This window comes from Sebastes fasciatus, chromosome 3 (genome assembly GCF_043250625.1).
Source record: "Sebastes fasciatus isolate fSebFas1 chromosome 3, fSebFas1.pri, whole genome shotgun sequence".
Classification (NCBI taxonomy): domain Eukaryota; kingdom Metazoa; phylum Chordata; class Actinopteri; order Perciformes; family Sebastidae; genus Sebastes; species Sebastes fasciatus.
The window spans coordinates 14,952,895-15,024,983 of record NC_133797.1 but is presented as its reverse complement, the minus strand read 5'-3'; the positions used below and the strand labels follow the sequence as shown (position 1 = coordinate 15,024,983).

At 39.0% G+C, this 72,089-nt stretch overlaps 3 protein-coding genes across 6 annotated transcripts; 2 read left to right on the top strand and 1 right to left on the bottom strand.

The window, feature by feature from the left end:
* Nucleotides 1-14,224: 14,224 nt before the first annotated feature.
* cusr (Copper-only SOD repeat protein) lies at nucleotides 14,225-32,605 on the top strand. Of its 2 annotated transcripts, none has more exons than XM_074629189.1 (10): nucleotides 14,225-14,541; nucleotides 17,833-19,915; nucleotides 20,421-20,520; nucleotides 22,900-22,974; nucleotides 23,093-23,194; nucleotides 25,315-25,447; nucleotides 26,220-26,334; nucleotides 28,677-28,801; nucleotides 30,678-30,758; nucleotides 32,068-32,605. In XM_074629189.1, exons 1-10 carry the CDS (start codon nucleotides 14,502-14,504, stop codon nucleotides 32,193-32,195), a joined length of 2,982 nt encoding a protein of 993 aa, XP_074485290.1. In that variant the 5' UTR covers nucleotides 14,225-14,501; the 3' UTR covers nucleotides 32,196-32,605. The 2 variants fall into 2 exon arrangements, with proteins under 2 accessions (XP_074485290.1, XP_074485291.1); XM_074629190.1 differs by having other exon boundaries at nucleotides 30,678-30,760; nucleotides 32,097-32,605.
* Nucleotides 32,606-35,341: 2,736 nt separating this feature from the next.
* xpnpep1 (X-prolyl aminopeptidase (aminopeptidase P) 1, soluble) lies at nucleotides 35,342-53,646 on the top strand. 2 transcript variants are annotated; one of them, XM_074629188.1, is made up of 20 exons: nucleotides 35,342-35,481; nucleotides 37,353-37,477; nucleotides 38,537-38,600; nucleotides 39,221-39,325; nucleotides 39,752-39,844; nucleotides 40,517-40,660; nucleotides 40,891-40,986; nucleotides 41,697-41,778; nucleotides 42,664-42,874; nucleotides 47,216-47,305; nucleotides 47,439-47,489; nucleotides 48,085-48,143; nucleotides 48,472-48,549; nucleotides 48,665-48,736; nucleotides 49,410-49,470; nucleotides 50,242-50,311; nucleotides 50,744-50,917; nucleotides 51,526-51,602; nucleotides 52,957-53,055; nucleotides 53,348-53,646. In XM_074629188.1, the coding sequence occupies exons 2-20, from the start codon at nucleotides 37,361-37,363 to the stop codon at nucleotides 53,465-53,467; spliced, it is 1,863 nt and encodes a 620-aa protein (XP_074485289.1). In that variant the 5' UTR covers nucleotides 35,342-35,481; nucleotides 37,353-37,360; the 3' UTR covers nucleotides 53,468-53,646. The 2 variants fall into 2 exon arrangements, with proteins under 2 accessions (XP_074485289.1, XP_074485288.1); XM_074629187.1 differs by lacking the exon at nucleotides 35,342-35,481 and adding an exon at nucleotides 36,973-37,053.
* Nucleotides 53,647-55,151: 1,505 nt separating this feature from the next.
* Nucleotides 55,152-57,326, bottom strand: LOC141765283 (uncharacterized). 2 transcript variants are annotated; one of them, XM_074631342.1, is made up of 3 exons: nucleotides 57,092-57,326; nucleotides 55,846-55,942; nucleotides 55,152-55,397 (listed from the first exon to the last, which is right to left on the bottom strand). In XM_074631342.1, exons 1-3 carry the CDS (start codon nucleotides 57,195-57,197, stop codon nucleotides 55,175-55,177), a joined length of 426 nt encoding a protein of 141 aa, XP_074487443.1. In that variant the 5' UTR covers nucleotides 57,198-57,326; the 3' UTR covers nucleotides 55,152-55,174. The 2 variants fall into 2 exon arrangements, with proteins under 2 accessions (XP_074487443.1, XP_074487442.1); XM_074631341.1 differs by having other exon boundaries at nucleotides 55,152-55,517; nucleotides 57,092-57,316.
* Nucleotides 57,327-72,089: the final 14,763 nt, after the last annotated feature.

The window sequence follows — 72,089 nt, the reverse complement described above, 5'->3', positions numbered from 1 at the left end:
TTCCAATATCTATATTTTTTACTCCTATGACTAAAGGTTAGGACACATCAGCTTTTAAAATTGTGAAATTTTGGAGTGAAATCAATATTAAATACATACAAATCTGTGTTTGTTTTCTACGCCAACAATTTACATAAGTTACTAGCAACCACTAGGGCTGTCCCGAATACGATTTTGGGCTTTGAAGCTTCGGTGAGAAATATTCTAAGGTATTCGATGCTTCGCTGCGCAGCAGGATGACATATTTTCTATGCCAGTTCTATTAGAGCTGGTTTTAGTCTCTTTAGGACATTATAAAAAAAAATGACTAGTTTATGCGACTATTGCCCTTTCTTAAAAATGTAAAATCTAATCTACTAATTCCAAGTGATTATGGAATAGTATTTTTGCTTGGAATTGTATTTCCTGTCTGTTGTGTTTTATTTCTCTTTAAACTGTAACTGGTGTCCTATCTTGACCCAGGTCCCCCTTGTAGAAGCGATTCTGTCTTAAGAGATTTTCTTGTTTAATAAAGGTTAAATAAATAAAATAAAATAAATAAAAATACAACCATAACAAAAATGTTGTCTAACCTTTGCTGTTTTATGATCAAAACTTTGAGTGCATATCAACGCTGCTAATGGCTACTCAAATGTTTCTGAGTCTATTCCAGCCAGCTGTATTCATTTACATGGCATGGTGTAGCATTTGCGGTCTGCCTTCCTCCAGCATCCAACAGCCTATCCTCAGCCTTCCATGTGAAAACATTGTCTATGTCTCCATCTGGTGGATGAATTGTGGTACTGCTCTCAGTCTAAGGGCATTGGCCTTCAGGCTTGAGCTGGACAAATACACCAATGGGTTATAGTTTTCTTTGAATGGGAACATGTATAGGAGTATTTGGATTGAATTAATACCTATAGTGACATGTAACTTAAATTAAATTAGTTTTACAGTTACCTGAGAAAAAATTAAACTGGCACAGATGGTACCTAAATGGCAAATTTGAAGATCCCACCTTAACATGCCTACACTACAACCTCTCCAACTGCGCTCTGCTTCATTTTATTAGCATCAGCCTCTGCACAGGTAATGTTCAGATGTTGTGATAAGGTTTGCTAGAGGTTTTGGGCTGCAACCGCATCATTCCAAAGGAATATTTACTCTAAAAGTGAACACTTTTCTTAGGTGGAAATGAAATCTATCCTTTTATGCTGTGTTCCAGCTTCACATATACTGATGCTTACACCCCAGAGGAAATCTCACAAGTGTTACCAATATAATGATACCAAGATTATTCAAATACACCTTGTAGTTGCAGAGATACACTCTATTCATTTTGGGTTTGTCATTTTCGAGCAGGGGCTGAGCCAGAGGCTTGAATTTAAAGTCTACTTTAAAGGAATAGTTGGACATTTTGGGAAATATGCCTATTCATTTTTTTTGCCAAGAGTTAGATGAGAAGATGGATATAATCTTCTCATCTAACTTTCGGTAGGAAAGCAAATGAGCATATTTCCCAAAAATGAGGAACTATTCCTTTAAAGCACTGTAGGGTTGTGTAATAATATGTTGAATAAAATGTTATCCCCGTTTTGTTTTTCATCTGGTTTCATTGGGCGTAACAGACACATCCACACAAGCTGAAATGCTCAGGCATGGTGTACAAACCTGTCCAACCCAGCGGGCCTCGTGTCTGACCAAACCCAGAGCTGCACGCTGAAACAAGCCAAATGAATGACAGATGAAGTCAAAACCCAGAGAGACAAGAAAATCCAAGATAATAAAACGAAGCCCGCTCGCGCGCAAACACACACGTCCTCTAACAAAGGAAAAACATTGGAGTCCAAGACTCAATCAATTTGCAGTGTAGAGGGAGAGTGGAGCCACATGTTTTTGATAAGTCCTCTAGCAGAGCAGGGTGAGGTAATGATGAAGTCATCTCTGTCCTCTGGACAGGTTCAAATTCACTGGGCCGTGCGCATTTTAAATGGCTTCAGGCTCACCAACACACACACACGCTTCGTTTTTTTTGTGGGGTACTACGCAGTAAAAAAAAAAGAACAAAAACTTTGATTGAAGTTTGCAGGAGGTATCAAGACCAGAAAATAACTGAAGGAGCTGCAACATGTGCGCACCACATCTTCTTCTACACACCTGTCAGTGTGCAAAAAAAACTACATTCATCCCTCCTCGCTCTTCAGTTCCTGTTTCCCCCAAAACATTCCCAAGCAATCAAGTCTTACTATGGACACGCCTCATTAGTAGTGCCTGCAGACTGCACCCACTCAACCGGTCATTGCCACTCTGTTACTAATCTATGAGGCCGTCTGTCCACATGGGACACTGTACTTCCTGTGTCTCGGCATGGATCTTACGATTAGCTGCGGTGCCTCGAGTTATTATAAAAAAAACATTCATTAGGGCAGAGAAAATAAACAAGAGAGAGCAGCTGAGACTGCTGCAGACGTGTTGAGACAAGAGAGTCCCCTCCACTCGGCACTATCTAAATGTTATTCTGCGACCACTGTAATGCTCAACACTGTTAGGCCTATTATAAATACAATATGGACATACTAAATTCTCACTGGCCGGTTCATTATTTTGAGACAGCTGCATGGCTCTGATGTGCACATCGCTGTTCTAAATACACACAAATGTCCAAGTAACGACACAAATAACAAATAAGAACATAGTAAAGTGTCAAAAACAAACACATTCTTCAGCGAGCTGGTGGTCAGTGTCCGGAGATTTTGGGAACCGATGTGGGCAGAACTAAACTGCATGACATCTAAAGGTCCCATATTGTAAAAAGAGAGATTTCCATGTCTTTTTTATTATTAAGCAGGTTGAAGTGCTATATTAGTAAGGGATAATGTACCACGAGACAGTCATTGTTGTGAAAAAAATCCCCGACAGGGCGATGCTGCTCTCTCATCGCCCTGAAGGGGATTATTTCACAACAATGACCCGCTAGCTGTACAATATCCAGCTTCTTACACGGCTACTTACTTAGGAAATCGATATTTTGACACAAAAACGGTCCACCAGAGTCCAAAATCAGAGCTGCGCCCATAGCCCTGGCCTGTTGTACAGAAATTACAGATCGCAGAACGCCGTGATTGACCAATCAGAATCGAGTATTCAACACCGCCGTGTAATGAATACTGTGAAAGTATTGAAACGCTCAATCCATGGAGAAATACAGACAGCCCGTATTCAAAAACTCTGCCTTTAAACGAGCTTTCTCTAATTTTGTGATGTCACAAATATACAACATACAGACCACTTCACAGTTTTAAACGTAAACATTCTAAATGTGTCCCAGTTTATTTCCGAAATTCCATACCAACATGCTATTAAGTACGCTAAAACAGTATGTGTGAGATTTAGTATGTCCGAAACCTTAGTATGAAACCAATGTTTTATAATGAATTGCATACTATGTCCGGTGAAATATTACAGTATGCAACACTGGATACTACGGCGGCATAAATATCCCACAATGCAATGCAGTAGCGACGACAACGTTCATTACAGACATTGACGGACAGCTCTGTAACGTCAATAACACTTCAATTAATGTGTAAGTACAAGATTTCACTACTTTGATTCTCACAAACCGTCGCTTTGGTCACATAAGGTTGGCACGGATTACCATGGTTACACGTCTCAAACCGGCAAGGAGGTCGTAAATTACTGCTCAGTGCGACTGAAAAGATACATACTACTATTTATACACACAAAAGTATGTTGAAAGATACTACACATATTGAGTATGTAGTGCATAGTATGCGATTTTGGACAAAGCCAATAGTAAACATGGACCCAAGCTGTTGCCTAGCAACGCAATTCCATTGCAATTCCGTTGGAAATAGCTAAAACGGACCGTTTCAGAGAGAGGGTAAATACAGGCATATTCAGACAGACAGTATAAGGAAAATAAAGTTTTTGTTTAACATTACAGCATGTAAACGTGTTCTAGTATAAACATAAAATACAAGTATGAACTTGAAAATTGGCATAATATGGGTCCTTTAAGTATTTAAGTATCTGCATGGATTGAGAAACTGGCTTTAAAGGAAGCCAAGTGTGCTAGAGGATGGTGCTTTGCAGAACAAAAAATATTATGGAGAAATGGAGATGAGTGAATTAAATGACCACGAAACATTTGGACTAATCTGCACAAGCTATAGGGGAATCCGATGGACCTGTAATATGTGCAAAGACGACATTATCCTCAATCATTTGGGTAAAGGCTTGGATCAGATGACAGACCGATGTTATTAGATTTGTAGAATTGATGCTCAATACGTTTTAACATTTAAAACAGCTTTCATTTCAAGCTTCAGAAGAGGTTAACAGGCTTCTTCTTTACTTAACTAAACCTCACCGTCTTGCCTCCCTAGAGCCAACTGCAATATTCATGAGGACCTATTATGAAACACTGGAAAATGGAGTTCATATCAAAGAGGACGGAGGAGGAGGAAAAATAAAATATGGAGTATGTTTGCATTTTCTATCTATTCCGTCATTGGCTCTGGGTTAAATATCTCACTTGTAGAAAGTCCCTGAAGGATAGTGAACGGGGTACTGAGTAAATCAGAGAAAAAAGGGAATCCTGTTTTAGATTTCAGGTCCATATGTTGAACATTCACAGCTTTTCAGAGGGCTCTGCGGATCAAAATAAAAGAAGGAGAAGAAAAAAGAAACAAAATGAAAAAAAGTACAGGCCTCTTGGAGGCAATTATCATGTCTGGACCCTTTTTAAGTTCAGACGGTCAGGTTTTGGTGTGGAAACGGACATCCTCAGAGAGACAGGTTGAGAAATATCTAAGAGGTGATGAGGAGGTGCTCGCAGGTAATGTGCGATATGAAGGGTGAGAGAGGGATGGAGGGGGGGGGGGGCCTGGGGGCATGACAAAAGGAAAAGAGGGTCAGGAAGAAAAAGACGAAACAAATGGTGAAAGGGCGGGAAACTGAGAGGAAGCGTGAAGATAGAAAGAGCTGAATGCACGCACAGGGTAACCCAGCCGGTGGCCATTTAACAGTTAATGTTCTCTTCAGGATATAGCAGTCTACACACCAGGGGTGTAAGAACATATCGAAAATATTGAATATCATGATGTTTTGTGATACTTGTGATTCTCAAAACCTCTGTATCAAGTTTTAATAGTTTACAAGCAAAGATTAACTCAGTCAGTGCTTTATTTAATTTGCAAAGAGATGTGCCTTCTCAAAATAGTGCTATGATGTTGGCTGTTACGGGGACTGTGATAAATGCAGATCCCACTGTTCAGACTGCATACAATTTTTTATTTTACTCAGATTTTATACACTTGGTGGTGTGTTCTTTATACTGTGGAAATTTTCCTGAAATAAGATTTTTAAAAAAAAATCAAAATATATCGCCTTGCTTACTGTATCGCGATATATTGAAAAGTAACCCCATTATCATGATACATATCTTATCGCCAGATTATTGCCAATACACAGCACTACTACACACACACTGTTGTAAGCAAACCTACTATATTTTCTTCTTATATATATATATATATATATATATATATATATATATATATATATATATATATATATTCTAGATTCTAGATTTGGAGCAAAATGTAGCTCAATTTTTCCCCGGGATCAATAAATTATTTCTGATTCTTATATTTATTTCCTTGCCAGAGAGAGTGAAGTTCGTCCCAAAGTGGCCGCTGTATTTATACCCTCCACCTTAAAGAAGGGTGCCTCACTGAGCTGTGAGTGTGACTACAAACGGAGTTCACTCCGCCACGGAGAGGGAGGGTGTATAGGAACCGGATTGGAATTGGGCCATAGTCTGGAAATGTTGAAGCACCATGAGTGAATCCCTCAGCTGCAGGAGGTGCTGCTGACCCTGACCTTTGACCTCCCACCATACAAGGAACACTGCCAAAACCTGGGAATGTTTGTTTCCTCTCAAATGTTAAATACAACAACAACCCACGCATTTATGATTTGTTGTGGAAGACTAAGTCCTCAAAGTAACAATATAGCAGCTGTTTGGAGAACTAAGTGTGGACAAGGTTGCATATATTCACAAGCTGCTGGACAAAATGTTATGACTCATAAACTTGTTTTTGTCTTTCTTTCTTTCTTTCTTTCTTTCTTTGAGCAGGCAAGGATAATATGCAACGCAACTACAAAGCAACGCATGTATGGATTTTTTGTGGATGTGACTTTACACAACACAAATACAAAAATACCTTTGTGGGTAGTGAAATATTTGCAGATCACGGTACATATTTGTGAATTGTCTTCTGTGGATTACAACTATTATCTACAGATCTGCTGCGGTACCAATCAGACAATTCTGTAAACAAACAGGAGGAAAGTTACAAATGTCACGTGGCCCACAAATCCACAGGGAGCGATCTGCAAATGCGAAATAGATGCACAAATGTGTAGATATCAGTTTACATGTAAACCTTAAAATATGTATTTACAGAGTAAGTTATGTGTATTTGCAAATCGCCCTGTATTTTTGTGGATGTGACTTTACACAACACAAATACAAAAATACATGTTTGTGGATAGTGAAATATTTGCAGATCATGTTATTTGTGGAATGTCTTCTGTGGATTACAATTAATAAAGTCCAATACAAACTTCCATAGGGATTCAGGTGATTTATAATATTCCCAAAGCAATGACTCTCTACAACGAGGGCTGTGTATTGGCAACAATCTGGCGTTACGCTCATGATACATTAAATCTGAGTAAAATGTTTTTGCTTTTTTATGCCATCAGATCTGTATTTGCATTTATCACAGTCCTTGTAAAATCCAACATCATAGCACTACTTTGAGAGGACACATCTCCTTACAGAGATGAGTTAATCTTTGCATGTAAACTATTAATTAAAAATTATATCTCCCTGTATTTTTGTGGATGTGACTTTACACAACACAAATACAAAAATACATGTTTGTGGATAGTGAAATATTAGCAGATCATGGTACACATTTGTGGAATGTCTTCTGTTGGTTACAACTAATAAAGTCCAATAACAACGTCCATATTGATTGAGGGACGAAAACTGGGGCGAAATTGTTTTAAAAGCTGTATAAAAGTGATTTTATCCAAGAGCTCCACATCTCAAATCTATGAATTGTGTCTTTATATATATATTAGCACTGATCTGTGCAGCTGCTGATTCATATTATAGGCCCATTCTGTCAAACATTTACAAAAAATACATGTTTGTGAAATGTCTTCTGTGGATTACAACTAATAAAGTCCAATAAAAACGTCCATACGCATGCGTGTTAAATGACCAAAACACATGAATGAAATCCTCCACATACCTTGTGTGAGGAGGTTTTAGGAGCTGACAGTCGACCTGCAGAAACACATGCACTGTTTCCTTTCCTCTGAGTTCCCGGTTTGAATTCAATGGTTCCGTTCAGGCGTCAAGCGACGTGTCCGGAGCGTCTTCCGCCGACGTCCAGTCCAACCGGTGGTGTTCACCGTGCTCCCTGCAGGCCGGTGCAGGCAGCGACACATGCTGCGGTGTAGGTCTACTGTGCCGGCTAAAACAGACGGAAACCCTGGCTCACAATATGGCAGGAAATGGAACGTCATTCGCTGAAACGGTGGGGCGCACTTTTTCGCGAATCCCTTGCTTGATGGAGCACACGTGATTCAGGCGGGCTGTTTGTTGTTGATGTGTATTATTCATGTTTGTCCCAGTTCAGACAGAAACAGTACAGGCTACACTATCTTTAGCGCACCTAGCAAGGAACACACTATACAGGCTTTAAACACGTGTAATCTTTAAGTATAGTTTATGTTACACTTGTATATTATTTACAGAATATGCTGCATGCAAATAAACTGGGAAAAAAAAGTTAGGAGATTTGTGTTTGGTGGATTATTTCTCTGTTGTTACAATGCTAATTGGCATTGTATTTTACATCGTTGGAAAGCCTGTTTATTTACCTTCACAATGATGTCCAACTTGTAAGGATCATGCATTTGTGGGATGAGCAGCACAGCTGATTATGTGGGTAGCACCCAAGAAAGATTTGCCAAAATTCTCTGCCAATGGTAAACAGTGTATTCTCCTGTTGGTATTGACTCTTGTTTTGAGTTGTTTGGTGGATTGGATGATTTAACTCTCTTTCAGTAACAAGGAACAAACAACACATATTGGCCATTTTACACTTTATTCATTTAATACACCGTCAGGAGCCTCAGTAGCGGGTGGAAGATCCGTACGCAGCCACAACAGCCTGGCACCTCCTCCTCAAAAATATACCTTGGTGGAATCACTGTCATACATACTATCTATCGGGCTATATGCAGTACTCACTATATACTATGTAGGACTTTTTAATCTGCTTTTATCTGCATTATTAATGTCTGTAGCTACACGTGTGGCACGAGCATTGACTCATATTGTCAAGTAAATGGAAATTTTGTGCAAAGAATGAATCAGTTGAGGCTCTGACAACAAGTAGGCTACATATCATCAAATAGGACTCATACAAATGTGCTGCACTGCCTCCATCTAGTGGCGTTAAGGGTGCTGGAGTACAACCTGCAGATGAGAGCAGATCCAGGAACAACACATAAACCTGCAGTAGGCAGGGTGTTTTTGGCATCATTGGGCAAAAATCCCATAATAACCTTTTAGCATGTTGTAATTAAAGTGTTCTGAGAGAAGACTAGACTTCTGCACCCCATCATGGCTCTGTTTTCAGGCTTTAAAATATCTAGCCCATGATGGGAGCCTTTGGCCAATCACAGGTAATTTCAGAGAGAGAGCGTTCCTATTGAGCGTTCCTATTGGCTGTGCTCCAGCTGGTGGGTGGTGCTTGGTATTTCCTCAACTGATCTCAACATGGCAAGCGTTCTCATTTTACAGCTAATACACTTCAAGTGTGGATAAACTAATTTTAGGAGAGAAATAGGCATTACAGTAACAGAATATTGATTCTTATTTGATCAGCGCTGCCTAGTCTGACCGTTTGATCGGATTTCACGAGTGATTGACAGCTGCTCAGAGACGGCAGGCTCCAGCTCGGCTCTGATTGGTTGTTCTCCTCCGGTCTGTGAAATCTTGCAGATACCATTAGGAGCACCGGATGAAACCGGCGGACACAGAGGCACATGATTTTTTTCAGATTACTTGTCTCATGCACTACTGTCAGGATATAGTGACCATTTTATAAAAATAACTTTTTGTAATCATATTTGCTCCGTTTCTACCCACAGCAGCTTTAATACATTTGTAATGAATGTACATGCCAAGTGTTAACTGCTCAGTGTGTTAATAAGCATCATTTAAATAACTTGGTAAAGCCATTTATTGCCAGCCCTTTTTAGTAAATGGAACAAAAATATTAATAATCGTCCAAAGCTGCATATAATTCAATCATTACAAATAAATTAATCAACAGAGAGCCCGTTCCGCAGGAAGATGAGATATGGGTAGAAAACATCAGCCCATCCAAGCATCACGTCAGATCCATATGCAATATGATTTAGTGTCAAAAAAGAACGCGGATATACAATGTGCCACTTTTTAATCACTCACCAATCTATCAAGATGACAGTGATGATGACAGATTTGATTGATGACATATGTAGTCAAAGCTAAAAAGAACAGAGCACAATTAACTGCCTATTAAAATGTCTAATTATGTTTGTCTCTTCTGACTAGTTTTGTTTTTAGGTGACGCCCATTCCCAACAACTGGTACTCATTTGGTTTCATTTCACAAAGGAATGAGGAATATGAGTAACCACTGACATGGTAGTAACAAGGCTCAGAGTTGATACTCACTGCAGAGAGAGCCCATAATGGATGATCAGGTCTTGTGACAAACTGAGGCCTGTCAACCAGGCCTGAAATGATTCGAGGGGTTTGCTGCTCTTCCTCCTCGTGACTCTGAAAAAAGTACAAATTGGTCCCGAGTGCAGGATGTATGGAAGCTATCTACACATGGAGGCAACAGCTCAGTGTGTGTGTGTGCGTGTGTGTGTGTGTGTGAGAAATTCTACCTCAGCAGATCTACAGTAAATACTGTATGCAGCTAAAAGGGAAATATTTCATTTTTTACTACATTTACTTGACAGCTGTAGTTACTAGTTAGATTTATATTTTACAATAAACCTGATGAGTTTATAAAATACAATCCATTGTTAAAGATTATGCCAGTGTTTCCCAGCCTTTTTGAGCCCTGACGGAAATCTAGTAGTCTAGTTTTACTTCTGATACTTAAAGCAGCAGTGGGTAGAAATGAAGTCATTTTATAAAACGGTCACTATATCCTGACAGTAGTGCATGAAACAGGTAATCTGGAAAAAAATCATGTTCCTCCGGTGTCCTGTCCTCCGGTGTCCAGCGTTGTCCTCCGGTGCTCCTAATGGCATCTGCAAGATTTCACAGAACGGAGGAAAACAACCAATCAGAGCCGAGCTGGAGCCTGCCGTCCCTGAGCAGCTGTCACACACTCGCAAACTCCGATCAAACGTTCAAACTAGGCAGCGCTGATCAAATATGAATCAATATTCTGTTACTGTAACGCCTATTTCTCACCTCAAATGTTTTCAGAAACATCTTGTAGTGCACGGTTTAGCTGTAAAATGAGAAAGTTTGTGATCCGGCAGCCAAATATTCTGCCTACTGCAGGTTTAAGTGCATTTTGCTCAAATTAAATCTGTGCTTTTACTAATGTAGGATTTAGATTGCAGGATTATTATAATCATTATTATTATTAGAGTATTTTTACATTGGGGAATTGGTATTTCTACTTAAGTAAAGAATATGGGTATTTTTCCACCACTGGTCTCATCTTTCATGTTCTTTAAGAACCTCTTTTGTTGTTTTCACCTTGGCATCTTGTCACCGAGTCTTTGCCAGGTGTTTACCAGATGCGACAGGGATACTGGAATTCTTTTCACCTGGTGATTCTGCGTGTGTGAGTCATCATAGCAAAATGTGGTCCTTGTACAGCAGGTACTTACAAGTTAGTGGTTTTAAGTACTTTGCCAGGTGTTTACCAGCAGCCATGGCAATGCAGGAAATAGTTTTCACCTCGTGAGCTTGCGTGTAGTGTAGTGTCGTGACTGTGTAAGATGCAGTCACGAGGCTTTTCAGGTGTATAGTTGAGATCAAAATGAAGATGGGGCAAACGAGCCATTGCTCCCCAACCCCCACCCCCTCCGCCCACCTCACGCACACGTTTTACGCCGCTGGCCCGATTAGGCGTCACATAGTTTTACAGGTGTGTAGTTGAGATCAAAATGAAGGCAGAGATCGAAGATGGGTGTGATACGAACAAGGCAGAAGTAGAGGGGTTAGAATTGGATTTTACGCCCCTGGCCCGATTTGGCGTTTTAGCTGGTGTGATCCCAATCCCAAGATGGTCTCTAGTTCTACTGTAGTTTCTATTATGTAAAAAATGTCAGTATTCCAATTTCCTCACGAAACCAGACCAATAATAATTGCATGTGATGTAAAGCTGAAGTGAAAACTAACCGCCTTTGGCTACTGAGTTTTAAAGCAAGGATGGATCATTTTTTACAAAGCTTTTATGATTTATTGTTCTATTGTATTCTTTATTGTTCAGTATGTTGTTTGGGGAAGAAGGCTGTGTAATGTATGTGTGTTATTTTTGTGTTTAAAGGCCCTGGCAGCACCTTGTGAGTCTGTGTGTGATGTTATCATGGCCAAATGTGGTCCTGGAGACACCTACTGTAGCGGGAACTACTAAGGAAGCGGTTTTAAGTACTTAAACAGATGTTTAAATTTCTGTCTGTGGACAGATTTTTCCACCATGATAGCGTTGCAACCGTGTAAGATGCAGCTACGAAACTTTACAGGTGTCTAGTTGAGATCAAAATAAAGAGTTGAAATCGAAGATTAACGAGATAACTTCTGTTATGATTTGACGCTATATAAATATAAATTGAATTGAATTGAATTGAATTGAAGATGGACGTGGTCCAATCAAGGGAGGCGAAGGGACCCCCCATTTTGCGCCCCTGGCCCGATTTGGCATTGCGGCTGATGTGAACCCATCGCAAGATGACCTTTTGTACTTTTTTTGTTTCTCTTTAAAGAGGACCTACTATGCTTATTTTCAGGTGCATACTTGTATTTTGGGTTTCTACTAGAACATGTTTACATGCTTTAATGTTCAAAAAAACACTTTATTTTTCTCATACCGGCGGTGCAGCACCTCTTTTCACCCTCTGTCTGAAAAGCTCCCCCCCCCGAAAAGCCCACTCTGTTGTGATTGGTCAGCTGAACCAAACTCTTCAGACTCCGCTCCAGCTCCACTCTAGCTAGCGTTGTTTTCCAAACTAGCTATTATTCAACCAAGACGTTTCAGGCAGTTCAGGAGCAGTGTTTCTGTGGGGGAGAGTAACTCCCTCTGGCGTAGACTTTGGGCTTTAAAACTTTGCAGACCTTTTACATACACAAAAAAATATATAACACACTAAAGGAAAGGGAAAGTAAAAAGCATAATACCTTCTCTTTAATGCGGTCATTCGAAACAACAAACACATTGTTGTTTTTTTAATAACAGACATTATATTTAATTATAGCTGATGAGACCTATTTAATAAAGTTTGCCCTATGAATAAATGCTGTTAATCAGGATTTTTAATTACTATCATAAAACATTTTCTCCCACCCCTAGCAAACATCTGTGGCATCTTTCCTTGTAAAAAGAGTTTCTTTATAAAAGAATATTTTAAATCTGACTCATGCTCTGTTGGCACCTGTAGTAAGTTTGCGTGTCTCTTCAGTGGCCCACAAGATCACATTTCCTTGTGCATGCAAAACGTTGCCAGCTTGTCTCACTTGCAACACACTGAGATCTATAGTAGTAAGTAAATAAGTAAGTTTTCAATGTGAACTAATACTCACTTGTAAACAAGTCCTAAAACTATTCTCTTGCATGTTTGCATGTTGCAGGAAGTTCCTTAAAACTGTGATCTTACTGATTATCTTAGCGCTGATTGTGCCCTGAATGTCTACCCTGTCAATCACGTCCTTGTCCTTAAAAGACTTCTATGATATTCCTGTGTACTACTACAACGTGCACAGAATTACAATAGGTGTCAATTACAGGAAGATCAGAAGACCTTTAAAGATTTTGTTATGGTTCTCTCGATGTATAGTATGTAATTATACTATCAGTCACTTTATAAATCTATTTTGGGGTATTCCATTAATTTTAGATAAGTCTACTACTGCTGTAATGTTTCTATTTGCTGCAGTCTTCTGCAGTCTCTGCCTATTGTCTGCATGTGTATGTGTGTGTGCAAAGGCAAAACCTGTGTGTACATGATCACGTCACGATTCCAGCTCCTGCCACAATCAGTGATCCAAATAAGCCAAGTGAAGGACCTGACCCACTTCACATGGTCCTCCAATACATATAAATGGTTGCGTGGCCTACCCCAAATAGCCCACAATGAGGGGCCACCGGGCTGCTATTCTTAGAGCAAGTTACTATTATCTCTCCTCTCTTTTTTTTTTCTTCAACCCTGTCACAAGGACAGCTGAGGCGTATCCTGTGTGAGGAAAGAGGAAGAAGCACAAACAGGGAGGTAAAAGCGGAAAGAAAAGAATGCATCATGAAAATGTGAGGCTTGATTCTGGGTACCTTATTTGTTTTTATTCCCACCAAGTCACCAATTTGACATTTTTATTTGTATTTATTCATTATTATTTCATATTGCTTACGTCTCTGACTATAAATTGCTGCTGTTCATTTTCTTCAATGTGTTCCTGTTTTAGAAATATTATAAACCGCGAAGTATTGAAGTGTAATCTTATCTTGCAAAGCATAAAGCCAACAAACGTAGAGGATCAGTTCACTTTCAATTCAACCAACTGAGAAAGTGAACTTTTTATATAAATCCCCCAAAATACAAATTAAAAAAAGCAAAATATTGATATATTGCTATATTAATTTAAATGAGTTATAATGCCTGCTCTGTGAACAACCACTAAATATTTCCTTTGCATTTTGAACTGATTGAGCCCATTAGAACACTTGAACGCTCTGATCAACAAGTGTTTTCCTCTTGCCTATATTTTGCCTCAAGCTGAATGTGGCCACGACGGGGACAGGCTACCTCCACCTCAACCTCCACCTCCACCCATCCAGGCTGCCAAATATTCTCCCTCCCTCCTTCCTCTGCCTCCATTGGCCCTTTTAACCAATCACAGGCTGACAGAGACAGTAGAAAAACAGAAGCGCAACGGAGGCTGTCCACTTTTGAAAACCAGTTACACATGGCATGTCCTTGGAGAGCACACACACACACACACACACACACACACCACTCCATCACTTCGCTGTCACTGAACTTCTTAAGTTTTAACTGAGCAGTTTTTTTCAACACCTTCAATGAGGATCTGCATGACTTCAGTGAAGATTTTCGTCACATGATTTTCCTTTAATTCAAAATAGACATTTTTCTCTTTGTGTCGTTCACACATCTGCAACCATGTGCCTTCTGGCAGCTGTGATGCTGCTTTCAATACTGGGTGAGTATTTTTTGTAAACTTTGATCTTTGCATAATGTGCCACAGACACTTCATGAATGATTTATGTATTCAGCAGTCTCATGTTTATCAGGGGTGTTAAACCATGTGCCGTGGAGGACAGAGTCTGCTTGTTTTCTGCCAACAGACGGTTGCTTCACTGACTAGTGTCTTTGCTCTGGTCCATGTGTTAATTAGCTGCAGACTCTCTGTTATCAAGTGGCACAAGGCCAACGATTTAGCTTTCTTTTTAATATTTAACTTGTTTTGAGACAAATTGTGCAATAGTCACACCAGCAGCTGATGCAGCCCCCTCTCTGGATGTGGAAAGGCTTCTAAATGATACAATTAGAAACATGTGATGTCACTAAGTACTAACTCTAAATCCAAAGTATGCACAATTTGATGGTTCAACATGTGGAATTTGACATGCAGCCAATTCTGAATGAGCTGCAATTTCTATTTCTAATTTCTATATCTATCTATTTGATCATTTGAAGTCCCCAGGTTAAATTGTGTGCAAGCAATCCTCCTTGGTATCTGTTTTTTCTTGCATGGGCAATCTTGATGACTGGATGGTATTCCAGAGACGAGGATTATCCAGATTAGCCGGTTGTTTTAAATTTAAAACTTGGCTGACTCCTAGACGGTATTTATGTTTGGATAATTTGTGAAAACACTACAGTCTAATGGCTCTAGGTTTGAAGGCTGTACTCTCAAGAATGGGGTCTCGCCTTTTTTCTGCTCATTGCATTATATTATAACTTTAGGTCAATATCTCTTTATGGATTTTTAAAAGAAAGAAGACAATAAGAAGAATATAAAAAATATTTTTAAAAAAACACACACGCACAGCCCTATTAAGTCAGATCTTCCATCCAACACTTTGTATGACATTATGCTCCAGGAAAAAAAGGAAAAAAAATTCCCAAACCTATCAAGTTAGTTTTGTTGTGACATAGCTTATCTTTTCAAGCGTCAGGTAAAACGTAATTTCTTTCAGCCACTGGGAGATTCCACAGATTAATTGTTTCTTCCGCGAGCAGTCAGCAGGTCAATGCTTCTACAACATTCATCAGTCAGAAGTCAAATTGTTTGCTTTTAAAAACACCACAAACATACATTGTATTGTCCTGCTAATCTATTTTAATAGAATTCAGATGATAATCAAAATAGAGCCAATGACAATGATTACAGACTGCAGGGTTGTGTCTAGAAGGTAACCCTCAAATTGCGAACACTTTCAAAAACTCTTTGTTGCCCGACAACCTATCCTAACCTTAACCATTCAACGTCAGTGCCTAACCTTAACCATTCAACGTCAATGCCTAACCTTAACCATTCAACGTCAGTGCCTAACCTTAACCATCTCACGAGCGTTTCGTAACTTGTGGTTTAGCTTCTAAACACGACCATACTGTATTCACAGTTTGAAAGTAGCATTTGCACTATTAACTCTTCAACTCTTCAAATGCCATACAGGCAGAATAACAAGAAATGAAAGTGGACACTATATATAACACTTAAGTGAGAATAGAAACTAAAAGGTGTATGCAACCTATTTCCACTTTATGGTGGTTATTGTATCACCTAATGTACCAACATAATCTAACTACGGTAACCATTGGTACAGAAACATATTTCAATTTGGTAATTATGGTTGTTTGAAACTAATGATTTAATGAAATCGGTCTGTGGTCTAGTTGCAGTGTGTCCGTCTCATATGAATACGTCAGCAAGTTCAGTAGACCTGCATCATGAAATAATAATTTAATTAACATAATTGTAAACCAGTCGCACCGAGCAAATTGCCAACGCACATTCTTAAACCTGCGTTTATATCATCATTATTATTCTTAAGCTTCATCTTCTGGACATTTTTCTAAAGGGCTCCAACTTCCTTATACGGGAACCTAAGTGCAATTTCAACAGATTTTGATATCTTACATACGCTTTAAAATTTAAACTTTTTTTGCCCGTTTTAATGAAGGGGCTTAAAGTTCAAACTCTGAAACGTCTGCCCATCTTTGAACCTTTTCAACTACCTTTGAAGCTCACTGAACCCCCTAGAAATGCATCTATATTTTTTTTTATAATAACGTAGAACTAATAATTTATTGTAATGATGAATAATATTGACCTTGTTGTGTCTTCATATTGACAGAATAAGAAACCAACAAGATAAGAAGAGAGAGTTGTGGTATTTTTATTTATTATAGCCTAATAACATCGGACACTCTCTGTCCACACTTCGTTTAATATTCTCTTACTATTCTGTACTTATCAGCTGTGTGGTCAAGATTAGACTGGAGACGTAACCACTTAAAAGATGGGTGAGTAGTTGGCTACTTGCTCTCTTCCGACGTTTTTTTTTTTTTTTTTTGACAGAAAACACAGGTTTACTGCGATATTTACTGTGAATGTCATACAATACAGCCAACATTAGCCTAAGTAAACTTTCAGGCTCTCTGGTGATTGCTCTCCAGCCAGCTTCCAACTTATTTAGAAAAATGCTGTTCGTACGCCTGCAGGGCGTGAGGGTGAGGTGGTGGTTGAGTGTGTGTGTGTGCCCTGTTCTGTTGAGATTGCAATGCGTGCAATGTCCTTGTTGTTTCACTCTGCGTAGTTGGTTGTGACTAATTATCTTGGCAGCGATGTTTATGCGTGTGAGCCCGGTATGGCCCAGCTAACCACAGTCTGTACTTTCGGTTTTGGTTAATATTTGAGCATCACTCAAACATCCGTTGAATGATGTATGTGCAGAGTTTGACGCATGAAGGCTGTTTATATCTCAGTTGAACATGTGTACGTATGAGCGCGGTTTTGTGACATCACAACTAGTTTGGAAGCGAAACACGGTCCGATCTGCAGCTTATACAAGTGTGATGTGGAAACTTAAAGCCTTTTCCGTGAAGTAGGAGATATCTTGTGTCCATCCGTTAAACTTTTGAAATTAACGATATTTGCATATTCATAGATTCTGGATTTTTTGTAATGAGGGAGAAGGATTACATGTAATTTTAAGAAACTTTAACCATATGAGATTCAAATTATTACTTCAAACAGAGTATCGTTTTATGCCTTGAAAGTTCTTGATCCATGATGAGAATCGTTCCCTAGCCTTAACTGAACTGTTTTGGTTGCCTAGAGTTAACCATATTGTAATGTGCACAGATACTACAGGGCCGTTATTCAAATATTGGTAATTGAACATTCAAATACATGATTCAGAGTTTTGTTCAGTGTAGGAACCCAGAGTACTACCATACACCTCCTCCTTGTCGTCCCTTTCAGATTCCATTTCCTGTGTTCAGTTTGTGGCGCCTTTCAACATGGGAGGAGTCAAAGGGCAGGTGCACTTTAACGCCATCTCCCAGATGGCCACTGTCAACGTGTCTGGCGCCGGATCCTGTGGTTCAGTCAACTTCTCCCTCAACGTGTTCCCCGTCAAGTATGGCCATTATGCTCGGCCCTGTTCTGAGGCAAACATTGGCTCCAGCGTCTACACCTTCACAGCTGATCTTTCCTCCAACCCCGTCAACGTGTCGCGCCTCCTCGAACGCAACCCAAACCTGGACGACTTCTCACTGACGTTGCAGACATGCAATGGCACTAAAGTATGCACGGTTGTAAGTCGAGGTGAAACGATGATGACGCATCAGGCTAGGTTCACCGGACCCATCGCGGGTAATGTTTACATACGTCTTAACAGAGGACTTAATGACACCAGACTGCTCGCAGACCTGGTTACAATCGGTCAGGTCAACGCCTCAGAAACCAATGTCACTCTCTTTGGATTTATAAGCACCGCCGCAAGCTGTAACGTCCTTCCCGGAAGCCTAGATCCCTCAGCTATGACCAATCTAGGTGTCGTACAAGTCGGAAGCCCTTTACAGCCTGAGAAATCCCGTCTGGACCTGACCAGCTTCGACATCAACAGTCGCTTTCTTCTCCTCCGCATGGGGTCAAGTTTCAAGTGTGCACAGATTTATATGGTCCAACAGAAACAGGTGAGCGCTGTTGTGAATATGGGAGGGATCAAAGGATACTTCATGTTCTGGCAGGATTCCCCGTTTGATGTGACAGTGTTGAGGGTGAACCTGACTAACTTACAGAGCAAAGTCGGTCCTTACCATGTCCACATGTTCCCTCTTCCCTCAGTCAGATCGCCTTCGTCAAGCCGGTGTTCAAATGATAATGTGGGTGGCCACTGGAATCCATTTGGTCTCAACACAAGTGACCCAACATACCCAGGAGGGCCGGGTTCAACCCACGACAATTATGAGATCGGTGACCTTAGTGCCAAACATATGTCCCTTGCAGGTCAAAACGAGTCGGACATGATGTTCACGGACTTCAACCTCCCTCTGTTTGGACAGAACAGCATCGTAGGTCGCTCAGTTGTGATTCACAAAATAGGTGGTGCCAGGTTTGTTTGTGCCAGCATTGGCTATCCCGGTGAAGTGATCGTAGGCAGAGCCATTTTTCAGAGCCCTGTGGTCGGTGAGATCTTGTTCACCCAGCTGACGAACAACCCTCTGTCTGACGTTTCCATCTTCATGGATCTGTCATATGGAAATTCCTCAGCGACCCTCACCCAAAATCACAACTGGCATGTTCACACCTACCCCATCAGCTCAGAGAGGGATGACGATGAAGGGCGCTGTAGCACAACAGGAGGACACTGGAACCCCTTTAACATTAACACAGGAGACAGTAGCTACGCCCTCCACTGTGGCGCGTCCACACCCTTATCCTGCGAGGTGGGAGACCTCTCCAACAAACACAGCACCATCAACCTCGGCCCCAGAGTGGGTGGAGTGGATGCAAAGAACTTTTTCACTGACGTCACTGCCCGGTTGTCCGGGTCAGGCATTATCGGTCGTTCTGTGGTCATCCATAGAGCAGAAGGAGGAGGGCCAAGGATTGCTTGTGCCAACGTCACAATGGTGCGGGTCCCCAAAGCTAGCTTAGGTAGCTGGTTAGGCGCCCAGATTCCCGGCGGACAGGTCCGGTTCTCCCAGGCTCTCCCACTAGGTCCCACGAAAATAAACGTATCCCTGATTAACCTAAACTCCTTAGCTGGGGGTTACCATATTCACTTACTGCCCCTCATACCTGGCAGTGCAGATCCCTGCTCCGCCGCAAACATCCGAGGCCATTTCAACCCGTTAGCCGTGAACGTATCAAACCTCCCCCCGCCTGGAGTTGGCACAGTGGACCAATATGAGATTGGGGATCTCGGCGGGAAGTTTGGTACCCTAAATGGCCTCAACCAGTTAAAGGCTGTATACATGGACTCTAACATGGCATTAACTGGACCCTACAGCATAGTGGGAAGGTCACTGGTGGTTCACTACTCATCTAACGGATCAAGGTGAGAACCTGTGTGCATTTATGTGTTTGTTCTTATTAGAGAGAAAGAAATCAAAAGATGGTGAAGGTGAAAGAGAGGAGATATGAGGAAATCTTTCACATTAAGGATGACCACAGGTTCCTGTATCTGAAGAAGTGGTGAGCACTGTATGATACAGATAGAGCGGAAAGAAAATGGCATCAATTCTAGCAGCTGTAAAGATGAGTAGTTACTGATGCCTTTCTTGCACGAGATGACAACTAAGCCTCAGCACCCTGAGTGGCCCTCTGGCACAGAGACAGACTAGTGAGGGCAATTACAGGTGTAGGGTGTCATAGATATTGTGTCATATCCTCCTCATGTTTTGCATTATAACACACAGATAATCCTGCTCATTCATTGAGAGTGACTCAACACAACATTGCGAAGGAGTGAATGCTAAAGGTTAATCCTGCAGGATTTGTATATGTTTTGCTAATCTTGTGTTTTTGTGTCTTTCTGTGTGCGTGTGTGTTTTCCTGTACAGAATACGATGTGTCAACATCTCAGCTGACAGAAATACAGATGGACAATGGACTATGGCGAAGGCTGTTTTCAACGGTTCAGTGAATGGGACAGTGTATCTGGTAAGATCCAACAGCAGGTCACATTAACCTAAACTCCTTAGCTGGGGGTTACCATATTCACGTACTTCCCATCATACCTGGCAGTGCAGATCCCTGCTCCCACGCAAACATCCTAGGCCATTTCAACCTGTTAGCCTGGAATGTATCAAACAACCCCCCTTCTTTTCCACTAAATGCCAATTTATTATACATACTACATATGCAGTTTGAATTACAATATATTCTAAATCTGTATTTTTGCTAATATGTCTATTTTGTTCAACACACACCATGTTCAGTTCCTTACATACTAACTACACTAAAATATCCCAGCTGTACAAACATCAAATTTTGTCGATATCGTCTTTTTTATTCCACACATTGTTCTTCCTTGACAAAAGCTTGCTCCTACATTACCCACAATGCAGCTCAACCACATAGAGTGTGTCTAGCAGCGGCTAATGTGGCGCCGCTAGTTTAAGCAGAGATGAGGAGAGGGCACCACAGGTCTTTTAAGCGAACTTCTTTCTGACTCTATACCATTTTCAAACTTATAGTCTTCAGCCCCAACCGACGCTGACTCAAGTGACAGCTTTATACAACTATCTCACATATGCATTAGTGCTCCCCACGATCTCAGAACCCCTCGGATATCGGTCTGATGACAGATAAGCCACTGGGGGCAAAGGGCTATATTCTGGGATTCTGGTGTAGCCAGCCGATATCCGGGCCGTGACTTGTTTTTCCGTGCGCTGCTCGCTGTTTAGAGTCCAACTAGCAACTTGAGATGCAAGATTGGAGTTTGAGTTGAGAAACGACGTTCACAACCGTAGTGTTTCACAAATAGCCAGATTATAAGATAATTTTAAACCAATAAAAAAGCGGAATCCTCGTTAGTGACGGCTTTGTCACGGCCGTTGGCGTTAGACACCGACGCTTAAGGCACCTTTTAATGTCGGTATGAAACGCACCAGGCTTTCAATTGACTACAATGTAAACCCAAAGTGCGCCGGTGTGGTGACATAGCTTTAAGAGCGAAAAGACATACACCGGGTAGACGGGAGTGGAGGTGGATGGGTCCAACAAACTCAAGGCTTTCATCCAGGAGACCGCTGTTCATGTCAAAACATAAAGATTCTACCTACATGTGAATGCAGAATCTGTTATATAGAGATTATTCTCCCCAAGACCCGTAAACAGACATTGATGTGTCAAATCGGTGGAGTTCTCCTTTAAGAAAGACTGACTCATCGCCCACACCACTTTTCAAAGATTGCATTTATCTGTGGGTGGTACACCAGTAATTATAGTAATCTTAACTCAGCTGCCCAATTTTAGTTGCCCAAGTTCTGGATGCTAAACTAAGACATAGTGCAAAATGTCAAAACAAATTTGATTGACAAAAGAAAAAAAACAAGGTTGTCATTTTCGACATAAATATATAAGAATGAAAAAAGCTGCATTTCTGTCTCTGCTTACGAGGCTTGATTTCCCTTTCCCTTCTTTATAGGGTTTGTGAACAGGTGGTACAATATGGGCATTGCTGCATTGAAAATGGCTCATGGTCATGTAAAAGATCACCCTAGGAAAAGAGACTCAGCATTTATCTGTAACTTAGCTATGTACGATTTGACATTGTGAAATGGATTTTGAAAGGGTTTCCTCAATTCATAAGGTCAGAAAATATTCTTTAGAAGAAGAGTAATCAATTCAAGTGAAAGTCACCCAGCACAGCCCATCACCAGAAACTAAGTTATGAGATTTCCACATGACAGCAGCAAATTGTGAGAATCAGAATCCAATGGCTTTCTCTGCCAAACACAGAACACACGCACGGTTTCCTCTCTTATTTCTAACTTATCAGGAGCCAAGCTGCCACAAAAACATGACAGAGTATTTCTGCCGGTCTGGACAGCCAGTGAATTCATTATGCCTGTGGTGGGTTGCAACAAGGAGCCATAGGAAGCAGGGATGAGATCATTAGCTTAGCTTAGCATTTGTTTGCTGGTGAGTGAAACCTACAAACCCCCTGAACTAGGAAGCTCCCCGAGGGAACAGCTGTCTCTGTCAGCCGCCCTCCAGAGGCCCCATACTGAGCTCTGCACTATACGGAGAAGAGCTTGTAATACTGCATCTCCTAAGAGGCTATATTATCATTGATAGTCTGGGGAATAAACATTGTCGCTCACCTAAATTTACGTGGGTGGATGTAACTGAGAGTCACAGAGTGAGTGTAAGAATGGTTTTACAGATTACAATCATTTCCTGACTGCCTTTACACTTCAACAACACAAGCACCAAGTTCTGGTTGAACTACTATGAGAGTATGACGCACGTTTAATTCAGTCTCTGTAACTGTCTGTTAATATTGGACATATGTTGGTTGTTCTTTTTTCCCAGCGCCAGCAGATGTTTCCTGATGGGAGTAGCAGTGATCTCACAATGGAGGTGGCCCTTCAATCAACAATGCAAGACGTAAGTACAGAGTCATTGTTAATGTGTTTCTCTCTGTATTATTGAGACAAATTGAAACCACTTAGACATACAGCAGAAAAACAATACACTCACACTTGTATTTTAACTCTCCCTGCAGACAACTATGGCGTCCATGTTCATCACAACCAACCGAGCCGCAGAGACCCGCCAGTGCCAAGGTGTGGGACGCACATTCAATCCCTTCAACATGACATCAATGGTGAGACCAGCCTAGCTCTTCTTCAGTATTGAAGCTGCTAAACAGCAGCAGCAGTGTAAATCTAAATCAGTGTGCTTCTTATTCAGTTCTTTAGTATTATGGACATTTTAGGACATTCTATGATTTTCTTCAGACTTTATGCAGAGCTTTAATGCAGGGTTGTTTTCTGATATTCAAGTATTTCATTAGTGCGACTCTCTCATCAGATAAGGAAAAACTTAAACAAAAAAAAACGTTTAACAGGGAAAAAAATTTAAGAAACTTCAGAAGAGCAACAGAGGAGGGATCCCCCTTCCAGGATGGACAGAGGTGCAATAGATGTCGTGTGTACAGAGTAACAACATAATGAAAATACAACATAAACAATCCAAGTACAATCCTAAAGACTTGATATCAGTTCCTTATCACCTCTGAGAGTGCACCATTTCAAATTCTACAATCTCCTTCTCCCTGAAATGGGAAAACAACACCACCATCATCCAGAAGAAGCTCACCAAAGACTACTCTTTTTAAGACAACTTAGGACATTTTGGTGTCAGAGGTCACAATGTTACAGTTCTACAGAGCAGGAATAGAAAGTGTGCTCACCTTCTCAATAACTGTATGGTATGGCAATTCAACAGCCCAGGAGAAAAAACAAAAAAAACAGAGTCGTGTGCAAAGCTTCTAAAATTATTGGTTGTGTTCTTCCCACCATGTCTTAACTATACCACAAACGGTTTAACATTTTAAAGGACTTCTCACATCCTGCAAACACTCTATTCAGTCTTCTACCTTCGGGTCAAAGACTATGCAATATCAAGACTAAAACATCTTGCTTCCACAATAGCACTTATCTATGCATCCTTAATGCTTCACCGGCTGTTTAAACAAGCACATGCACTTTAACTTGTCAAGGGCATGAGTCATCTGGTTGTTAGCAGAAAATGTGGGCTACATTACTGACTTTATATGAAGACACCATTAGCAAATTCATCATCAAAGCAACTAAATTCAACTCCATTTCAATAATTACGTAGTCCTAACATCAGCCTGATATCTGAGTAAACAGCTTAAATAGGACCTATTATGCTTTTGTGCTTTTCCCCCCTTTCCTTTAGTGTGTTTTATAGTTTTTTGTGCATGTAAAAGGTCTGCAAGGTCCATGCCAAAAGGAGTTACTCTCCCCCACAGAAACACTGCTCCTGAACTGCCTGAAACGCCTCACTTGAAGTCCCGCCTTTTCTTCTGTAAAGTGGTGATGTCACCAAGTAACATATTTGCATAATACCTGCCTAGCGGCTAGTTTGGCAGAGAAAGCTAGTTAGAGTAGAGCTAGAGCGGAGTCCAAAGAGTTTGATTTGGTTGACCAATCACAACAGAGTGGGCCAGCTGACCAATCAGAGCAGACTGGGCTTTTCAGGAGGGAGTGGGGGAGCAGGAGCTGAAACAGAGCGTTTCAGACAGAGGGTGAAAAGAGGTGCTGCAGCAGAGCCGGTATGAGAAAAATAAAGTGTTTTTTGAACATTAAAGCATGTAAACATGTTCTTGTAGAAACATAAAATTCAAGTATGAACCTGAAAATAAGCAGAATAGGTCCTCTTTAATAGTATGATGTATCCAGTTGTAATGTATAAGAGAAACGCCAAGATGGCAAACCTGGTGTCCACTACACGCATAGAAAGACATTTCTGTTATTTTTATCTGGCCAACTGCATAACTTTTTGTGTATATCTGGAAAATACTAACAACATAATGTTTTTCCTTCCAGTTTGGTCAGATTGGTCCGTCTATTTTTGTATGAAATCATAATCAAATATTTTCACTCTTAATTATAGTACCTATAGTAATTTAAGGAATGACTTGGATTTGTGCAGTCAGGGCTTTCTCAATTGGATTTACAATTTAGAAATTAAAGGCCTTGTTTAAAACATTGAACATTTCCACTGCAAATAATTTTGTTAATAATTGAAGCATGAGGCAAAACGTGCAACCAGTGCAGAGAAGGAAGGCTATCACTTCTTCTTCTAACAATAAATGAATCGTGACTATTAAATGTCAGATAACGTGCGTAATGGTTCTAAAACTGTGCTTTTGTGGTTCACGTGTAACACACTTCCTTCTTTCTATTCCCCCTTCAGGGCTCCAGCTGTTCCCTATTAAACCCTCTGAGCTGTGTGGTGGGAGAGGTGTCCGCGAGACACGGCGATGTCAGCCTGCCTGGGAGAGAGATCCTCACTGTGAGCAACATGGATATCACTGGAGACTTCACAGGTACATTTAGAATTTCAATAAAACTTTTCTCTTTTACTAGCAATTTACATTTATTTCAAACATATAGCAAATAATAAGAAAACAAAACAAGATTAACCAATAAAATGAACAATAAACAAATACATAAAAATAAACCATTAAGTTAATATTAAGTGTCCGAAAAGGAGTAGGCAGAAGCAAACACTATACATGGTCCTACTAGCAATGCTATTAAAGGGATATTTCGGGTGTTTTGAAGTGGGGTTGTATGAGGTACTTATACATAGTAGGTGTGACCCCAGCATTGAGAAACAGAGAGGAGTTCAGACACCGGAGCAAAGCAATACAATGCTGTGGACGGGGATGGCAGAAAAACTTATTTTAGCTACCTAATAGAAAGTCTCAACTAAAGAAATTTATATCAGTTTAAGTGTACGCTATATTTCGTATATTTTCCAACGGGGAACTGAACTGAAGTGAAACGTATCTATACTTTTTTTGTCAACAGAGTTTGCTGGCTTTGAGGAGAGCATAGATAAGTTTCACTTTCAGTTCAGTTCTTCATCAGAAAGGGCTGTGCGACGGCAAGATAAAGTGGTCAAAATATTCTAAATATAGCGTACTCTTAAACTCTGTTGGTACTGTTGTGTTGGGGGTTTGTTTCTCCAAACTGGGGGCACGCCGACCGTCATCTACTCTAAGTAATACACCTAATATGGAAAAGTACCTCATACAACCCCACTTCAAAACACCCCAACTATCCCTTTAAAGTTAATGTTCTCTGTGTTTGTAGTGGTCCACAGATCTGTAATGCTGAGGAGCGGAGACACAGTCATCGCATGTGCAGACATCCTCCCAGAATCCCCTTCAGCAGTCCAGACCTTTCCCTCAGTGGCTAACTTCAGCAGGTGAGTGCAATAGAACCTGCGTGCTTAATGCCCTTTCATGAGAATTTTATTTATTTTAATCTCGGTGGTCATCTGGGAACAAATTCAGTGTTGTTCCTGTAAATACTGTGTGACCTTGTTGACTTTATAAATGTGGTGGTGGCTTGAGTAGACACATTAGTTGACTGGATGTCAGCAAACTCAGCTGTGTTTCGGGCCGAGCTCCTGCTGGAATTATTGTAGTTGGGCAAATTCAAGTGTCAAGTCATTCATCACAAATCTGGCTCACGTCGTACATGGATGATTCTTACACTGTAGGTGGAGTAAAACAATATGCATATCTTGACATTTAATCCTTTTAATATTTTCTCTAGCTCGCTTTCATTACGAAAGTAATGTTCATCTCTGAAATTTTTTTTAGGGTTCGTAAAGCATTTCATATATCCCTTCATCCATTATCTGTAACCGCTTATTCCATTTGGGGTCGCGGGGGGGCTGGAGTCGATCCCAGCTGACATCGGGCGAAGGCGGGTTACACCCTGGACAAGTCGCCAGACTATCACAGGGCTGACACATAGAGACAGACAACCGTTCATGCTCACATTCACACCTACGGGACATTTAGAGTCCATTTCATATATGAAATGTGCATTGTGAACACAGACAGCATAAATAGATCCATGCTTTTTAGTGTAAGTGTAGATAACAGCTTGTAACTGCTAGTATGAAGCGTATATTCTGTAATTACATGTGACATTGTGTCCAAATGTCATGTATGAATAGACAAGTAGGAAAAATCGGCGTGAATAGCACCATGTAACTTAACTTGGGGAATTCCTAACAGGCTTATAACAGAACATTAAAACATCTATTTAATTAAAGCTAGGGTCGTTAATCTTAAGAAGCCAGCAAGAGTATGCTAGATATTTGAAATTTTCCAACCAAAAAACCCAGCCTAGTGTTGCCAACTCTTTTTCAATGCTAGCACCACTAGCTCCAAAAGTCCCTAAATCTAGAGAGAAAGTCTCCCAAGTCGGCAACACTGAAAGTCCGTCCCTTCAGGCTTCCTTCCAAAGCCACTCCTCTAAAATTATGATAATGAACATGAACAATGAACATGGCTATTGTTAGATTACTCACATCTGCCAATCTCGCAGCTTGTGGAAGACCCCAGTGACGCGCAATGAGTGCACCGAGTAGGAAGGTAGCCTGTCCAATCATTATATCGGGCCAAATAAAATGATAGGACGGGTTTTTGGATCAGCCACAGATATCAGATTTGTTCTTCTTTTTTTTGTCAGAGCATTTGATTTATTGATTACCGTCGGGATGTAATGAGAATTTCAACAAATATAACAAAAAATGTTTTTGAAGAAGATTACCAACTCTAGCTTTAAGAGTTCAAATATACACTACTCAATAATCTATAGTAAAACAGAAGGAGAAAAAGAGAGAAAGATCTCACTCCATTGTTTTTAGACTTTGTCCCCGTCACGAGCAATATAACTTATCTTATTCATCATAAAACATCTGAACTATTGAGAAAGCAGGCGAACTTGTTATCGATGATGTCTCGTGGATAGTGAAACAATTCAAAATATGTGAGCGATTGATGTTGTGCGTTGCAAAACAGGTCCGTTTACCTGTTATTTGGTACACTTTGATATTTAAAGTGAAAATGCAACAACATTTACGGTCAAAAACATTCTCTCTGTTGACTGGAGGTTCATCAAGCATCTGACTAACAAATTAGATAAAAACAGAGAGTCTTGCATGGATCTGAAATGCCCTTTTTTATGCAGGATTCCTGCTAATTTGGCGTGAATTAAAGCTGCAGTCAGTCACTTTGAGCAAATAATTATGATAAAAAAGTTACTCTTATGAAATGGTCATTATATCCTGACAGTAGTGCATGAGGCGTGGCGAAATCTTGCAGATGCCATTAGGAGCACGAGGAAGCAGAGGAACATGATTTCTCCACAGATTATCTGTCTCACGCACTACTGTCGGGATATAGTAACAATTTTATAAAAACAACTTTTTATCATAGTTGCTCAAAGTTACTGACTGAAGCTTTAATGGATGATCCATTACGTATTAGTCACATAAATAATTTTTCATCGTGAGCAACAGGAATTCATGATACACCCGCCACACATTAAATCATCACGACTGATGCATTACTTGTGTTTTATAAAGTGTTATTGATAAATCACTACAATCCCTGAAGTTGATTGAACACCGTTGTTAGATCATATCTGAATTTGATTAGAGGAAATACACTGAATACAATGTAATTCCAAGTATCTCCAGTTCATTATCATATAATGTGACTAAAAAGTTTCCTTTCTTGTTTTTCCTAGATATGACTTCCGTAGCAGGGTTGCAAATGTCCTGCGGATTGACATGTCGAGAGTCACCCTCCTGCCCGGCACTCCCAGACTTGCACCTGTTGGAAACTGCAGTGAAGTCAACTTCATGTTATCTGGTAAGGCAAAAAAACTCTAAAAATAGGATGTTCCCCTATCAACTCAACAGTGTTTCTAATTTGCAACAAAAGGCCAGTTTTAAAGCTAGAGTGAAGATACTGGTATCATATGAAACTAGAAAACCTAAGAAATCCATTGGTACCAACCATGTCATACTAGCTTGCCGCCCTAAACTTACGCTAAATTTTGGCAAGGAAAAACTGGCATGGCCATGTTCAAAAGGGCCCCTTGACCTCTGACCTCAAGATATGTGAATGAAAATGGGTACCCACGAGTCTCCCCTTTACAGACATGCCCACTTTATGATAATCACATGCAGTTTGGGGCAAGTCAGTCATAGTCAAGTCAGCACACTGACACACTGACAGCTGTTGTTGCCTGTTGGGCTGCAGTTTGCCATGTTATGATCTGAGCAGTTTTCTTATCTTAACACAATACAATATTTATCATTGTTTTGTTTTGTTCATTGATTTACAATAATAAATATATACATGCATTTGCATAAAGCAAGCATATTTGCCCACTCTCATGTTGATAAGAGTATTAAATACTTGACAAATCTCCCTCTAAGGTACATTTTGAACAGATACAAAATGTGCGATTAATCGCGATTAAATATTGTATTTAATTGACAGCCCTACTTTCAACACAGCAACAACAACAACAACAAGGAAGTAACTCTTCCTCTTTTTATAGCTCCAGATCATATCATAATTATCAAAAACAAAACAACCATGCGATTCAAATTCTCAACAGAAAGCATTAGTCTTGAATAGCATGGCGGGCGGCACGCAGGTTTGATCCTCCTGCTACAATTAAATTTAATTAGTAGGTCACATTCAATTTAGTTAAGTGATATTGACTCATCTCACGTTCTCAGGGATTGTTATATTAATGAGCGCTGGGTCAAAGTTATTAAGTGAATGTCACTCAATGAGACAGAAGTGCCGAAGAGAAAAAAACAAACACTTGATGTCATTTGAATCTTTTAATATATTAATAAAGATCAAAAGACGATTTGTAAAAAGGAGGAACGAAATACAAGCCCATTTAGCAAAGGAAGTGCAGAATAATGGCTACATTATCTGCATGACTGTTCGATTCTGCTTTCACAAACACACAAAGCTTTTTTGTGTGTGTGAGATATAACCTCAATCTATGGGACAGTATGTGCAGCATATAAACCTGTAAGCACTTCTGTTGCTTCATGTCTCCAGGACATCTATCTGCGTGCCCTATCTGGGTTCATCAGGACAATGAACAATTACGGGCATTGAAAAATCTTTAGAAAGGCTGAGAAATTGCTCAGTAACCTGACGCTGGAGTTGAGTGTCTGTGTGTCTCATTTTCTGTCCCTTCCTCTGTCCCAGTGGGGGAAACCGAGACGTATCTGTACAGAGGTTTCACACAGTATAGCAACAGAACAGTCATTTATGCCCACACAAGTCTCCCACAAGCTGGAGAGTCAACTCTTGCAATAATAGGGCCTCCTTTACCGTGATAATGAGTGTGACAGTGATACGGCAGGGAGACGCACACACGAGAGTTTTCAGACAGCGTTCGGCTGAGAACATGCGATGAGGATTTCTGTGCTTGAGAGAATAGAAAACTAAAATAATTATGATCTTTGTCTGAAGCAGAGGTAATCACACCGACTTTACAACCAACAGAAAGGAAAACAAAGCTATGTAATAGAAGTTATTTGTTATTTCTGAAATGTTTGAAACACACTTCATCTGACTTAATGGTGGAAAAGCAAGTCCATAACTGCCTTTAGACTGCAGCTACAGTAACTGTCAATTATAACAAATCAGTCATTGTGGCTTGGACAGTCTGTGTGTGATTAAGCGTTGCCACATTGTCTGTATCTTAAAGGGACGGTCAGCCAAGAACTCCTCCAGACTGTCAAAACCAGTGAGGTGATGGGCCCATTCAGGGAGTCTAACTCATGTACAAGTAAGTATGCTCCATTCTGTAATCATAGGAATTCAAAAGAAATATAAACATTTATAGATAAATATTGTTTTTGATGGAGAGAGAAAGTGTTCCTTGTTTTCTGCTATTTTCTTGATTTTATGAATTGTACCTTTTTCTTTTTAATCTCATTATTACTTGATGCTTTGGCAATATTGTCTTTGTTACACTCATGCCAATAAAGCATATTGAATTGAATTGCACTGCTAAAAAAAATACAGAAAATACATGGCAGAGTTGAACTGCAGTAAATGAAGATGGTAACATGAATCAATTTTCAATAAATTGTATTTACAGTGCAGAATCACCATGCGGCATGGTCCCAATACATTTTACAATTAAAAAAAGAATACATAGAACAAAGCACACAGCAAGCACATGAAATAATATACATTAAAAGTAAATCAGCCACAGTAAAAACAGGGTTATTATAGGGGTGATGCACTAGGGACGCATACTGGATGGGATATCGGTGACAATCTATTCAATAAAATGTTATGTTTATATACCATACACATTATATACTATTTCTACTATATTATATATTCACACCTGAATTGTAAAGATTTTTTACCAAGTTGCTGGTGTACGATTTATTATTTTAATATTAAATAACAATTCAGTAAATGTATATCTATGTATTTATTGGTCACATTTTGTTTTACAAAGCTAGGAAAGCAATATTTAATTCAAGCCTGATGTTGCCTTCCACATTAAAGAATGATCCCAGTCACTTCCACACAGTGAGACATACAGCTTATAAATGAAACACTGGTGTCGGATCGGTACTCTGTATCGGCCGATACCCAAAGCCTAGGTATCGGTATTGGAACTGAAAAAGTCGGATCGGTGCATCCCTATGATGGACCTGACTAAGTTCAGGGGTGTAATAAATATAAAAGACAGAACACACAACATCAAATAAATAATACACCATATAAAAAAAAACACATTAAGAACATCAATGTTTAAGGGATTTTAAAAGGTGATTGACCCGACTGAGTTCTAGAGTAGACTGTAATAAAACATGGAGAAATGATTTGCAATGTCGTGTTTTCAAGGTTCACTCTTATTGTCCATGTTTCATTACTTTTAAGCAAACTTGTCTTAGCTGGTTTGTGGTTTTTGGATGGACCCTTGAAGGCAGCAATTAGTAATTGGATAACTTCAGGAGTGTATATGCTTATTAATTAAGACTTCCATTCCTTATAATAATAATAATGATAATAATAATAGTGATAAATGAATAAAGAATAACCAGTGGGCACCGTTCTGATTGGATGTCCCTCAGGAAGTCCCTCAGGAAGTCCCTCAGGAAGTCCCTCAGGAAGTGCAGGTCTGCTGCTGATGCCGGGAACTTTCCTACTAGCCTTGATGTTTGCTGCCGCCTGCCTGCTGCCATCCACAGTTTATTTATAGCTCACAGATTGAGCCACACCTTCATCAGCGGGGATGCATGGATCTTCATATTGTAAAACTGTTAATATGTTCATGAAATGTAGCTCACCGAATGATACGAAGGTCATCTGATTCATTATCAAGCAAATCATAACTGTGTTTCTTTGTACAACTCAAGGTGTGTAGTAATCATTTTAGACAACAAGCTCTTCATTAACTGTTCAGTGTAGCCTTTATAGAAACTTCATTTTTCCACAACAGATATTGCTGGTATTTTATTCATTTAATCTGCTAAATGGGTGGGTGACGTTAATGCTGTACATTTTCAGATATTCTGACTTTTTTTTCTTCTTTATGCAGCATCCATATATTCATGTCAAAATGTGTGTAAATATCTGGGAAACTGTGAATAAAATACAATAATGGTTGTACACATTGTGTCAATAATCTGTGATTTGTTTTCTCTGCTTAAACTCTTAAACATATTTCAGCACATGAATAAAGGACGGTAATGCTGTGATGCATTTTAAGAGAAGAGCATTCATATACATTTTTGGTAGCCAAAATGGGACTGTGAGTCATAACTAATGACTTTATTAATGGCTCATAAATAATTAATTATTGCTTTATATATCAGTTAGGGTGAATTAGCCTAATGTAAGACATTTTTTGCATTTCAGATTTATGGAATATATTGCGATATGAAACCGGTAAATTAAATACAATGTGGGACAGTCATGTCCAAACTGGATTGTTTTATTATTATTTTATTAAGAAATGTATACCCTTAACATTAAGTTTGTTTAAACACTATGTCACTGACCTTTGGGTGGTCTTCACACAGGGTGCTTCCAGTTTGATGGTTGCTACAACCTAATCTATGATTGGATATTTGAGAAGTTATGTGATGTTGATCCCATGACACCACAGCTTGTGTTAACCAATAGTTTTATTGACTTGTATTTGTTTGTGGAAGACCTACACCCACTGGAGGTTGGGTATCCCACATTACGGCAACTCACTTATAATCCATTAATTAACTATTTTTGAGTTTGAGGTTATGAAAAAATCTACTCCAGTCTTTTCAGCTCTTTAGTTCATCAGTTATTCTGCGACAATTGACTTCTGACCTTTTGGAAAATTGCTGCAGAGCATCTAGACTAAAATCCATTTATTAACAACTTTTACAACTAAGGACTTCTTTGTGGTAAAAACGATTTATTATTAACTTATCGGGAGCTTACAACTGATCTATAAAGCATTAGTTAATTAATTTAATTAACAACCCAGTAATTACAACCTAAAAATCTGAAAACAAAACAAATTTAATAAAAATAAACATAGATCTACCAGAGGTCTTTAAACTCACCACAGAGTCCTCATTGAGCCAAAATGGACAAGACTGTAGGTTATCAGATGAGTCAAAAATAAATAAAACTGTTAGTTGAACTGTTAGTAAAGGGGAAATATGAAGCTTTTTCCTACCAGTGCAGGAAATGTAAATTTTCCATATGCTATATTGCATACTGCTTGGGAAAAATAGACTAATTATTAAATGTGTGCCAAGAGGAAAAAGGGATAAAAACAAGGAACTAAAAAACTATTTGCCTAGTTAAATATAAATTGATGAATTAAATCAATTAAGTTTACTCTTATCAACTGACTTGGTGCTTCTTTTAACAGTAATAACTAAATAACTAACTCACAAACTAATAACTAATGGTATTATTTATTGATGTAATGAGTTGTAGATGATTAATTGCTTGATTACTTCCTTTTATTAATGTCACAGCTCTATATCTTTTGTAGTATTGGGCTACTGCACTGTGCAGTGGTGTAATAAATGAGTAGTGCCAGTGCATAGATTGCAATTGTAGTGATATTTCTATTTGTTATTATTATTATGTTGTATTGTTCAGCGCATGGATTATTATTATTATTATTATTATGTTGTTGTTGTTGTTGTTGTCGTTGTTGTTGTTGCTGTTGTTGTTGTTGTTGTTGTTGTATTGTTGAGTGTATGGATTACTATCATTATTATTATGATGTATTGTTGAGTGTATGGATCTTTACTATTATTATGTTGTTGTATTGTTGAGTGTATGGATTATTATTATTATTATTATAATATTATTATTATGTTGTTGTATTGTTGAATATATGGATTATTATTATTATTATGTTGTTGTTGTATTGTTGAGTGTATGGATCTTTACTATTATTATGTTGTTGTATTGTTGAGTGTATGGATTATTACTATTATTATGTTGTTGTATTGTTGAGCGTATGGATTATTATTATTATTATTATTATTATAATATTATTATTATGTTGTTGTATTGTTGAGTGTATGGATTATTATTATTATTATTATTATTATTATAATATTATTATTATGTTGTTGTATTGTTGAATATATGGATTATTATTATTATTATGTTGTTGTTGTATTGTTGAGTGTATAAATTATTATTATTATTATGTAGTTGTATTGTTGAGTGTATGGATTATTATTATTATGATTATGATTATGATTATTATCATGTTGTAGTATTGTTGAGTGTATGGATCATTATTATTATTATTATAATGTTGTTGTATTGTTAAGTGTATGGATTATTATTATTATTATTATGCTGTAGTATTGTTGAGTGTATGAATTATTATTATTACTAGTATGTTTTTGTATTGTTGAGTGTATAGAGGATTATTATTATTATTATTATGTTGTATTGTTGTAGTGTATGGATTATTATTATTATTATGTTGTTGTATTGTTCAGTGTATGGATCATTCTTATTATTATTATGTTGTTGTATTGTTGTAGTGTATGGATTATTATTATGTTGTTGAGTGTATGGATTATTATTACTATGTTGTTGTATTATTGTTTGTGTATGGAGGATTATTATTATTATTGCTATGTTATTGTTGTATTATTGAGTGTATGGAGGATTATTATTATTATTGCTATGTTATTGTTGTATTATTGAGTGTATGGAGGATTATTATTATTATTGCTATGTTATTGTTGTATTATTGAGCGTATGGAGGATTGTTATTATTATTGCTATGTTATTGTTGTATTATTGAGCGTATGGAGGACTATTATGATTATTCAGAGAGCAGGAGGCGTGTCCGGAGCTCTCTGCGTCTACTGGAAGAAACCTCAGTCACGTGACCTCAAACGTCAACAGCGTAATGGCAGCCTCCTCCTGTTTAGTACATCAACACAAGGTACCGATCTGCTGAACGAGCGCTTCGTCTATTAACCCAAAGAGTCACATCTCCAAGAAGAAAGCAGCGGGTGTGTATTCAGCGTTTCACTGGTTGCATGTGGAGGCACTTTACCGTGAGCTACCGTCTCCGGTGTCTCACACCGAGCACGAGGATGTTGACTGTTTTCACATGAGGGACTCGGTCGGTCACAACACGCCTCCGTGTCTCTCTGTTATATCGTTATAAAAGATAATAAACAGCGTTAACTTTACTAATATCTTACCAGCGTGCTGCCACTCCCACTACTATCATCCACTGTGACTCCCTGGATGAGTTACTGTGTGTTGTGGTTCGCCTGGTGATAACAGTGATGTCAGTGTGACAACAACATCACTTCAACACGAGTCTCTCTGTGGTTACATCACAATACCAGAAGCAGCTGTGTAGTTTTATTTTAGATACTTAGCTAGTTTGTATATGTATGGAGTCACAGGAGTGCCATAAAAAAAGATAAATAAAAGAATAAATAAGTAAATTAAAAATGTGGAATTATAAAGACAAATAAATGAAAGAATAAATAAGTAAATTAAAAATGTGGAATTATAAAGACAAATAAATGAAAGAATAAATAAGTAAAATAAAAATGTGGCATTATAAAGACAAATAAATAAAAGAATAAATCTGTAAAATAATAAGAAAACAAATGTGGAAATATAAAGAGGAATAAATAAGTACATTTAAAAGTGTGGAATTATAAAGACAAATAAATGAAAGAATAAATAAGTAAAATACAAATGTGAAAATATAAAGAGAAATAAATAAAAGAATAAATAAGTCAATTAAAAATGTGGAAATATAAAGCCAAATAAATAAAAGAATAAATAAGTAAAATAGAAATGTGAAAATATAAAGAGAAATAAATAAAAGAATAAATATGTAAAATAATAAGAAAACAAATGTGGAAATATAAAGAGGAATAAATAAATACATTTAAAAGTGTGGAATTATAAAAACAAATAAATGAAAGAATAAATAAGTACATTACAAATGTGTAAATATAAAGACAAATAAATGAAAGAATATTTTTTTTCATGTAAATTACTCATTTCTTTCTGTATAGCTTTTAATTTTTTTAAATGTATTTATTTTTATATAATTTTATTTTATTTTTTTAATCCCTTTATTTTTCCTTATTTGTTTCTCTGTTGCTTTTGCTATTCCTTGAAGGGCCAAGCTGCCAATCAGCTGGTATTTAATTTGGCCAATCAGAAGCTTACAGTCCTCTGTCAGTCAGAAACTCATTTCACCAATATGCCACCTGAACCTGTTGTCAATCAGTTTTTAATTCAGCGAATCACTTCAAGTACACAAACTAACCAGTGCTAAAAACTTTTTTTACACCAAGTTATACTGCTCTACAGTGAATCTGAATAGTGATAGTGAATTCACCACTGCACAGTGTCTTAGTGCCGACAGCAGCCAATTAGTCTTTTCTTTTAATATTTAACTTCTGTGATAGTTACTCAATCAACATGATACAGCAGGTTAAAGATCCAGGTGTGGACTGTGACTTTGAGCTCCACGTTAATAGTCTACAGGCTCCAGTCAGTCACTGTCCTGTTCCAGTCACCTGAAGTCAACATGACTTCCCAACCGTCAGGTAATCTATGGATGATTAGGATTGGTTTGAATAACAACAGACGAGTGGACGTCTCCGTGATTGTTGTTTAAAGGGTAGTTGTGTGAAATTAATTTTTCAAGATGGAACAGATTCTTTTCACATTATAAATGCCGAGGTGTTTGTCTGCACTTTGTAAATCCCTGCAGCTTTTATCTTGACATTCATCTCATCATACATATTTAGTGCATTGTAGCTCTGTTTTGAAAATGTGTGGTATCAAGAAATACTACTTAACTTAGATGTCTTTGATTAGTGTGTCATGTTCTTTCTCTATTCAGGCACCGCCATGTCTCCAAAGATCACAGGAGAGCTGCTCAGGCAGCTTCGCCAGGCGATGAGGAATTGTAAATACTTCTCTGAGCCCATACAGGCTTACATCGTCCCTTCTGGAGATGCACATCAGGTAAGTGACATCACACACATAACATACATTATACTATAACTACATTTATACTACGGCTGTCAATTGATTAATCGCAAATTAATCACACATTTTTTATCGGTTAAAAATGTACCTTAAAGGGAGATTTTTCAAGTATTTAAGACTCTTATCAGCATGGGAGTGGGCAAATATGCTGCTTTATTCAAATGTATGTATATATTTATTATTGGAAATTATTGAACAACACAAAACAATGACAAATATTGTCCAGAAACCCTCACAGGTTCTGCATTTAGCATTAAAAAATATCATAACATGGCAAACTCAAGCCCAACAGGCAACAACAGCTGTCAGTGTATCAGTGTGCTGACTTGATTATGACTTGCCTCAAACTGTGATTATCATAAAGTGGGCATGTCTGTAAAGAGGAGACTCGTGGGTACCCATAGAACCTATTTTCATTCACATATCTTGAGGTCAGAGGTCAAGGGGACCCCTTTGGAAATGGACATGACAGTTTTTCCTCACCAAAATTTAGCGTAAGTTTAGAGCGTTATTTAACCTCCTTCTCGACAAGCCAGTTTGACATAATTGGTACCAATGGATTCCTTAGGTTTTCATTTCATATGATACCAGTATCTTCACTAGCTTTAAAACTGAGACCGCTACAACCTAACAACCGCAAGTTGCGTTAATGCATTAAAGAAATTAGTGCCGTTAAAACGAATTTGCTTTAACGTGTTATTATCGTATTGACTTTGACTAATTTATACATGTTTACATGACTTAAGTCACACCCAAACATAAACCAAGACTCACAAGCTTACAGTCGTGCAGCTGCTATTTTACTTTGTTTGTCCTGACTCGCTTCTGATCGTCTCGTCTGACCTTCGCAATTAATTGTAGGCCTTTGCCTGCTGCTCCTCCCTTTTCCCCTCTCCATGCACACGACGTGATGTGAGAAGAGCAGCAAAGGTGGCATTTAAAATGTCTGACCGGTTGATGGCCACTTCACACTGATAATGAAGCTGATCTCTCTCTCTCTCTGTGTCTTTCTCTCTCTGCCCCCATGTCTTTCAGAGTGAATACATTGCACCGTGTGACTGCAGACGTGAATTTATCTGTGGATTTAATGGCTCTGCAGGTATGTTTTGCTTGTGTGTGATTTGCATTGTACATCCGGGTTAAAACAATCATTCCGAGTTCAAATCCTAGATCTAATTTCCACTGCGGAAAAACCCAAGACAATGTGATAAATTAACTAGCAGGAACTTCCAACTTTTATTCCACCCAGATCCTAATGCATCGTCTCATGTTCAATTTTGTTAGTGCAGCAGATGAAGCATTACATTTTTATGACATTTGGCAGAGGTGTACTTTCAAGCAAAGTGGCCTACTTTGGAATAAATCACTGTGGGAAATCAGCACAGTTTGAAAGAGCAAAGGAGAGCTCATTCGTTCTCAGACTGTTTGTTTGCTGCTGTAATTTCAAAGGCATGTGCTGTGTATTTTGCTTCTCAAACCTGACCGAACAGCTTTGACCAACCCGGCATCTTACTGTACAAGCACAACTAACTGACACATAAGATGAGCAACAGTAACAGTAATTGACAAGTAATTGTAATAGAATATTATAATGTATCACCATTTCAGTGTCAGTTTTCTTGCATACATTGAAATGTATTCATTGTACAAACCAGATCCAACGAAACATCTGTGATTGGAAAGGCCAAATAAATGTGCTTTGTGTGTTGTGATGTGTAGGTACAGCCATCGTCACAGAGCAGCACGCTGCCATGTGGACTGATGGGCGATATTTCCTCCAGGCCAGTCAGCAGATGGACAACAACTGGACCCTTATGAAGATGGGTAATGTCCTACTTGATGTTTCTGTCGCACATGATGAAAGTAAAAACGGCCCCTTAGTAATGTTATGTAACCTATAAAGTTGTGGTTATTTTTGAGCAACTTGAGCAAATCTTACTAAAGTGTAAGATTTGCAGTACAAATGCTATAATCAAGTCAGTCTTTATACACAAACGCCTAGTACCCTTAGCATCAAACTGTTATCAAAGCACTGATAATAAGGCATGTATCACAGCCAGACTGTAAGTCGGGATGTTTTGACCTAATTTGAGAATGAAAAACAAAGCAAGATTGTCCTATTTATGTCTGCACTGTCTTTTTAAGACACAAATAAATCTTCAGAGTTAAACACTGGTATGAGTCAGGCATACTTTATGTCTCTGTCTTTGTTTGTTATGATCAGTTTGTTTCGTTTATAACCATATCTAGGGTTGAAGGAGACACCCTCTCAGGAGGACTGGCTGATCAGCATTCTGCCAGAGAACTCCAAAGTGGGAGTGGATCCTTGGATCATCGCTGCTGGTAGGTGGCCGCAGTGGATCAACATCACTACACAATGACAGTCAGAGCAGCATCCCAGCTGACATTGTGTGAAGGCTGGGGTACACCCTGGACAGGTCACCAGACTATCACAGGGCTGACACACAGAGACAGACAACCATTCATGCTCACATTCACACCTTATTTGACTTTTGATACTTTAAGTATATTTGATGCTAATACTTTTGTACTTTTACTAAAGTAAGACTTTGAACGAAGGACTTTTACTTGTAACAAAGTATTTTTACACTGTAGTATTGCTACTTTTACTAAAAGTAAAACATCCTTGTACTTCTTCCACCACTGGTGTACAATGTGATTCCAGTATTTCCGCCTAGTCTGATTACAGAGAGAATAATCTGCTCACATTGCACTCACTTTATTCTATTGTGGTGTTGTCAGTTGTGAATCAGAATATATATATACCCTGGGTAATCTCATTGTCATCTATAAAATCTCTCCCCATTCATTGTCAATGGAGCAGCTCCAGACTTTATACCCTATGACATCACAAGTTTGAGTTTTAGCACTCTAGTTTTTGTATTTGGGAGAGACTTGTTCATGTTTACTAATATTTTTTGGACTGTCTTAGACCATAGGAATAACATGTATGAATTTTGATAAATTAACACATTAACACTTGTGATGTTTCAGATCAGTGGAAGAACATGTCCAGGGCGCTGACCGGTGCAGGCCACTCTCTGGTGGCAGTGCAGGATAACCTGATCGATGCGGTCTGGATGGACCGCCCAGAAAGACCCAGCACACAGCTCCGCACCCTGGGCTTAGAGTACACCGGTCAGTGCAAAACACCATTCAACACCATTATTATAACATATATTTTACAGTAGCTAACTAGGGTTTTGTGTAAAGTATATATATATATATAGAAGTATATATATCCCTTAATTTGGATTATGTTTAACACTTTTATCTTTCTTATCTTTTGTTTCCAAGCCAGACAAAATACAGTTCACTGTAACTGGATATGAGGGAACGTGTTGATAAGCATCGCTGTCTTCCTATAGGTGTGTCCTGGCAAGATAAGATCACCGCGCTGCGAGCCAAGATGACGAAGAGGAAAGTGACCTGGTTTGTTGCCACGGCGTTGGATGAGATAGCATGTACGGAAAATTGTTTCAGAAATACACACAGTGTGAATACTCTCTGCCAGGGAGGTACTTGGAACACAGTAACGGAAGTGTTGAGATGATTAATTTAAATTATCCACCTTTAATCTTTAGCGGTCGTATAAAAGAAAAAAAGCTGACAGCAAATGCACGGAACAAAGAATGAACGACATACATGAGAGCCTTCTTGTTGATGTATAGGTCACATTTTTACTTACAGCTGTGTAAAACAAGCAGCAGCCCTGCCCGACATCCCTTCTGTTACATAAGTCCGCTTTGATACGTGATCACGATCCAAGGACCCAGGGATGCACACAGGTGTCCCTCTAGATGCCTGTGAGCACCTCGTTCACAGTGCCTAATGAGCTCTTGCTTCTGATTGTTTGGTCTTATGAGGGTTTGTGTTAATTAGAGTGATGCTGATTTTGATTGTCATCAGGTAACATTCAGACAAGAGGGTTTCAATGGGCGTTCAATTGAAGGGGATTCACTCAGGCATCCACAAAGTATGAGTGACAGTCCGGTAATAACATTGATATTGAACACCAAACACACAGCAGTGAGGTTTCAGTTGAGACATACAGTAACTTCATTATACTGTTTACATTGACATTGTCACCATCATTATGTGATGAAACAATTTATTTCTTAAATTTTAACAAATGTTATAAAAAATGTAATGTTCTGTTGTTTCCTTTTCTCAGGGCTTTTTAACCTCCGCGGTGCAGACATCGAGTACAACCCAGTTTTCTTTGCGTATGCCATTGTGGGGATGAACACAATAAGGTAATGGAATATAACAACATATTGGCTAGATAGATCAGTGCTCTTTTAATTAAATGTGAATTACCTTAATGCAACTGACTAATTTGAAGGACTACTGAAACTAACAACAGAACAACTAGGGCTGTCAATCAATTAAGATATTTTATCATGATTAATCGCGATTAAACACAATTTAATCGCACATTTTGTATCTGTTCAAAATGTACCTTAAAGAGAGATTTGTCTATTTTTTTTGTCTAGTATTTAATACTCTACTATATATGCTTGCTTTATGCATATGTATACATTTATTATTGGAAATCAATTGACAAAACAAAACAAATAAATATAAAATTAATTTAATATTTATTGATTATTATTAAACAATAATTGTCCAGAAACCCTCACAGGTACTGCATTTAGCATAAAAAATATGCTCATATCATAACATGGCAAACTGCAGCCCAACAGGCAACAACAGCTGTCAGTGTGCTGACTTGACTATGACTTGACTTCATCCATATATCTTGTGGTCAGAGGTCAAGGGACCTCTTTTAAAATGGCCATGACAGCTTTTCCTCAGCAAAATTGAGTGTATTGTTAGTGTGTTTGTACGTTTGGAGCGTTGTTTAGCGTCCTTTGCTACAAGCTAGTATGACATGGTTGGTACCAATGGATTCCTTAGATTTTTTAGTTTCATATTATACTAGTATCTTCACTCTAGATTTACAACTGAGCCCGCTACAACCTAAAAATCACATTAAATAGTGGCGTTAAAACAAATTTGCGTTAACAAGTTATTATCGCGTTAACTTTGACAGCCCTAATTGAACCACCTAGACTGGAGGCAAAAAAGTTTTCATCTGGAGTTACTTTTTCCACTGAACCTCTCCTTCCTCCCTGCAGGCTTTTTGTGGACCTAAAGCGTCTTTCTGATCCCGCATTGAGAGACCACCTGCAGCTGGACTCCCCCAGCAAGCCTGAGATGAGCATCCACACGTTCCCGTACGAGTCGGTCTACACCGAGCTCCAGGCCATCGGCGCGGCACACAGCCCCAAGGACAAAGTGTGGATCTGTGACAAGGCCAGTTGTGCTCTCACACAGGTCATCCCCAAGGTGAGACAGCGCCATAAAAACAGCTAGATAGTGTTTTCCTGGTTCATAAATGGGGCTACGCTCTCAAGCATCATCAGTGTGGTTATACTTATTAAACATTTTGAGATTGTTTACTGTAGTTGGTTCAAATATGTTTTCACTCTCAACATATATTGCAGTTTTGCTGACGAGAGAACAGAAACATAAATTCTCAGACTTGTCAGTGTCAGTTATTAATGGGTCCAACCTTAAAACAGTACAAACCCTCTTTGTTTTAACAGAACCACTCCCAATGCACGTCATTGTACCGTACATATTCTGTTGTGTTTATTTATTCAGTCGAACCTCAGCTTATCCTCTTATGAAAATCAATCAACACTTATTTTACTGAATCGTTTATCAAAGCAGACAGGCATGTTGGGGATCAGCATTCATTCTCTTGGATATGACAGTTAGCACAACACTTTGCTTGAAATATTTCTGTAACACAAATTAATCGCACATTTTTTATCTACCTTAAAGGGAGATTTGTCTATTTTTTTATTTTCTAGTATTTAATACTCTACTATATATGCTTGCTTTATGCATATGTATGTATATATTTATTATTGGAAATCAATTGACAAAACAAAACAAATAAAATTAATTTAATATTTATTAATTATTATTAAACAATTATTGTCCAGAAACCCTCTCAGGTACTGCATTTAGCATAAAAAAAATGCTAAAATCACAACAAGGCAAACTGCAGCCCAACAGGCAACAACAGCTGTCAGTGTGCTGACTTGACTATGACTTGACTTCATCCATATACAGACGTGGACAAAATTGTTGGTACTCTTCCGTTAAAGAAAGAAAAACCCACAATGGTCACTGAAATAACTTGAAACTGACAAAAGTAATAATAAATAAAAATTTACTGAAAATTAACTAATGAAAATCAGATATTGTTTTTGAATTATGGTTCAACAGAATCATTTTGAAAAACAAACTAATGAAACTGGCCTGGACAAAAATGATGGTACCCCTAGAAAAGATGTAAAATAATGTGACCATAGGGACATATTAAACTAAGGTGTGTCCTGTAATTAGCATCACAGGTATCTTCAAACTTGTAATCAGTCAGTCTGCCTATTTAAAGGGTGAAAAGTAGTCACTGTGCTGTTTGGTGTCATGGTGTGTACCACACTGAACATGGACCACAGAAAGCTAAGGAGAGAGTTGTCTCAGGAGATTAGAAAGAACATTATAGACCTTCATGTTAAAGGTAAAGGCTATAAGACCATCTCCAAGCAGCTTGACGTTCCTGTGACTACAGCTGCACATATTATTCAGAAGTTTAAGGTCCATGGGACTGTAGCCTACCTCCCTGGACGTGGCCGCAAGAGGAAAATTGATGACATATTGAAGAGACGGATAATACGAATGGTAACCAAAGAGCCCGGAACAACTTCCAAAGAGATTAGAGGTGAACTCCAAGGTCAAGGTACATCAGTGTCAGATCGCACCATCCGTCACTGTTTGAGCCAAAGTGGACTTAATGGAAGACGACCCAGGAGGACACCAAATCATAAAAAAAGCGAGACTGGAATTTGCCAAAATGCATATTGACAAGCCACAAAGCTTCTGGGAGAATGTCCTTTGGACAGATGAGACAAAACTGGAGCTTTTTGGCAAGTCACATCAGCTCTATGTTCACAGACGAAGAGATGAAGCATCCAAAGAAAAGAACACTGTACCTAATGTGAAACATGGAGGAGGCTCGGTTATGTTCTGGGGCTGCTTTGCTGCATCTGGCACAGGGTGTCTTGAATCTGTGCAGGGTGCAATGAAATCTGAAGACTATCGAGGCATTCTGGAGCGAAATGTGCTGCCCAGTGTCAGAAAGCTTGGTCTCAGTTGCAGGTCATGGGTCCTCCAACAGGATAATGACCCAAAACACAGCTAAAAACACCCAAGAATGGCTAAGAACAAAACATTGGACTATTCTGAAGTGGCCTTCTATGAGCCCTGATCTAAATCCTATTGAACATCTGTGGAAGGAGCTGAAACATGCAGTCTGGAGAAGGCACCCTTCAAACCTGAGACAGCTGGAGCAGTTTGCTCACGAGGAGTGGGCCAACATACCTGTCGACAGGTGCAGAAGTCTCACTGAGAGTTACAGAAATCGCTCGATTGAAGTGATTGCCTCAAAAGGTTGTGGAACAAAATATTAAGTTAAGGGTACCATCATTTTTGTCCAGGCCAGTTTCATTAGTTTGTTTTTTAAAATGATTCTGTTGAACCACAATTCAAAAACAATATCTGATTTTCATTAGTTAATTTTCAGTACATTTTTATTTATTATTACTTTTGTCAGTTTCAAGTTATTTCAGTGACCATTGTGGGTTTTTCTCTCTTTAACGGAAGGGTACCAACAATTTTGTCCACGTCTGTATCTTGTGGTCAGACGTCAAGGGACCTCTTTTAAAATGGCCATGACCGTTTTACCTCAGCAAAATTGAGTGTATTGTTAGTGTGTTTGTACGTTTAGAGCGTTGTTTAGCGTCCTTTGCTACAAGCTAGTATGACATGGTTGGTACCAATGGATTCCTTAGGTTTTTCTAGTTTCATATTATACTAGTATCTTCACTCTAGCTTTACAACTGAGCCCGCTGCAACCTAAAAATCACATTAAATAGTGGCATTAAAACAAATTTGCGTTAACAAGTTATTATCGCGTTAACTTTGACAGCCCTAATAACAACACATAATCATTTACATACATTAAAACCACCTAAACCGGAGGCAAAGAAGTTTTCACCTGGAGTTAATTTTTCCCACTGAACCTCTCCTTCGTCCCTGCAGCTAGATAGTGTTTTCCTGGTTCATAAATGGGGTTACGCTCTCAAGCATCATCAGTGTGCTTATACTTATTAAACATTTTGAGATTGTTTGCTGTAGTTGGTTCAAATATGTTTTCACTAACAACATATATTGCAGTTTTGCTGAAACAGAAACATAAATTCTCAGACTTGTCATTGTCAGAGTTATTATTGGGTCCAACCTTAAAACAGTACAAACCCTCTTTGTTTTAACAGAACCACTCCCAATGTACGTCATTGTACCGTACATATTCTGTTGTTTATTTTTGTTGGTGATCAGCATTCATTCTCTTGGCTATGACAGTTGGCACAACACTTTGCTTGAAATATTTCGGTAACACCCTATAATAAGGGTACAAATCATATACTTAAGTAATGCTTATCTGACACATGACTCATAATGATTTAATGCATCACTTAATGCAGGATGTATCATGAAGTCACAATGACTTTATGTGATTAGTTCACACTTAAAGGGATTGTTTGAGTGTTTTGAAGTAGGGTTGTCTGAGGCACTTCTCTATAGTCAGTGTATTAATTACAGTAGATGACAGTCGGCACGCCCCCAGCTTGGAGATACAGACATGAGTACTGAGACCGGAGCAAAGCAATACAATGCTGTAGACGGGGACGGCAGCAAAATGTTTTTTAGCCACGTAAAAGAAAGGCTCACCAAAAAAAAAAAAATCAATGTCCGTTTAAGTGTACGCTATATTTAGAATATTTTACTTCATACAACCCCACTTCAAAACACCCGAACTATCCTTTTAATATATCATCAGTTAAGGAATATTAATTCACAGTTACTTGACGCATTAATTGATATGCGACCAAATTAGCTGGATTCCTCTTATATAAAAGTTTATGTCAGGGCCATGCGTTTGCTCAGCCTAAAATAATAGCTCCATATTTCTATGAGAATAGACCCAAAGGCATCATTTGCAACTGCTATCTGCCCCGTCTCAAGGTTCGATTCACAACAGATATTGTGCTAATGATATTACAGCACCAACAAGCCCATTAGGTTTTTTTTGCCGAAGGAGAGGGAAGAAATTATTTCTTTATTTGTTTGTATAATAACCTTATTTTTCATTCATTTCACATCATGTAGGGGAGCTTCATTCATTTATTTTTCATGACACAACTGTTATTGCGTCCTGTCACTGCATCCCAAAATAAACGAGTTAGAGGGGAGCATGACGATGCCTTCGCCTGGCTGCAATCTCTGCTGTCGTGATCACTAGAAAGTCGGGGTGTTTTTGCAATGAGGCTCATTTGCATAGAAAGGGGCCAATTTTGCAGCAAAGGTATGCATGTGATGTAATTTAAATATGTCCAATAGCCCTAGTGCACCGAGACGCTATTTGCTTGGAAGCGCAGTTCTTTGCAGATGCTTCGAGAATAACTTGTTTATTATTTGTGCAGGTTTAGTGGCCACAAAAGCCGCGCAATCCTTTGGTGAATTTGCCCCTAAATGTTTCCTCTTGATCTATTTCAGGCCCACAGGACTCCGATTCCCTACACTCCGCTCTGCCTCGCAAAGGCCGTGAAGAACGCGACTGAGATTCAAGGCATGAAAATGGCTCATGTAAGAACCTCTGGACAGCCTTAAAATCTGTTGTGTTAATCTCCTAAGTATTAAATTCATGACATCTTCATAAACTGTCTGATTTCACCTCACAGAAAATGTATGTATGTACATCTGTGCTTTTCCCCAACAGATCAAGGATGCGGTTGCCCTGTGTGAACTGTTTGCTTGGTTGGAAAAGGAGGTATTTTCAATATTTTTCTGAGGTCGGACATTTTTAGATCCAAAGGAGAAAGGAACAGATGCCTACAGTCTGTATTCACAGGGTTCCCACTGGAGTTAACATTTAAACAAATTATATTATTTTTTATTTTTATTTTATTTTGAAAAATTAGAAAATTAAACAAGACTGTAAAAGTCTTTTTTTCCCCCAAATGAATGGATAGGCTAAAAACATTTGTGATTTTTTTAATATTCATCAATAAGCCTCAGCTCTCTTATCATCTCTCTATCTTAACCTACCCATTTTGTATTGAGGGAAACCTTTGTGATATAGCAAAAATTAACATTTTCTCACATTAATGATTACTTGATCATCATTTCGATTCCAAAAATTGTGATATCTATTATTTTGACCAATACACCAAAACCAACATTGTTTACCTATACTTAACCAAATCTGAAATGCTTTCTGGAAAGTCACAGATTTGTATGTCAAAGTGAAAGTGTGAACCTTGTGTTCAGCTCATTACGAAACTCTGCTTGCACTTGAACTGTAGAATATGCCAATGTTGTTTTTAATTCTTTCCTTATGACTGGGTGTGGTTATTGTTTTATAGATTCCAAAAGGCAATGTCACCGAGATCTCTGCTGCCGATAAAGCTGAAGAATTACGCAGGTGTGTTTTATTTCTTTTTTCAAACCGCCACATTTTTCTCATTTGGATGACGAGCTCATCCAGTTAAACTTCATGTCAGGCTGCGTTTGAGAGATGCTGTTTGAAACTGTGTTGTGATAGAGACTATTCTGGAGTTGTATCCCCCTCTACTGGACATGGAAGTGTAGTAAAATGCTACCAATGAATGTGCTTTGTTCAATTTTAAAAATGTTTTATTCTCTCAGTGTGCTGAAGAGATCCTAAAACATTTGAACATCACCTGTAATCAAGATGTGTGCATCCTGGTGTGAGAATGTTCCCTCTCTTAAATAAACTTTGTCGTTTTCAGTCAACAGAAAGATTTTGTTGGCCTCAGTTTCCCCACAATTTCCAGCGTCGGTCCCAACGGAGCAATCATACATTACAGGTCAGTTGGCTTATGAAACACACCCAGGTGTATTTTATCTGCTGTTTTTTCATGAGAAAGTTTTTGTTCTTTAATAATAGTTGACTTCATCCATGACTTTTTCTTTTCCCTTTAGACCTCTGCCTGAAACCAACAGAACCCTCTCCCTGAATGAAGTGTACCTGATCGACTCTGGAGCTCAATATGTGTAAACAAGATCATTATTATATACCAATGATATATCTATTGCATTTAGGCTAACCAGCCATGCCATGACTTTTATATCTTAAAGGGTAACTTTGATATTTTTCAACCTGGACCCTATTTTCTCATGTTTTTGTGTCTAAGTGACTAATGGGGACAAAAATTTCTGAAATTGGTCCAGTGTTGAGGGAGAACGCTGTAGACGGCAGCTTCTCACAGGCTGCAATATGGTGCTATCGGGGCAAGCTGGCACCGTTATTTACGTCCACTAAAAGTGCTTGTTTTTGACATGACCGGCTCCGATTGTTATTATAAGTGTCTGACATTATGGAAAGAACAAATCAGGTGAGGTGACATGTTGCCAGAAGACAACAGTGGAATACATCCATGGTGGAAACCTGAGTGCTGGCCGGTCAGGTTGTTTTTGTGGAGTGCAGAAAGCATAGCTTAGTGTTATCTAAAATACTTTCAATGTCGTGGCCTTCAATACTGGACCAGTTTCAAAAATTGTTGACTAAAACATGGGGAAATAGGTCGAAAAATACCAAAGTTACCCTTTAATTCAGACAATCATCACCTCCATGCCTGTTAATGCCAAGAACACAGACGACATAGGAACAGTTGTGTATTTTGTGCATTACATGCGTACATCTGCATGCATATTCTGTCTTTGGCAGTGATGGAACCACAGACGTCACACGCACCATGCACTTTGGGACACCATCAGCTTTTGAGAAGGTACATTTGTTTATTTGCTAGTGCATTGGTTCATTCATCTCAGGTTAGGGTTTATTGCATGGACTTTATAAGAAGTAGACGTAGTCAACGTGACGTCACCCATTGGTTTGTGGACTGTCATTTTGAAGCCTCGAGTCCGGCATATTGGCCGTTACCATCTTGATTTTTTGCAAACAAAAGTGACACAAGAGGGAGTAGCTATGTACAACCGAACGCTGAATGAGACATTTTTAGGCGACCAAAAAGGTTGTAATTAACTTTCATGAACTTAAATCACACTGTGAAAGGGTTAAAGTTGTAAGACCGGACAAAGCTGTGGTAGCGACCTGTCAATCACAAGATAGCCACGCCCTAAAGCATACCCTGCTTTATGGTCTATTTGACTCTAAATGGGATCATAATTTACTAAATGAACATCATGCTGTATTGAAGAAGACTTGAAACTAGTGATCGAGACCATAAACTCAACTGTTGACAATGTTTACTGAGGTAATAAATCAAGTGAGAAGTAGGCTCATTTTCTCACAGACTTCTATACAATCAGACTTCTTTTTGCAACCAGAGGAGTCGCCCCCTGCTGGCTATTAGAAAGAATGCAAGTTTAAGGCACTTAAGCATTTGCTTCACTTTTCAGAACCAGAGGTTTCCCACTGGTTTATTGGCTAAAGCTATTCAAATTATTCTTACAAAGCAGTGTCATTGTACATTAACTGAATTTATCACAACCCTGATTTTATTTTTTGTATTGTGTGCTCTCTCTCTTTCCTCCAGGAATGCTTTACCTACGTACTGAAGGGACACATAGCTGTCAGTGCTGCTATTTTCCCCAACGGAACAAAAGGTGTTGTCCTCTACTCTGATACGAGGTTTACCTTACGCTGTATATAGTATACCATTATTAAACATGTTCAGCATTGACAAACAGTGAGGCTCAAATGATTAATTCACATATACAGTATATTCTTTTTGTCTTTTGTTGAACATTGAGCTTTTATTGTTAGTCTCAGACAAAAAACAAGTCTATAGTGTAGTCTAATAGTGCAGGCATCCTTTTGATCAGTAACTAGTAAACAGGATAAATCACAGCCCACTCACAACATCACATGGAGAGGAAACATCCTGGACAGCGCTAACATATAAACAAAATCACTCAATTTCACATCTGGGCAAAATTCATTTTGTGCCATAAAAATGGGGGGAAAACAACTGATGACTTTTTAGTGTATTACTTTACAGTGTGATCTCGAGCTCTAACCCTCCGTTCTCCCCGCAGGCCACCTGTTGGATTCGTTTGCCCGTGCAGCTCTGTGGGAGTCGGGGCTGGACTACCTTCACGGTACGGGCCACGGCGTGGGCTGCTTCCTCAACGTCCACGAGGGGCCATGCGGCATCAGCTACAAGACCTTCGCCGATGAACCTCTGGAGGCCGGCATGATCGTCAGTGATGGTATGGCGGAGGGCAGGGAGGGGAGTGTTACGGTAGCAGGACTTTTAATTCATACTGTTAAGTTTAGCTGTTTGTCATGCTGGAAACCTTAAAAGGGACTGTATGTAAGTTTTTACACGTTTAAACGCTTTTTAATTGTTTTTTTATTGCCAATTTGTGAGCAGGTTGTAACCTAACCTAAAAAATGAGACCTTCCGCGAATTTCTGGGTTTCCTCTATCAGCCTGTAGACTGCTTTTAATGTGAAGAATGCGGGCCGTTTTTTCTGGGGAAATCCAACAGATTGGACGTCATGGGCGCTCGCAAGTGCCTTTATTTTCAACTCCGCTTACAGGTCCAACAGTGTGCAACCATAGCTAACGTTCGGTTAGAAATGGAGTCCACTAACACCAAAAATGCTCGCTCACGTCTACGTAGTGCGAGCACAAGCGCGAGCAACGGGACTCGCCATGGCCGTTAAGTCGTTGACTGTTAACAAGCAATTTCTGATTCTTCCATAGAGTCCCTTTAACATAAAAACGTTTTTAGGTCGTCCAAAACTCAATGTTATTTTGCCTTTTCTGTGTTTATGTTCTAAATTTTCATCCCAATTCTCTCTTTTTTTTCTAGAACCTGGGTACTATGAAGATGGATGTTTTGGCATTCGTATTGAAAATGTGGTCCTTGTTGTACCAGCTAAGCCCAAAGTAGGTCCTTTAAACTGAGAACAAGCCCAATACATAGAGTTGGATGATTGGAAGGATATGTTTTATTCTCAGTACACATGCGCTGGTAATCATTGTTTGAAAGTGTTATGAACACGAGTTGAACCCAAAGCACAGGACACCGTTTGAATGGTGGTGAGAAAGAATCTTTTATTGACACAAAGAATGAGGATATGGAACGGATGATAAAGAATGATAATGTGGGGTCAGCGTGGAGGAATGGAGACGGCAGAGGTGAAGCTGGCGTGGGGCAGATAATGAAGGGAAGCGTGGAGAGGCGGCATAGCTGGCAGACAGGCAGGTGAAGGGTGATACCGGGCCACAGGAAGGGCCGGTTAGAAACACGAGGAAGCAAACACTTAGTGTGGAAACAACAATCTGGCAGGGAGCGGTTGGAGAGCCAGATCAGATATACTGCATGGGTGAGCTGATGAGAAGCAGGTGTGCTTGATGAGCTGATTGCACGCAGGTGAGTGTGGTGAGCAGAGTCAGGAGAGTGATGAGCTGATTGCACGCAGGTGAGTGTGGTGAGCAGAGTCAGGAGAGTGAGGAAGTGAGACCACGCCAGCACACACAAAACAAAACAGAGAGAGAGATAAACCGGGGAAACACAAGGGAAAATAAATAAGTGACGGCACGGCCGTAACAGAAAGTTATTATTCTCATTAAAGGACCAATATTTAATATATATTTACTGTAATCAATCATAAAATGACCATGATATTGTCATCAGAGATTAAGGATCTGCAAGGAACATGCTGAATTGAAATACTGGCTTCTCCTTTGACATTTCCAATCCGGTCCGGAACCTTTGTTTTTGTTTTGGCCAGTGTGATCCCGTCCACTGCACATTTCAACACCCCTTTGCCACATATTAAACAATTAGGAATACAAAAAACACAGCCTTCTGCAGCCATGGAAGCAAACAAACAAACTAGATCAACAGAGATAGCATAACATTAGATTCTACCCGACCTGAAAAGCCTTGGCACATCTCTCAGTGGTCCGTGTGCAGCTGGGTTATCAAGGCACTGAGTATTTGAGACACACAGCTGGTGAAGTGATTCCGACTACTGCTGATGGCCAGTGATGCTAACGCGGTCTTGTCTAGAAGGTAACCTTCAAATTGGGAAAACTTGCGCTAACTGTTATCAGTCACACCGGAGGAGCGGACGGGCCACAGCGCCGTTGTTTTGATTTGGACTGCTGTTACCTATTTTAAACGCTAGTCTTATATATTACTCCTTTAAGGTGTTGTTTACTGTGTTTGATCATCGCATCAGTTTTAATTATAAGGAAAATCAGTATGTTTTTGTTCTCTTGTCTGTGTTTTCAGTACAACTACAGAAACAGAGGTAGTCTGACATTTGAGCCCCTCACTCTGGTTCCTATCCAAGTCAAGATGATGAACACAGAGCTGCTCACAAAGAAGGAGGTAAGGAATATCCAGTGTGATTATGTTTAATATTTTAATTAATCAAAGACAAATTCACACATTCAAAATTTGTCTCCAAACTGTTTTTATTGTTAAGGTGATACAGAACAACAAATCATCACACGTAGCCTACTTAACAATCTGTAGTTGGAGAAAAAATGTGAGACATAGGAACAATTTAAAATCATGAATTATGCATTTGAATGTTTGATAATATACCCAGCTATTCCTATTACATGAATATGCACTACATCTCTCCATGGTTTGACAGTCTCTCTCCTCTGCCCTGCAGGTGGACTGGGTGAACGAGTACAACAGGAAGTGTCTGGAGGTGATCGGAGCAGAGATGGAGAGGCAAGGCAGGAGGGAGGGGCTGGAGTGGCTGATCAGAGAGACCAAGCCGATCGCCTGAGGAGCGACTCCGTTGCAAACCGACCCTTTATGCCCAGGAGTACTTTACGATCAATCGCTCCGCAGTGATAATCGTCTGTATTTTTCTCATCTTTCTCTGTGTCTCACACTCGGCTTCTTTTGTAAAGCACATTGTATCAGCAATTTTATTAAAGATCATTAAAAGAAATCAAGAAATAACTTTTCTGTATTTACTACTTTGTGTCTCCAACATAATCAGCTTTTCTTGAACTGTGACAGCATCTTGTTCAGCTTGGTGTTTTTGAGGTTATTCAAATGTGGAAGAACTTAAGATGAAGAAGATGTAAAGTGAAAAAGTAAATGCAGAATGAGGAATATCATCAGTATTCAAACACTATCCTAACACCCATTTACAGAAGAAATCCACAATGACTTTAGAAACTTTGGACATATACACGATTATTAAGCCTCTATATAACTAGTAGCATAATCCTGTTCTTACATTTTGCACCTTTAAAATTAAAGGTACCCTGCTCAGTGTTGTTTACATTTAGTGTTTGTCACCAAAATGCATTGTGTGTATAATTGAGGCTTTACAAACATGCATTTTCTATTTTATAAAACATTTGCAGTGCTATTTTAAAAATATTAAAAATCTACAAATCTACCTACATTGTTTACATCCTTGTTTGCAATCTTCTCTCTCGCTTTTGCTGGCACATTGCTACGCTTCTCAGCCACGGTACCCCACAAGCTGTCAATCATGTTGCCGTGTGCTCATGTAGCCTAGGTGCATGCAATACAAAACTGATAAACCCACAAGTAAAAGCAATGCTCCATAACCCTACTAGTGGTGAAAAGCTCCACACAGGGTACCTGCATCTACCTTTTAGGAACAGAAAACTGTTGTTGCACTTTCTATTGGCTAAGGCTTCTAGCCAGTGATGTCATAACAGGTATAAGAAGAATCCAATGCAGTTGCATGGATCAATATCGGCTACACGTCCTTGTTTGCTCTTGCACCCAGCCATATTTTGACTGAGTGAGCTGGGATCTGGAGCAGAGCAGCAGGGTGAAGACAGAACAGCAGACTTGACCAAGAGAGGTGGAGGAAGCAGGGAGGACTGGAGTCTAAGACTAGCAGGGTGGTAGCTGAGTTTATGATCTGGCAGTGTGGAGGTGGCAGAGCAGAGTATTTGAAGAGGCTTGATTATGGTGATGACATGCAACTGATGGCTCTGCCCTGACTCCAACGCACCTGCAGGCAATCACACACACACACACACACACACACACACACACACACGCGCGCACAAACTCAAAGAGCTGCCCTCAGGTCAATGAGGCACTAAAGATGACGTCCCTGGGGCAGATTTAATAAAACAATGGTCATAATTGAAGCAGAAGTGGACGTATCTTGAGCTTTAGTCCCTGGTAAGGAGCAAACTTTCAAATCCTACATTTCCCATAATGCAACTTGATAGTGTCTTAAGTTCCTTGCCTAATAAACACACACATCTTTCAGACTTAATACCTCAGTATATCCCGCAGGCTTTCTGTTATAAATTCGTAATCTCCAAGCCTTTGCTGAGATAACCGAGATGACATCACTACGACATCATCAGGGTTATTTTCTCAGATTTGAGCTACAGAAGACATCATACAATTGTTTTTTTTTACACCCATGATAACTAAACTGAATTTAATAGGCCCTTAATACCCCCACAGCATAACTCTTCACCACCTTCTAAAGCTGCATGTAAAAAATGGGAGGGTCCAGGGTGACGCCACTGTGGGGATCGTTGGCGTACTCTTGAAACGACAGCGGCAGCGTCAGTGCAGTTTGCTCCTCTGGTCCCTGTGGGGCTCTAGTGCCCCTCTCCTCCTCCTCTTCCTCCTTCAGTCCTACAGGCAGCGGGTTACTGTAGATGTAGTAGATCCTGGAGTTGTCCTTTGCTGCCTCTGGTTTCCTGAAGAAGGCGAGAGGGTTGATGAAACTGGTGGACCTCTTCACTGCTTTGACCGCCACGGGGTCCGTCGACTCGCCTCGGGTCACTGCACTCTCATACACGTGGGCTCTCTTTGACTGCCTGGTGGAGAAGTGGTGGAGAAGCACTAATTGCACTAATGACTTTAATGTAATTTGACAGTGCTTTGTACTCTATTTGAATTTACAGTAGATATAAAGTCTAGCATTCTGCAGAAGGATTACTAGTACACTCAATATCTCAATATTAAAATGTCAAATTTTCTTTGGATCTATTCATCAGTACACAGGCTATGATGCAATATGTTATTAAACTAGGTGCTGCACCTACGTAGAAACTTTCATGGATCCTAATAAAGGTGAGAAAGCAGGCCATTCACAAGTGTTTACAGGGATCATTTATCAAAGCATATCTGATATCTGATCCTCACCTGGTGCGGTTGTAGCAGACAGTGATGCAGTACAGGCCGGTGATAGTGAGGATGCATAAGGCCAGGGCGATGATGACAATGTTAAACACTTTGAACTCTGAGTAGAAGAAAAGAAGAAGAAAGAGGTTCACTTGAAGGTACAGTGTGTAGGATTTGGTGGCATCTAGTGGTGTGGTTGCAGATTACAACCAACTGAGTACCCCTCCGCTCACTCCTCCCTTTCCAAGACTGTGGTAACGTGAGCCGCCGAGTGCAGAACCGTTGTAACGTCATTCTCCTCGCTCAGAGGCCATCCTTACCATAATAACACTACTTTAGTAGAAGCGGAAGTCAGACGGTGGCTGGTGGTACCACGGTTTTGCACTCTGCAACATTACTGCGGTTTCCCAAGCGTGTCGGAGAACTATGGTGGCCTTGAGGTAACGTAAAAACGCAAAAGGCTCTATCTAGCTAGAGTAGCCCGTTCTCATTCCCAGGGCATTAAATACCAAGGCTTTGTCATGGCCGTTGGTGTTTGGTACCGCCGCACAAGGCATCTTTTAGCGCTGCGAGAAAGTGCGCCGGGAGTGTGTTGACGTAGTTTAAAGAGCGAAAGAGACACACCGGGCGGGCAGGAGAAAAGGTGGATGGGTCCAACAAACACAAGGCTTTCATCCAGGAGACCGCTGTTCGTGTCCCGTGCGGCACGTTACAATCAGCTGTTTGTTCGTGTCCCATGTTCACAACGTTCAGTGTCATTTTCACTGTACAAACTTAGTAGTTTTAAGCCCAACCATCTTTCCTAAACCAAACTATGATGCTTTTGTTGCCTAATCCTAAAGTGACATCAAAGGTAACTATAGTGGTTTTGATGCCAAAAATAAAGTGACGCCAAGTGGCGGTAGGCTATGTGACGAGTTGGGATGACAACGTGTTGGCTAGACCCAGTGTTTGGTTTGTCCGATCTGGGTTACTGTAGAAACATGGCGGGGCAACATGGCGGACTCCGTGAAGAGGACCTTCTCCCTATGTAGATATGAAGGGCTCATTCTAAGCTAACGAAAACACAACAATTCTTATTTTCAGGTGATTATACACTAATGAAAAAATAGTTATGAATATTTTATTCCATTTATGTCAATAGAGCCCCCGAAATGCTACACGCTGTTCCTTTAAAAGAAAAACTGAAACATCATTCATTCAGTTAAATTCCATGGTGACAGTGCTGTGAAATCAAATTGAACTGATATAAAAGAGAACAACACACCAAACAGAGCTGTGTTCATCTCCTGGTCATGTCGTCCCAGAGCTGCCGTCCCGTTCAGATGGAGGCTGTCTGCCGTCATTGCTCCGTCCTGTTGGGCTCCACTCATGTTGCTGCCATTGGATTCCAAAACATGGACTAAAGGCTGAGCTCCAACTTCTCCTCACTGGTTTCAATAGAAACCCAGGCCATGTGACTCAAACAGCTCGACTCGGTCGCTGTGGAGACACCCACTCTTTTGTCACCCTCCTCGGTTCAAGTTGGACACCCCCCCCCCCCCCCCCCCATCTTCTCCCTCCTCTCTACTCCCCTTGTTTACTGCTCATTATTCTGCTCAGTGTTTTGGGGGGACGCCGAGGGGAGGGGAGGGAGACGTTGGGCCTTTTATACTGTTTGTAATAAGCTCTGAGTGGTGACCCAAAACCAGAGAGTTTGTTTGTGTTCAGCTTGCAAAGTGAAAATGTGTGATAGGAAGCAAAGAGGAACTCAATCACGGTTAACTTAAAGGGGAACACCACCTAACTTAAGATTTCCAATATGTGATGTTTGTTAATTCAATCAATATTTGTGAACATGAGTTACTCTCTCTCAAAGCCAGAAGCCAGAGAAGTAAGCCTTGTGATGTCATTAAGTATAAAGTCTGGAGCTGCTCCATAGACAATGAATGTGACCCACAGAATGTTTATTTTCTATTTTATACCCAAATGAGCTTTATTATATTGTAGTGTTGTCAGTTGTGAAACAGAAAATGTTCCCTTATACTCAGATCATTCCCCTGGGTGCTCTCAGTGTCATCTATAACATCTCTCCTCATTCATTGTCTATGGAGCAGCTCCACACTTTATACCCTATGACATCACAAATTTGAGTTTTAGCCTCTAGTTTTTGGATTTGGGAGAGAGTTGTTCATGTTTACTAATGTTTTTGAAATAAGAAGAATAACATGTATGAATTTTGAAAATGGGCATAGTTCCCCTTTAAATCCTCTGATGTTCGATGCCTCAATGAGACGAATAAAAGAAGTCTGGCTGCCATCCGTACACAAGATTAACACACACAAACAACGTTCCTATGCCATGTGCCGTTTTACTTCATCATCTGTATCAAATTAGGGCTTCAACAAACGACTATTTTCATTATCAACATATCTGGCAATTATTTAATGTTTAGTCGATAAAATGTCTGAAAATTGTGAAAAGTTCCATTACAAGTTTTGAGAGTCCAATTTTACATCTATAAGTTGTTTGTTTTGTCCAACCAACGGTCCAAAGATGTTCAATTTACAACGACAAAAAAAGAGAGAAAAGCAGCAAGTTCTCATGTTTGAGATGTTTAAAGTAATTCATAAATTATTTATTTTCAGCACTATATCAAATCTCATAAGAAGTCAATAAATCCTCCTAATGGAGTACCTTAATCATGCAGAATAACAACTTAAAACTACATTTCAATGTCACTTTTCACTTAATCTACACATGATCAGACCCAGACAGCATTCAAAACGTAAGCCTCAAATATACTTCTCCAGCTGTCGTCTTTACGCTCATCGCTGTTGTTATGTGTGTTTCGGGGACGGCAGTACAGGAAACCAGGACCGGTGATCCTCGGGCCGATGCGAGAGCCAAAGCCAGCAAAAAGGCAACAAAGACAGCATTCTCCTTTCTCTTTATGCTTCACTTCACCCTGCAGCACCATGGCAGATATTATGCAATTAGTTGAGTCTAATTAAAGCAGTGTTTTGTTTCCCTGTTTGACAAGACAAGCTGCTGTAGAGAGTGAACTTGAAGAGTGACCTTTGTGTCAACCTGCTTGGAGTTCTTAGGTGGAGTTGCTACATAGGATGATACATAGTGTGTGTTACAAGCTAAAGATAAGAGCAGGAAATGATTTGATACTCAACTTAGTTTATTATGAGAGATTAACCAGCACTCATCCAGGTTATTTAGCTATGGTGCCCAGTACTGGAACAACTGAACACTAATCACAGTCTCAAGCTGTCTTCACAGTATTAGTTATTCAGAATATCAGGTCTACTGTATATACAGTATGCAAGTGCAGTTATTAGAGACTGCATAATGCAACTGCAAATCAAATAACTAAATGACAAGTCTTTTGCTTGTGTCTTTTATGTCTTACAATCCTCCACTAGGTGTCAGACGTTGCCTGCATGTCTGTACCTCAGTAAAGGACAGCTCTGAGGTATTTATCAGTCTGCCAGCTTGATCTTGAGTGACAGCGGTGGCCTTTATATTCCAAGTCTGCAAACAGTAAAGAAAAACAAAGACAGACAGAAACAAGCCGTGACACAGAGGCTGAGATATGTGTTTATTAGCCTCCTAAACGTCTTTAAAGCCTGTTTAATTTTCACATCCATCCCGGCTCTCTGTAGGGTTAAGCTGTTTTGATTTAAGGGGCATGTGGGTGGCATTAAGCTGGTATGGTTTATTTGAGCAGACCAGTATGTATAAACCAACTCTGTCTGTGGCAGCTATCATGGGAATGAGAATACACCAACTCAGCGTTTCTCAGTTTCACCCAAAACTAAAATATTAACTCTGCAGAGTTATTGAGTTGTTGAAACAAACATTTACTCTTTTTGTTGTTTTTTTGCTTTTCTTTTTCTTTTTACTTCTTGGTTTTTATTGGAGGTGTGTACTTTCCAAGAGTAATCTGATTAATTACTGTAGTAGTACATAGGTTAAATTACATTTACTTATTAATAATTCAGATTAATTTAAGTATTATATGTTAATTATAAGCGTGGACACTAGAATTGATAATGGGAGTGACATCATTTTGCAATACCAGGTGATAGGGTGGAAAAAATGGTATACTTGGGATACAAATGAGTTATTATAATCCTGAGAACAAACTGCGTGGTCTTGGTTTGACTTTGACCAAAAGTGAACTGATCATTTGTTTTTGAAAACCCCTCTTCAGTTATAAACTGACAATGCTCCATCATTAAAAAGAGATTAGAGTCATATGGTTTTGCTTTGTGCACTTCATTGAATTGTTTTCCAATTAAAATAGTCAATAGTTTGAACTCTCGACATCATCTAGAGTCCAGTCAATTTATTTTACATCCAACAATGTTCTCCTCTCTAAAATGTTAACGGTGGTAGAGTTGTTCAAATACATTGTTGGTTATATTTTGTTGAAATTCTCATTACATCCCGATAGCAATCAATAAATTAAATGCTCTGACAAAAAATAAAAGAATACAATTTGGTATCTGTGGCTGTACTCTTGCTATTTTCTCAGCATTTCTGACTTTAGCTTTAAGCACATTTTAAATGAGCTACTTTACTCAAATAGATTTTACAGTGTCCCGGCCAAGATACTGTAACAGAACCACATAGAACATAAAACATTAAGGTGACAAAACATATAAAAACAGACTTATTATGAGCTACGTAGAGTATAAAGAGAATAGAAAAGGATCACAAAACAAAAAAGATAAAACAATAATGTAAGGTTGATAAAATGTCAACAATATATACACCAAAACAGAGTATTTAAAAGTGAATATAATATAATCTAAATACAGTATAATATAAAAACAAGATAATAATAATAATAATAATAATAATATAGAAAAAGATAAAGAATAAATACAATGGGTAACTAAATCCTAAACAGATCATTACAATGTATCCTACAGTAATATTCAACAGAAACACTGACAGCTACATCGGCCCACCTCCAGTGAGAATGGTTTTAAAATACAGTCCTGAAGTTTCATTTCATTTGAGTAGTACATGATATTATTATTTTTGTTATTGTATAATTATAGCCACATCTGGCAGCTGCTAATGCAGAGTGTTTGCATCTATTAAGTACAGAGGAGGGAAAGTATTTATACGGTTTATATAACATAAACCTTCTTGATGTGCTGCCAGGTTAAATAATCAGTGTGAGGATGCTTCAGGAAACACACTGAATATAATATTTAACGTCTGTGTTAATGCATGCTCTTACTTTCGCAGCCTATCCACAACCAGCACCTCACTTATCAGCCCAACAGACTGTTAATATCCTTCCTCATAACTCTCACTAAGTCTCTCCCATACACACCCAAGGGCCCCTTATCAGGCAGCAGCAGCATTTTGTGTTGTACATTAAGATTTTAGGCATTTTTTATCCACAGCAGCTTACAGTGACGAAGCAGGTGAGATTTCATGTGTTGCTCAATGACTCGTGGTTATTAGACACACTGGCTCGCACCCAGCATCCTCATGATAAGTCACTGTTTCCTTCACTCGTTTCCTCGCCCACTTCCTCTTTCTTTCTCATGCGTCTGGTTATGTGTTATCTTCTGTTTGCTCCAAAATGTGAGCTTGTTTTTTTTGAAAAGTTGGTATCTGCTCCTACAATATTATTTATCGGCCAAAATGAAATCAAAGTTTGGTTTCATGTAACGGCGTCATAAGGCCTCGGTCGACTATATGACTGCATTTACAGAGTGGGAGATTTTATGCTGAGGGGCTTTTCAATAGAATCCTTTATTTCATCTTTTTTTGAGACATAAAATGCCGTCAACTCAATCAATCATCTCTCCTATAATCTTCCCCACTCTCTCTCTGACTGGCCAGTGAATTCCTGACCATCCCTCATCGCCCTGCCTCACCCCTCCTCACCCTCCTCTCCTACGCCTCCCCCATCTCTGTGTTTATACAGAGGCTGGTGGGGAATTAGCGTTCTGGCGCGATCCATTTGTTCTGATGTGGTTCAGCGGGAAGGTCCTGCCTTGATTTATTACACTTGTCAGTTAAACTTGGGGAGGTACATTTTAATACACAAAGGCTGGGTACCGTATGCTGGCTGTGATTTTGCATCTCTCATTTTGATTGGTTATCAGTGATCAGGCTGCAGTGACATGGTGAAAGACTCATTGCTGATGGAAGTTTATTATATACAAAAGGAAGTTATGAGAAAGATATACACACGAGGAAAAATGCAAGATTATTATTATAAGGGCCCATATTGTTACGTTTGCGTGATTCTTTTTTTCAAATACACCCTCATGTCACGAAGTTTAATTAAAAGGATGCCAAAAGTGATCTTGTGGAAATGAAAAGTAAGTCTAAACCTAATTTTAAAAAAGGTAAACTTACATAAATAGAGGAAAACAGGAATTTCTATGATTGAGATCCTTTAAACATCACACACCACTAACTACAGCTGAAACAACTAACTGATTAGCTGATCGGCAGAAAATCAATCATATGAGTCATTTGTTGTAGCAAAAATTCCAAACATTCATTAGTTTCCAGCCAAGTCGCACAGCAGTTTGTGAAATAGTCACAAACTTGAATGTATTGATTCTTGTACATAGACAAGAATTTAATTTTTTTGTGATGTCAGCACAAAATCAATTTGTATGTAATCAACGTAATGTGAACCGGGAAGTATAGAGTGCCGAACGCCGTGTAGGAAGGAGGTCGGTGTGGAGGTTAGGTCAAATAACACAGGACTTTAGCCCAGGAGACCAGTGTCCGCATCCTGGGTGAAACCACAAGTCAAATTTATTTGTCACGTAACTTCTATACTTAAGTTACACCACTTCCGGAGTTATTTAAACCCAAACCACAATCTTTTCCTAAACCTAACTATGTAGTTTTATTTTGAAAAGACTGGAGTGAAAACTGACACGTGCATCACGTGTTGCTGGACATTCATAGGAAAATGCATGAAAAATACTTTGTTGAAAGTTGTGCTGAGCGTCACGAAAAAAAGGGAAATTCGTGTCTATGTACAAGAATCAAGATTAAATTTCATGTCTATTTCGAGAACTGCTGTGAGACTGTGTTGTAGTTTCAGCTTCTCAATTGTAAGGTTTTCTGCTTTTCTGTATTTTATTGTAAACTGAATATATTTGGATTTAAGCCTGTTGGTCGGACAAAACAAGCAATTTAAAAAGATCATCCTGGGCTTTAAGAAATTGTGACAAACATGTTTTACTACGTATTTCAGACATTTTATTGACCAAACGATTAATCCATTAATTGAAAAAAGAACCATGAGAAGATCCTATCGCTAAGAGAAAGTAGAAATACAAGTAACTTATGAATGAAAAAGGCTTGATTCACATCATTTATAGAGTAAGTGCAAAAATATCTTTTCTTAATTAATTTGGTCTAAACATCTGATCATTATTATTGCAAATATACGGTGTTAACCCACTCATGGGTTTATTCAGAGAGCCATGATGCACTTCAAATTAATAGCATTATCTACATAATGTAAATTATGGGAATTAATTTAAAGGAGACATTACACTTGTTCAGACATTTTGAATATGGAAGCCTGGGCATCGGTCTGTAGGAATTTGTATTATTGTTTAACTGGGGTAATCCAGCCAGTATGAGTACTGGGTCCATATATCACAAACAATCAAGACAACTAGAACATATTCAACTGTAATAACAGTCAAGTGATGTCAAGACACTGAAGCTCATTTCTTGAAAATTCCTAAAACAAAGAAAACTAAACGAATATTGGCAGAACTTTTTCTAGTTCTGAGAAAAGTCTTAAAGGCTAAATTTCAGACTAAATGACTTGTTGTGGTGGATGCTGGAATGATCTGTTCTCTTGGCAGTATGAAGTTACAAACTAATAGAGAATGTGGCGTGTTGGATTTACATTGTCAGAGACAGGAGACGCCGAGGAGCCGTGAAAAGTCATTCTCTGCGTTTATATACGTGCTTTAATGATTCCCGCGGTAATCGCTGTTCTGTCCAATTAGAATCCAACACAGGATGTCGCGGCCCCTCACTGGACGGCTGTGAAACTTTACCAAGTTGTATCAAAAAGAGGCTCGTACATGGTGCATGACCCATAAAACCTGCTAATGCGCTACTTCCTTGACCCTGTCTGACCCTGGACCCCCATACTGTACCACACAGGAAATGAGCTCTGGGCCAAATCAAACTCAGTTTATTTACAAATGGCGTGAAACAAACATAGTAGTTTACCAGGAAACGAGGAACACTGAGGCATATACAGATGAATACCTATAACATATAACTGTGTGTGTGTGTGTAGATAGATAGATAGATAGATAGACTTTATTGATCCCAAATTGGGAAATTATCGTTACAGCAGCATGTTATCCAGCAATGCACAGGAACATTACATAAAATGTACATTTCAACACTAAAGAAATAAATCTAAAAAATACAAAATATAAAGAATATTGGAATACACTATAAATATACCTGACTACTACAACTAGCATACAAAATCCAAATTATAAATATAGATTAACTCACTATATACATTAGCAAGTGTGCAATAACCTACTATATACATTAGCAAAGTGTGCAACTTACAATGTTTTGTTCTTTAATAAAAAAAATAATTGAGGTAGTAAATGTGCAAATGTAGCGGTGCAAAATTCAACATGTGCAAGATTATTACAGACTAAAACAGAATGGAGTTTGGTTGTGAGAGGTGAGGTGTTGAAGAGAGTTATTGCTTTAGGTAGGAAAGATTTCCTCTATCGGTCCTTGTGACAGCGAAGCTGAATCAGTCTGTTGGAGAAAGAGTTTCACTGTCTGTCCATTCGGTCCAGTAGTGTATACAGTATGCAGTATACAGTATGTGTATATGCTTGTACAAGAGTGTCCTGTGTAGCAAAGAACATTAATATAGTCAGTTTGAGCTTTATGTTCCTGAATATTTACAGCAGAGATTTACTCTCCATTATTTATTTTCAATTTTATAAAAACAAGCTTTTATCATAGACAGAATAGCTCATATATGATCTCCTAATATCTAACAATATCATTTAAAAGGCTCTGAAAATCTCCATTTCAATTCAGGGATTCACTGCTCCAGAGCCTGTAAAACGGTAACTCCTCAGGCTATGGGCTTAACTTATGAGGCCAGTACAAGTCGGAGAATAAGCAAAGACCTGTTGTCAGATGTGATATAATTTAGTATGTTTCTGTCCTGTCTGTAAATAATTAAGAAAAGGATCCTTACATTTAGTTGTACAGCAGGTTTTAGCTGGTTTCAAAGGTCTTTGACTTGCATTAATCCGCAGGCCGATTTAAAGGCACACAGACAGGTGTTTTCAATCATTCTGCTCATTAGATCTCTGCTCCAGCTAGGCAGAGCTATATAGCTATAGATATGGCATTATGCCACCACACTAATGCTCACTAACAGGATTATAAAGAGGTAAGGTGTAAGAGTTGTAAACAGGCAGATAAGTGAAAACACCTTTCTCACTGGATGAAATGACTCAGTGTAGCTAATAGGAAAGGCATCAGTCCTCCTGCTGACATCATAGAGAAGTAACATCCAACTCCTCTTTTAGCTCTTTGTTTTAGTAATACGCACATTTAGTGTATTATTAGTCTTTCGCATTAATTCCAAATTTCCAACAAGCTTTGATAAACACACTGTATGCCAACAAACATCAGCAGTGTTGCCAAATTGGGCTGGTTTCCACCCAATTGGAAAACTTTTGATTAAGTTGGACTGGGAAAAATAGTGTTGGGCTGGTAGATGAAATTTGGGCTGCTTTTATCAACATTTGGTGGAGTTTTTGCAAATATTGTGAGAGCAATATTATCAAACAAACTGTTATTTTATGGTCACAACATATATTTAAAATTCAGTTATCTTTGTTGTGTCCACTCAGTCATATTATTGACTCATTTAATTTGAGAAATATTTGACTGTCATGAGTTGTATTCAATTGTCGTTCAGGATAACGGAGGACCAGCTTACCTTGACATCATCATCATTAACATTGACATGGGAAGTTGTGTATTTGTCTTACTACACTCTTTAAATTAAAGATTTTATCTTTTGTTATTTGATGCAGATATGAAGCTTTGTTTGCTTATGATGTGTTTTCTATTGCACATGTAATGGTTTCATGGTTATGGGTTTCTGGCAAGGTTATGATATGGGCTGTTTTTTATTGAATTGTGTGGATTTTAAATTGTGATTGAGCTGGAATCTAATCTGGCAACACTGAACATCAGACAAAGTTAGTGACTAGCTGGTGAAGAAAGTCAATATCATGGTCCAGGCTAGATTTTCAATGCACACTTCATCATTTTGAGAAACATTTGTTTGCTGTTTTACTCAAAGAAGAATAAAAAGTCAATATAAATGTCATATTTAGTACAAAGATAGGACTGGGTGTATTATCTTAAAGGCTAGAAGCAGAGGAAAACAACTAGACAACTGGATGTACAAAATGAAACATATCTTCTCATTTGACACACCCATGCATATTTCCAAAATTCTGACACTGTTTTCATTTCAAATTACAACATGTTAGGGGAAAAACACCTAGCTTTATCTAGTGTGCTGTCTACATAGAGTATGAGAGCACCTGCGTGTGGTAATTTATTTTCATTTGAGGATTTCTTTGCTAGGAGCTGTACTTTTTGAAATATCTTTATAATCCCATGAGAGTGCCCTATCTTCTCAAACTACCACCTGCCCTTCACATCTATCACTCAAATCATGAACTATCACCAAATAAACTGTCATAACTCAATATTACTAAGCCGGATGGTTCATCTCCCACACCTCGGTGCTCAGTTTCAGCCCAGCTCCGTGCACTGTTGGCTGGGCACCAAGAGCTTGCTGCATCCCTGAGGATATCCAGGCCTAATCTTCCGCTTGCCAGTAGTAAATACAGTTTGGTAAATGGGGCTTGGAGGCTATGTGTGGGAACTGCATGCTGGACCGAAAGCAACGCACTTGCTGTGGGTTTTCGACATCTCCGGACCGATTCTGTGTCTGGGGTTTACTTTAAGGTTGGGACGGTCATCTGCAGGGAATTGTTGGAAGAGGCTGGATGTCCACAAGGAGGAAATTCAGTGTTTAAACATGACAGGAGATTTGTCGCAATTAGTTGTTTTCGATGAATTTGTTGCTAAGGGGAATTAAAGGTCATTTATTGTTTGCAAAACACTGAAAGCGCTGTTGCTGAGAACTATACACAGAAGAGTTGAGGAGGAATAGTACAAAATCCTGACAAGTGCGAAATATTCAATATTGCAATTGCCCATGGATCCCCAGCTGTGCTGAATAGTCCAAAAGGAGGACACCAAGTCTGTCCCAAGTTTGCTTATATATGCTCGCTAATTAGCTACACGTTTATAACGTCTGTAAGTCAAAAAAATGCAAGTACGTTTCCAAAAAAGGTAAAAAAAAATGTCATGTTGTAAAACTGTATTACACAGATATTTATTTTGGGCTGAAATGTGCAAAACAGAAGCAATAACATTAAAGGTAAACATAACATTTTGTGCAGTAGATTTACTTTGTACAGTGTAGTTCATGTAGTACATTTGTGCTTGTGCTGATATAGTATTTCTCATTCATGCAGTAAAGCATAATAATAAAAGGCCTACAGTTGGTTTGGTTCATATTCAGCACAAGTCACAACTTAAGTATACCGATTTCTTAATTCATGTAGTTATGCTATTCTGTTGTTGAAATGATGCACGATATGAGAGTAACCCATACAAACTGGAGTAAAAGTGCTCTTAGTTGCAGATCTCCATAAAAAGTCAACAATGATCCAACACTTCAACTCACTGACAAGTCTAAAGGATGTTTAACAGTGTGTTCGACTGTTACTTGCCAGCAGGCCAGAGTTTGTTTGTATATTATTTCATTCAGTGATAATTTTGTCCCTCGTCTCATCACACCACTTGCTTTAATTTGGCTGAATGAGCAAAAACAGATAAAGTTCCCATGAACTCAGACCACCTACTGTCTCTCTCTCTCTGCCTCTCTACTACACAGTGGAGAAAAAAAGGGTTGCAACATCGCTTCACTTCAGCCTCAAAAACAACATTACAATATAAATATCCTGCCAGTTTAACACACTGAGGTTAAAAGTGACAAGGTGACTGATGATCACAACTGTTGTGTGGTTTTGGTCAGTTGCTCAATTGTATCATTCGGTGTTTAATGAAAGACCAGTGCCTATACTGTAGATTGCCTAAAAAATAAAACTTGTCAAAAAATAAAGAAAAGAAAAAGGCATGCATGAAAAAAGTTAAACTAAATCTAATACAGTTTTGATCAAGTAAAACTAGACTAAATGTCTTTCCACAACTATTGCTTTGTCAGCAGTTGCTACCTCTCTAACTAGGGCTACTTACTATCCTTTAGTATTCTGTCCGAAGGTGAGGATCAGCCAAAATGTCCTCACTTTCCAAAAATGTCCTCACTCTGAAGGTCCAAAACTCAAATTGGTCCTCATAAAGATAGCTATACAAGAACACAAACACACACACACACACACACACACACACACACACACACACACACACACACACCTGTACACACAGAGAGAGAAGAAGGTTTCAGATCCAGACAAACCTTTCTTTTAATGAAAACAACACTGCATGTACTATGTGCTTGTACATACATCTATTGAACACGGCGCACACACACGGCACACACACACACACACACACACACACACACACACACACACACACACACACACACACACACACACACACACACGTACATATGTGTGTGTAGACCCGGCAGGGACCCCCATGAGTCAATTCTGTTATCTGAACAAAACCCATCAGACATCTATTTATCTTGGTATGTGTGACAAAGCAGACTGGGGAGTCTAGTTAAACAGTTTCTTCAAAACAAACTCCTTCTGCCAAAGCTGCTGTTGGCCGGAGGAAGTCTGAACTGGAGAGGCTGCAGAGGGGAACGGAGGCCAACGAGACGATCTCTGGAGAAGAGAGGAGTACAGAGATAACATTTAGGAAATATTTAACTACTTATTATTCTCCTGTGATGTGAGTAGTTTGTTTAATTTGTGTATGTTGCCAATGCAGAAAAGGAGATGTGTGACAGAGGATGGTGATTTCCCTCTTTACTTTTCTTGTTCATAACTTTTATCTGTACACATCCTCTCCTCTCCTCTACAGGACACATTTATTGCATTTGACAGCAGTAGATTCATCCAGCCTGCCCAGGCAGGGGCAGCCTCTGTCCTTGATCATCTACCTCCTATACTGCTGTATTAACCTCTGGATGTGATAACACAGCTACTATCTGCAATCCATCAAGTCAAACCAGGTTATCCATTTTGAACGGCTCCCAGATGAGATAAGGAACTTTTGGAAAAGCAGCACTGGAAAATGTACAGCGACGGTGTCACTCGATGGAAGAAACAATCTAAATAACAAGATTGTATTTAGATTAACGAGCCATTTATCATGAATCTGAAGAAAGATAAATGGGTGGTGCACTTTGTGAGGTAATATGTCGTTAGCTGAATTTCACTGTTGACCTTTCAGCAACCTGTTAAATGTCGAAGAAAGAAAAAGTGGCCACGTGAAGTTAAATACAAATTTGGCCCCATAGATTGAGACAAATGATGATATATTTTCAGAGAGAAGCAGTGCTGGCTGTATGTTAGTGTCACACTCTTCCTTATCTTGCATAATGTGGCTGTTGCCTTTCACAATATCATAACTTCTTTTGCATCAGTTAAATGTGGCTGCAGTGATACAAGTTGTACATAAATAGACTTTGGAGATACTGTAAATGGGACTTTGTTAGTTTTCTTAAGCACCTTTATGCATACAAAATACATGAGTTTAGATGATAACAGTTAAACCTTTTAAATATGTGTGTCTTTAGCATAAGAAATGCAAGTATGAGCTTGATAAAATTACTTTTACTTACTATTAAAATACAGTTTTATCATGGTGCTGGTGTACTTTTTACATGGTTGATTAGCATAATGTGTGGTATGTCAGTATACGCCATGTTCAGGATTATACATTCGCAGTGCATTACAGGAACATTTCTCCTCGCCCTCTCACCTCTCTGTGTTGGATCAGCGTAACGTCAAACTGTGTTTGGTGACATAGCGGCAGGACTGTAGTCCATAGTAGACCACCTTTGTTGAGTCTGACATTGAAAGGAAATTCACCATTATACTTTTAAGATCTCATCAGTCTGTAATGTTGAATGCATTACAGGAATTATATTATATCTATAGTATAAATACCATGGCATTACATGGATATTCCGCATGTGATGAGGAAGAATTTTAGGCTTTTCGCGTGTCATTTTTTACACCATGCAACAAAACTACTTTAACGTCCGCAGTCAGATTGAGGCAACAAAACCACTTAGTTAGGCTTAATAAAAACATTATGGTTGGGCTTAAAAAAAGTACGGGAACTAAGTAAAATCCATACGGAAACAACGTAACAGTAGTACAGAAAACACGTCACAAACGTCACTAACGTAACTTACAAAACAAAACGCTGGTCTCGAACTATGTTTGTTGGACACATCAACTTCTCCACCCACACACCATAAGCAGTCTTTCTCACTTTTTATTCTACGTCACTAGTTCTGAGCATGACACTGATGCTTACATTGCAGTCAGTACAGACTAAATGGTGTACAAATGACACGCTAAAATCAAGAAAGCCGTTCTTATTGCACACTATATGCCTTGCACATTATCATGGACTTCATACGCCTTTTCGTGTGAACAGACTGACATATAAATGTGGCAGTTTGCAAATATTAGATCATATGTGTAATTGCTCTGACACCACATTTTCAAAAAGCAACAAGTGGTATTCACAAGGCTGAATGTAGAATCCACTTCCAGTAGGTGCTGTTCCTTTAATGGATATCAAATACTGGCTCTATAATCAAACTCTAACTGTATTGAAGAGGATGGAGACCTCCCAACGTCTCCGTTGAAATACAAGCTACAACGGAGTCAATACACTGTTTACATAGATTGACAGGTCTGTCAAGTTTCAACACTCAGCAGAGGTCAATGCCACTTGACCCACCTAAGCTCCATTCAGGCCCCAACCCGTTGACCAAAGGTGGATTTTGATTCTCCAGTAACTGACAAAGATGAAGGTGAATGGTATATTCTGCAGTGCTGAGACAAAAACTCTACTTTGTTTAAATGTCTATCTCTAGTTATTAGGTTATGGATCCTGAAAACACTATACACTACATCACAGAGCAATAAGTGACACACAAAAAAAGATATTGATTTCACAAAATAGATGACAGACTGCTGGTAAAGCATCTCGAATGAAATGGAAGAATCGAGAACATCCGTTGTTCCTCACGCTACTGGCACTGCAAACAGCAGGCCCGCCATGCCGGGTTCAGTGTCGAAGACTGTAGTAAAGGATCCTCTGTAAAAGGATGTATTAAAGTAAAAGGGATCATTCAATCAAATCAAATTGTTTCCATATTGCCACAGTGCAGTGCAAGGATTGAAGATCAGGACCTCCAGCCTTGTCAGGCCTAAAGGCTCAGAAGAAGCTATTACAATCAGATTTAATGGCACAATTAAAAGGTTTGTCAATGTCAGCGAGGAATGTACTGTATCATAGACGGAAGGACACACTACCGCTCAGATATCCTACCCTTTACACACACTCTTTTCCTCTGTCACAAAACTGTTTCTTATTAAACAAACACGTCTTATTCAATGAGTTGTCTTTCCTACCAGCCACTTCAGCTAGAAATCTCTTGCTGCAAAAGATCAAATTGTTACAGTAAATAGTCAACGTGATTGATTGTTTTTTGGAACAAAAAGTCATTTTGCTCCCCTGACTGTTGCCCTCTTGTTGATTAATGACTGGGTGTGAATAATGACCAGGCAAGCTGAAACCATATTTTTCTCAGATGATTGTTTCAGGGTTCCATATATGCAGTCATTATTCCTCCCTGTGCAATATCTTACTCATCTGTAAGTTATTTACTGTATAGGTATCCCATCAATCATCACTACAGAGAGAAACCTGACACTGAATGATGACACCTAGCAGCAGGTTAGCTTTTAAGGCTAACGCTAGTTATCATTTAGGTAGGTCTGTTGTCATTTTAACAAACAAATGAATCTATGACTAATGCCTATCCAAGCTGAAAGAACTTTTTACTGAGTTTTTTCTGTCTTTCCCATTGATCATGAAAGAAATGTTCAACATAA

Bases quoted from the DNA above. Each gene is read 5' to 3' on its own strand.
- cusr (XM_074629189.1), top strand. From the start codon at position 14,502: ATGTGCCTTCTGGCAGCTGTGATGCTGCTTTCAATACTGG. The intron at 25,448-26,219 runs GTACATTTAGAA...CTGTGTTTGTAG, and splicing joins TATCACTGGAGACTTCACAG to TGGTCCACAGATCTGTAATG. The intron at 30,759-32,067 runs GTAAGTATGCTC...GATGTCCCTCAG, and splicing joins GGAGTCTAACTCATGTACAA to GAAGTCCCTCAGGAAGTCCC.
- xpnpep1 (XM_074629187.1), top strand. The intron at 40,987-41,696 runs GTACGGAAAATT...TCCTTTTCTCAG, and splicing joins GGCGTTGGATGAGATAGCAT to GGCTTTTTAACCTCCGCGGT. The intron at 53,056-53,347 runs GTAAGGAATATC...TCTGCCCTGCAG, and splicing joins AGCTGCTCACAAAGAAGGAG to GTGGACTGGGTGAACGAGTA.
- LOC141765283 (XM_074631341.1), bottom strand. From the start codon at position 57,197: ATGAGTGGAGCCCAACAGGACGGAGCAATGACGGCAGACAGCCTCCAT. The intron at 55,943-57,091 runs GTGTGTTGTTCT...TCTTCTACTCAG, and splicing joins GATGAACACAGCTCTGTTTG to AGTTCAAAGTGTTTAACATT. The intron at 55,518-55,845 runs GTGAGGATCAGA...CTTCTCCACCAG, and splicing joins GTCTGCTACAACCGCACCAG to GCAGTCAAAGAGAGCCCACG.